The sequence below is a fragment of the Chrysochloris asiatica genome, unplaced genomic scaffold, assembly GCF_000296735.1.
Source record: "Chrysochloris asiatica unplaced genomic scaffold, ChrAsi1.0 scaffold00072, whole genome shotgun sequence".
Classification (NCBI taxonomy): Eukaryota; Metazoa; Chordata; class Mammalia; order Afrosoricida; family Chrysochloridae; genus Chrysochloris; species Chrysochloris asiatica.
In genome coordinates this window covers 10,194,903-10,266,672 of record NW_006408590.1, presented here as the reverse complement: position 1 = coordinate 10,266,672, position 71,770 = coordinate 10,194,903, and the positions used below count along the sequence as shown (strand labels likewise).

Below are 71,770 nucleotides of genomic sequence, written 5' to 3'. Positions count from 1 at the left end.
GCCTGACCCAAGCCATGGTATTTTCAATAACCTTATATGTATGCAAAAGCTGGACAGTGAATAAGTAAGACCATAGAAGAATTGATGCATTTGAGTCATGGTGTTGGAGGAGAATATTGAAAGTGCCATGGACTGCCAAAAGAAACAATAGATCCGTTTTGGAAGAAGTGCAGCCAGAGTGCTCCCTGGAGGCCAAGATGGCCAAACTTTGTCTCTCATCCTTTGGACGTATTGTCAAGAGGGACCAGTCACTGGAGAAAGTTACCATGTTTGGTAAGGTGGAGGATCAGAGAAAAAGAGGAAGACCCCCCCAACGAGATGGATTGGCCAAGTAGCAGCATCGATGGACTCAAGCGTGGCAACAGTAGTGAGGTTGGCACAGGATCGGGCCGTGTTTCGTTCTGCTGTGCATAAGGTCGCTACCAACTCGATGGCACCTAACAACAACAACAACAAATGGTTTAGTGGGAGAACAGTGATTCTGCAGAATAAACACTGGATTGGAACCATAATATCAGCGATTCAAGCCACGAGATGCTCCCAAAGAGCAAGAAGAGGCTTTCTGCTCCTGCAAAGAGATACGGCTTTGGAAACCACATACAGGGTCACTCTAAGTTAGGACTCAATGGCACCTAACAACAATATTGGTTTAGTAAACAGGAAAGAAATGCAGGCACATCTTAGTAAGATGGGCAAAGTTTCTCACTCTACAGCTCACACACCCCGAAACACACACAGGAGGAGCCCCCAAGCAGTAAACAAAACTAGAGGTCCTGGACAAGTCTGAATAATGGGAAACGCAATTCCTCCAGGCAGGTCATTGGCCCTGTCACAGGCAACAACCTGCAAGTTGCAACCAGTAGGTGACAAAATATGTGAAAACCAAGTGGAACGGCGAGCTGTAGTTACCTTGTAATGAGAAGCCACATAGAGGGCCATAAGCCGCTGGAGGAAAACTTCAGAGGCCTTGTGGTAGCAAAAGAGGGTATCTCTATTCACAAAATAGCTGGGTCTAGAGTTAAGCAACTAAAACAAGCCAGAGAAATCCCCAAACAGGACACCAGGAGATGTGGATTTCCCTCAACACTGGGGGCAGGAAAAAGAGAAAAGGGAAATGAGGAGATGTGGCTCTTCCCTTCCACCAGAGAAGGCCCTGGTTTTGAAAGCTTTCCCTGCCCCTCTGCCTCCCACAAGGCAGTGCAGCCAGAGGATACAGTTCACAGGCTTCAGGCAGGGGGCAGCCAGAGACAATCCGAGTAATGTTGAGACAGTCTAGGCACAGCAAATCGTTGAGCCACTTCTCCACGGCATCCCCAGGGGCGTATCGGATCGACTCCTGCAGGGAAACCTCATGCAGCGTTCGAGCTGTTTCCAGAAACACACACAATAAACAATGATTAAATATGCCCTACCTAATGGTGCAAGGAGTCTCGTGTGGCACTGTGGGTAATGAGCTGAACTGCAAGGTTGGCGGTTCAAACTCACCAGCTGCTCCTCAGAAACACAGGGACGCTATGAGTTGAAACGGACTCGAGTCACTTAACAACAATCTAATGGAGCAAGCAAAAATGCCTGACTTCATCTTTGTCACGTGGCACCCAGATAAATATGGCTTGAGAATTTAAACGGGGTGGTTTCAGATTGTTTTGGTGAATGTTCTGTATGTCATGATTCCAAACCTACAGCGTTCTCATTAAGTCCAGAGAGTGTGACATGCCCAGAGAGTGTGACAAACAGGCAGCCAACCACCAGGAGGCCTGAGTCAGGTTCCACCTGATTAGTGGAGCTTGCAGTGCCTGTTAAGAAAAGCTACTTCAGCCTTTGTGCCTGGCAGTAGAAAGGCCTGGTACGGCTCCCAGCACCATTAGCACAGTAAGACTTCAGCAACACAGTCTGAGGGGAGGTGCTGTGAACGGTGAGGCCCCATGCAGAGCTCAGGGGATACCTGAGGCTAGCCTGGCTGTTGTTGTGGCCTTGTTCTCAGCAGTCGTGCTGACTTGGCTCTGTGCGCTCTGTTGGCGGAGCTGCTGAATTAGTTTGAGGGACAGTGACCGGCCAGTGCCCTCATAGCTAGGAGAAAGAAACAAAGGCAAAGACAATCAGGTGCAAGGTCCCAAATCCACACTCTCAGAGGGGCAGCGAGCCCCTTTCCTCATCCTGCCCCAGGACCACTGGCCTGTAGACTCGGATTTCTCCTTTTGTTTACTAGTTGGTTAGTCTGCTCTTGTTTCTCTAAAGTAAACATGAAACATTTCAAATCAAAACAGGCGTTTTTGTGCTACTGTAGTCTGCTTTCTTATGCACATTACATAAATCTAAGATATAAACCATTGATACTGTCCTGCACATTCTTTGATCTAAAGACAGGAGAGACATTTATAATATGGGTTTACAAAAATTTCTGTCTTATGTTGCCTGCTGAAATGTTAGATCAGAGAGGAATTACAATTCATTACTAAGGGTCAGACTGCTGCTTGCAGAAGGCCCAAGAGAGACCGAAGCAACTTCCCTTCTAGGCCACACTCCTCATTTGCCTCCTAACATGCCCTAACTAACCCTGGACCAACAGCTCCGCCCAGAGGGCCTTACCCGTTGATGGTAGAAGCCATGAAAACAAGGTAGGGGCCCAGCAGGTTTTTCACCAGGGGAAGGGGGATGGCCGCAGCTTCATCGATCACAACGAGCTCAGCCTGACCCAGTTTCACCGCATCTGCAGGATGGATGTACTGAAAAGAAGAAAAGTTAAGCTCAGGGCTTGGCCACCTTGTGATGGCTGGGGACTCACCCGGCAGCCCCTTTCTCCTTCTGCCCACTTCTTCTCTCTCCCATTCCTCTTTTCTATTTGGAGTTGGATGGCAGAGTCAATTGGAGTGCGACTACTGACTGGACAGTTACATCACCTCAGAGCCTCAGATTCCTCTCACTACAAGCTTACAGTGCTCCAGAACAAAAAGAAAGCAAATATTAAAACGCGCTACCTAGCAGCTGCTCTAGAGCTGCCAGGTGGTTACCCCCTTTCCGTTCCTTCTTCTCAATCCTCTCCTTGGTCCCCAACCTTGGACTAGACGCTGGCGATGATTTACAAAACAACCACAAATACTGCTGTCAAGGTAAATCGGGACACTTTATAAAGGACAAGTGGGCAGATTCCAGGAAAGCTGGAAAACTACATGCCCTAGGACCAAACATTCCACGTCTGGAAATACGGTAGTATATTCACCCAGGGCTTGCAAATGAATTCAACGAGAGCAATAATCATCCATCTGGAGAAGTCCTGAAAACAAACGTTGAGTAAAAGCAGGCTGGTGAAGACCGACCAGTGTGTCAGGTTTCATTGATGGCTATGCACCTACATGTCACAAGCAGAAACACAGAGGGTGGCAGGAAGAGCAGTAGTCTCAACACAATAGCTACCTCTGGGAGAGATGGAGCAAGTGGGACTGAGTGGGGTTACAGGAGGATTGTAACTGCATCCATGACATTTCCATTTTCTAAAACCAATATTAAGGTTGTTTTTTTTTTTTAATTGTGAAACAAAAATAGTAAAACCATCCACCTTCCCCAAATCTGAGTGGTGAGAACTTAGTGCTATAGTGATCTTTGCATTTTACTCTATGTTTGAAACCTTTTACTGCAAAGGCAAGAATTTTAACAGCTGTGCTAGAAGTTCAGGCCCCATTCATTTCCTGGAGCAGAATACCCCTCTCCTCTATAGGGCCCCACATCTTGCACATTTAAGGGGAAAACAAAACAAGCCCCTGATAAGAGTAGCACAGAGAGCAGGCCCCTGGGGTAGGCATCTGGACTAGAATATTCTTCCCAATCTCCAGCAAGAAGGGATGCAAATGGAGCCTGGTAAAGTCAACTCATCTCTCCTCACAGTCAGTTTAACTGCAGCATAGAAGCCAAAGGCCTCTGGTAACATGAGAGGGTATCTGATTGCAAATGGAGCCTGGTAAAGTCAACTCATCTCTCCTCACAGTCAGTTTAACTGCAGCATAGAAGCCAAAGGCCTCTGGTAACATGAGAGGGTATCTGATTACAAATTCAAGGAGGAGCCTGAATTTGTGTTTTCTTCTTTGCTTTGTATATTGTTGCTTGAGTTTTAACCTGTCTCCTATTCTCATTGCCTGCTCCCCCACGCCAGCCCTCTTTTCAGCCAAGGACATCAGACAAAAGTTGGCAGAAGTGTATAGAAGTTCTAGGAGATCAGCTGCTGCTCCTGTGTGCCATCAAGTCAATTCCGACACACAGTGGTGCTGTATAGGGTTTCCAAGGTTGTAAAGCTTTACGGGAATAGAAAGTCTCATCTTTCTCCTGTACAGAAGCTGGTGGATTCATACTGCTGACCTTGTAGTTAGCAGTCCAATGTGTAACCCACTACACTACCAGGGCTCATTTCTAAACCTAGTAGGGTAAAAACCACGAGGATTCTGAAGGTGAAGGGCATAGACACTTGAGGGAGAAACTACCATGCTCTCCAGGTCTACTTCCCACCCAATCCAACTCCAGGAAGAATCTGTGAGCCTACTCCCAGAGCACACGGATCCCAGGCCCCTCAGCGGTCAGTCACACAGACAACTCTTTCCCAGATGGAACCACATGGTGCCTCTGGATCAGGGACAGACCGTTCAGACTTGCAAAGCACTGAAGATTTATAGAGCTTTTGGGAAAGCACAGTGTAAAAAGGAAAATGGGCCACTAGCTAAACCAGAGCAAAAGTTTTCTCTTTTGAATAATAACGAGGTTTTGTGCTAGTTACAGACAAACCATTTTAAAGGCCAGTGGTAATGAAGCAAAATGAGAATTGATACTGGAACGCCTTTCTTTTTCTCTCTGTCTTTTTTATAAGTTAAACAACAAACTCACAATGCCACATTTGAAATTTTAGAGGGAGAACTTTTCAATGTGACTACATGCATTTACAGTTTGCTTGAGTGTTTTTCTTTAGAAAAGGCTGAAAAACCTACAACAGGTTGATAGTAAAGCTCTCTGAGCAGCATCCACTTACACAGGACATAAAGTATAAAGGAAAACCTCTCAGAGCCACTTAAGAAGCAGGACACAGGTCCACACAGTGGGGCTGGGGCGTGAAGCTCACCTGAATGGTTTGCCTGTGTTCTCGGAACACATTCACCCTGATTACAGCTTTATGGAATTCAGGATTTAAAGACTGAACAATCTCATAATCCAGGTGCTCCTGAAGGGGAAAGAGTCAAAGCACTGATAAACATTAAACATCAGACCCTAAAGGCTCCGCTCACTGCTGGATTGACAGTCAACACATAATCAAAGCAAGACCCTCAAGTCTTACCTGATACTGCAGAGCATCAAATCCTTTAAATACAAATTCAAACAGAGTGTGGAGGTTATCAGGGCTTGGGGAGGTTACAAAGATATTGGAGTACCTATAAGACAAAAGAAAAGGCTTAAGAAATGAACTTTAAAAAAAAAAAAAAAGAAGTCTGCTCTTGCTACACGGGGGGCTAACCAGACCTAGTAGACTTTTCTTCCCACCCAGTGAAAGTATGTTACCAACTTAAAGGCAGAAAGTCCCAGCAATGAGTGACAGTTAACTGTGGAAAGGAGTAGAGGGCCAACTCCCCAGCTGCAGGCCCAGCAGGCTGTTCACTCTGCCTGTGCCCTGTCACCAAAGCTAGGACTTCACAGTGGTCACCAGACGTACCAAGAGGACTTCAAACCATGAAGCCAGAGAGCTCAGTCAGTGTTGAGGCATGGCTCCACTTCCAGCAGATGTGTGTGGACGGTTAACCCTAATAGGCTGAGGGAGCTCCTCCACGGAGTAGCAGAAAGAACAAAGAACACATCCAGCTCCACCAGCACTGAGTCAGTGACACTCCCTGAGTCTACGTTTCCCCAGCAACAAAATGTTCAGTCATATGAGCAGCGAGGGACACAATGCGTACAGAAGGTCCATTCTCATGAAACTCACATATACTATTATGGTGGTGGTGATGGTTATGTGCCGTGGAGTCGGTTCTGACTCATAGCGACCCTGTACAGGGTTTCTGAGGCTATAAATATTTATGGGAGCAGAAAGCCTTATCTTTCTCCCACGGGATAGCTGGTAGTTTTGAACTGCTGTCCTTGAGGTTCACGGCCCGATTCATAACCACTACACTACCAGAGCTGATAGGTGCATAAATCTGCCTAGGGCAAAGAACAGAGACTTGACATGAGACTCCAAACAAGGTCTTCCATTAATCAAAATCATTACAAAGTCTCATCTGTTCTTTTCTCAGTCAGCAAAGTTCATAGTATTACAGTCTTATCATCTGACTTCTGTGAGTTAATGCACTGGACAGCAAAGTCGGTTTGAACCACAAGGTTGGCAGTTCAAGCTCACCAGTTGCTCCTTGGAAATCCTATACAGAGTTGCTATGGATTAGAACCAATTTGACGGCACTCAACAACAAAAACAACAACCCCACTTCTTTAAGGAGCTCTGGTAGTGTAGTGGTTCCAAGTTGCACTACTAACTGCTACCCTCAAGGTCAACAGTTCAAAACCACCAGACTTTCCTCAGAAGGAAAATGAGGCTTTCTGCTCCCATAAAGATTTCCAGCCTCGGAAATCCTATGCAGGGTCGCTATGAGTCGGAACCGACTCCAGAGCACACCACCAAGCACCACCCTATTTCTTTGCCCTTTTGTGTTGGTATTCCACTTTATACTCTAATACAAAGGCAGTGGCGCATGTGTCTACAAATGTCCACACACAATCCAGAGTGGGGCACATCCAAAGTGGGGCAGACAGAATTGCTGTGCCCAAGCTGGAACCCAAGATGCAGAGAAATCACAAAGTGAGCCCAGTCTGAGCCAGGAACAGTCTCCTGGCCACCAGCCCTGCTTACACACTGCCCCCTCAGAGACCAGAGTTCCCAGAGATGGGAAGTGGACACCCTTACCCAAAGGCCACGGCCCCAGCAATGGCCAACCCCAGGGCTGCAGACTTTCCCCTTCCTCGGGCGGCTGTGAGTGCAACGGTGCTCCTCAAGGTCTTTTCAGAAATCCCCTCGATGAATTTCAGGACAGCTTTGGCCTATGCAAAGAAAAACACCCTTAGGTGGGATCTGAGAAGGGTCTAGGTTTCAGTCTTGTGACATCCTTCATCACCACTGTCACTGAGAAGAAATCAGGTGGGGGCCAAGACTTATTCAAGGAGGCAACTCTCTAGGCCAGAAAGCACACTCACTGCTGGGACTGCCTGATCCCATGGTGACCTCATCTCAGTCTCAAGGCTTAAAACACCAAGGTGCTGATAACCCCCAGCATTACCTCTCCTGTCCAGGCCTCTTCCCTGCAGTCAATTCACACACATCAAATGTTCTCTGTACATCTCCACTTAGGTGTCCAATAAATATTGCAACACAAGCCAGACTGAAAACACTTGTCCCCAAACCTCCTTCACCTCCCCCCACCTCAGGTAACTCTAGTCAGTTGCATAGGCCCAAAGCCTCCTGTTCTATCCCCCTGCTTCATCCATCACCAAATCCTGCTGACACGACCTTCACAACATGCAAACCTATGTCCTGCCATCCTCTACCACCCTGTCTGGTGCAGGTTTTGTGGTAGCTCCTGATTCCTCTTTCTGCGTCCACTCTAGTTCTCTGACAGTCACAAGTTCTCAAACACTGTAGGTGGTGTTCCATCAACTGGGGCGAAGCCTGCTTTAACACTGCCACTCTCCCATCTAGCAGTTCCTGGAAGCACAAACTACAGAGACTGCCTTGGAATGTCCACAAAGTATTTCTAAGAATGTTCTAGCAGCATTGTTTACAATAGGGAAAAAGTTAGAAATCATCCCAAATGTCCAGTAAGGGACCACTTACACCCTAAACAGAACTCTGCATATTTAAAATATATCCACGTAAAGGTATGTTGTTGTTCAGTGTTGTCGAGTCGGTTCCACTCACAGCAACCCTGTACGGAGTTTCTGACAAACGGCTGGTGGGTTTGAACTGACAGCCTTGCAGTTTAGCAGCACAGTGCTGATCCTACAGCACAACAGCAGAACTCTTGTGGGGGCACAGGGCATAGAAAACAAACCAAAAGGATAAAATACTTATCTCTGGAGAGTGGAGCTGCAAATAGAAATAGCAGAGTTTTCTGTTTCTTACTTTTATACTTATTTTGTCCCATCAAAACAAAACAAAAAATTCACAGACCATTCATTACTTTAAAACACTATTACTAGTGTTGTGTGGTGCTGTGGGTTAATGCGCTGGACTGCAAAGCCGGTTTCAACCTAAGGTCTGCGGTTCAAGCTCACCAGTCACTCCTCGGAAACTCTATACAAGGTGGCTATGGGTCAGAACTGACTCGATGGCACTTAACAACAACTGGTGTTATAGTTCCTCTTCTCTTCTCCGTTTACCCTTTTCCTCTCTAATGATGAAGAGGGATACCAGGAAATAATTCAAAGCCACCTAGGGCCTGCAACCTGATAACAGAGAGAACTATGTTGTTGGTGCTGGCAGGGATGTTTCCAGAACGACATGTGAAACCAGCCTACTGGGAGTGGCCCCAAGTGGGAGGAGTCACAGCAGCTGTTTTCTATCAGTAGAGCCCAAAAGCCCGTGCTACTCATCTGACCCTAGTTAGACCAGAACCCTGAACACACCTAGCCGTCTCTGAGCATGCCCAGCCAGCTCCCCCAGGGATCAGGAACCAGAGAAACTGAGCTTACTCACTGGCCACTTCAGCATTCCAGCAACTCCCACCCAGCCTGCATTGCACACAAGGGTCAGGTTTCTACCACCACACAGGACCCTTGTGTGGCCTCACATGGGAACTACACTAAGTACAGGAGGCCTCCAGCTCTCACTTCTGTAAAAGCCAGAAGCAACTGGAACGTAACACACATAACACACATCTTTACATCAGGAGCCCTGGCGGTGCTGCGGGTTAGGTGTTGGGCTGCTAAATGCAAGATGGACAGTTTAAACTCTCTAGCCACCCTGCAGGAGAAAGATGAGGCTGTCTGCTCCCGTAAAGTTACAGTCTCAGAAACTCTTGAGTCTGAAGTGACTCGATGAAAATGGGTTTGGTTCTCAGTTTTACTAAAATTTAGAAAAAGTGCTAAGGGGGTTCTTCTCCAAACTGAATCCATCTCTTCCTCTCACCACCAGCTAGCTCCCTGTTAAATCAGGCTGGGGCAGAGGTCATCCCTAGACTTCTGTGAATCCATACAACACATTCGAGCCCTGCTGTGGCCGGGCATGCGTGAGTGCAAGCAAAAACAATGTGCTTTCCCTAGGAAGGACCCGAGATTGTCCTCACTTGGCATCTGTTGCTTCTGCCTGCCCCCTCACCTGGTCTAGGGTCTTGCAGCAGTCCACCAGCACACCCACAGGCTGGGTGTCCTGCAGGCTCTCCTTCAACTCCTGCAGCTCCAGATCGGAAGGACCGAGACGCTCATCCTGTCAGAAAGAAGATGAGGGGTCTGCGGCGGGAGCATCCACACAGAAAACACAGCCTCCCCCAGCCTCTTGGGCCCCTGGGAGACTTACCGGAATCTGTGGAGGAAGTGCCTCAATGCTGGCAATGTGGGAGGACAGGGGCAGGATGGTGAGCTGGTCATCAATGACGAGACACTTTTTACAAGAGGCCAGAGACAGAATAAACCTGAGGAACAAAACCACTGTAATGAGGTGTCAAGAAGGGGGGCAGCAGTATCTACTCAACAAGGGTCAGCTTTTCTTCAAGAAAATCACCTTGTCTGGGAAAACCAGTACCTAGGACAGATGATGCTCAGCCTCCGCTCATGAACATGCTTCATAAGGCAAACACGGAAACCAAGCACTCCTCAAGACAACGATAAGGAGACTTCCTACTGCGCACAACCACCTCAGCCCTCTAAACTACCTGGTCATTCCCTCGTCCTACTCCCAGGCTCTGGTCATCATTAAACGGGAAACTCAAAACCCACGCTACACATGGCCACTGGCCACATGGGGAAGCAAACACACACACACTGGATTGACCTTCTGTCATAGGAAGGAAAAATGAAAGGGAAAGGCTGACAGGAAAGTTCCCTTGAGAAATATAATCCAAGCATTCTTGCCTGCAGAAAAAGATGTGTGTAGCTATAAAATTCCAACAGCCTCCCACAGTTGCAAGAAAAGGCTCTCCCTGGCTCCTTTCTCAGGCTGTTCTATTCAGCAGCATAGGGCTCTTCCTTCGTAGCAGAACGAAGAGTAGAACAGAGGAAGATTCACATGCTGCTGAATGATGATTAAACCAGCAAAACCCCCTAAAGCTCAATGAGTCCAGGGCTTCTAAACCTCAGCATGCTAACATTATGAACCAGGGGTGAGGGGTGAGGGCTGGGCGGGCCTATGCACTGCAGGCTGTTTAGCAGCATCTCCGGTATCTACCCACTAGATGCCAGGAGCATCTCCAAGCCACTGCCCCTGACATGTCAATCCAAATTTCCCCAGAAACCACCCAATGTCCTCAAGGGGCAAAAGCACTCGAGCTGAGAACCCCTAATCTCAGCCGGTTTAAGGTACTGGTGTAAAAGGACTTTGCGGTGGTTAAATAGGTTTGGGAAACAGTTAAATGAGTCCCTGCTGCTGAAAGACTTTTCAGAGGCTACAAGAGGAGAACGTAAATCTTCATGAAGAAGAGCAGGAACAGTCTCAATGCTGCCTAGATGTACTGGGCCAGAAAACCTTTCAGTCACAAGCTGTCTCTTAAACAGTCGTGTTCTGTGAGACACATGTTAGGAAACAGATCAAGATGAAAACCTTGTTTGAAAAATAAGCTAAGAGCTAGGGAAGTAAAGTGACTTGGTTAAGATCACTAACAAGTCAGTGCCAAAACCACCTCTCCACTCAAGCTCACCCCTTCCAGCTAAGTTTCACATCCACTATAGCTGTCAAGACCTGCACCACTTTGGACTCCTGTCCTACCTCCCTCACGAAAAAGCAAAGCTTTCAACTAGACCCACGACATAAACAATCCTCCAACTATGGATGTGGCGCTGTGGGTTAATGTGCTGGACTGCAAAGTCATTTGAATCGCAAACTCACCAGCCGCTTCTCGGAAACCCTACATAGAGCCGCTAAGGGTCAGAACTGACTGGATAGCACTTAACAACAACAATGGTTCTCCACAGGAATACAGGATTGCTATAAGCCAAACTGACTCAATGGTACTGAACACCACCAATAGCTCTCCCACAACTGTAAAGGAATAACAAGGGTTCGACAGATCTGGAGACTTACCGCTCATTAAACCTTCCCACCACATCCTGATAGGCCTCCGTCCTATACCGTGAATGCACATCCTAAAAAAGCAAGACCGCATCCATTAGCGCCCACACAGTACCAAGGCTCAGGTTCCAAATGTGAAGATGTTCCGTCACTCAGAGTAGAGTGGATGAAAGACAGATGTCAGTGATGCTGCTGGAAAGAAAATCCCCTCACACATAACACGATGAACTAAAGTGGCCAAATGTCAAATGCTGGGACTAGGGTCAGATCCAAGCACTGGAAGTATCAGTGCCCTTGAGCAACAACAAGCAGGGCAGGTTTGAGGAACTTCCAGAAGCTGGAGCCGCCAATGAGATTTGAGGACCAATGTCCATCTCATCAGATAAAAATGCAGCTCATGAAATCCAACACCCCTGCCAAGCAGCAGGGCCACGACTGGAAAACTACTTCTCAGAACACAGACGAGGCAATACGGATGAGTTCTGCACCAGGGGAGACAAAGCTGCTTCTCAGAACACAGATGAGCCACGAGATGAGCTCTGAACCAGAGGAGACACATCCCGACCTCTAACCATATCCTCAAAGTGGAATTTGCTTTAGGAGAAACTTCTCTCTCCCAGAATCAAAGTTCTTTCCTACCAAACAGGAAGGGGAACTGGCCAATGTTTCTTCGTTACTCGTTAAGGTGCGAACCACCAGTGAAGAAGCCAGCACATGGTCCCTTTCTTTTCGCAATACACGAATTTAGACACGGGTACGAGTCTTTGCAGAATACCACCCTAGAAAATGTTAACTGTATAAAAGCTGCTTCATATCTGAGTCTCACTGGTATAAGATATGCACATGCCTAAAAGATAACGAGAAATTCAAAGATTCCTAGGCATTCTCAGGGCCACTGAGGCTTTTTTCATTAGCTCCCAGCTCAGAGTCTGTGCGGACTGCTCAACGGGAGTTACTGTAAGTGGCCTGCTGCAAAAGCACTGACTGCAGCCTCCACAATTCAGTCAAAAATGAGAAACTTACCATGGTCATCGTGTACAACTGCTTGAGTGAATTCATGGTCCGCAGGAGGATGACCACCAGTCCTCCGCCTTCCACTGTTTCTACAGTCCTGGCCAGCAAATTTGGAGTTAAGGCTTCAAAATCCTAGAAAACAGAGACCCTAATGGCAGCCCCAGGGGCACTAAACCAAGGACCGGTTGATAAAATCAAGACTTCAGTGCACAAACGCAAACGCCCCTGCCCCCACCCCACAAACATACCCTCGCCAGCTCACCAGAGTACACACAAAACACACATTCATGGCCCCTTAATTAGGGGCACTAAAGAAGACAGCTTATCCCTGGGGTACAGGTGTACCGGTTTTATGTAAAAAATGCTTCCACTCAACTCTGAGCAAATCCTATTTGGAAGCAAGTCCTTCATTAACTCACACTTGAACTTCAGACACATCCCATGTGCATTTTCCCACATGTGTATAGATGAGCCACGTCTGACACACCTCAACGTACCTAAGGAAGGAGCTGCTGCTTAGAGGAACCCATCAATGCCCTAATTGCTCTGTCCAGCAATCAGAGCAGGCATTTCCTCAAATAAAGCATGAGCAGGAAGCCAATCTTCTGTCGTCTGACCTCCAATGTGGGATGCAAGCCAGTGGTGAACCAGTCAACCCACTGGACCAGAGGAAGTAAACCCTGAGACTTCTAGTCATGATTTCCCCCCTCGGTTCTTAATTTACATATTATAAGGTATGTTTTACAAATTACATAATCATGGAGATAGTTATACATGTATATAATAAATACATTGAACACTGAGGGATTTATGTTGAAATTATTTGTTTTTTCTTAAAGGGTCAGGTGTCAAAATAAGGGTCCTGGTAGCGTAACAGGTTCTCAGTGCTCAGCTGATAACCAAGAGGCTGGCAATTTAAACCAACCTAGTAGCTCCACAGGAGAAAGAGCTGGCAATCAGTCCCTTAAAGATGATCGTCTAAGAACCCTAAGGGGCTACTTGCTCTCAGGGTCACTGTGAGTCAACAGTGGACTCGAAAGCACCTAACAACAAAAGGTATCAAGCAATAAAACTCTGGTAGCATCGTGGGTTACACATTTGGCCGCTAACCACAAGGAAAGCAGTTTAAATCCACCAGCAGCTCTGCAGGAGAAAAGATGAGATTTCTATCTTCAAAAACCCTATACAGGGTTGCTGAGTCAGAACTGACTTCACAGCACACAATCACCAGCACCAAAAACAGGAAAATTGCAAAACTTGGTCTACTAACTTGCCAAACAAGAAAACACATGTTGTTAAGTGCCATTGAGTTGGTTCTGACTCATAGCGACCCTTTATAGGGTTTCCAAGGAGCAGCTGGTGGGTTTGAAACACCAACCTTGCAGTTAGCAGTCCAGTGCTGATCCAACAGCACCACACCAAGATCCCAAGAGAACACAGAGCAGTGAATAAATTCACCAAATAGTTCTTAAGTGTGTGTGTTGGGGAGGAAAGGGAGGAGAGGGTGTGGTGGTTATGCTAATGAAGCACTCTGGATGGGAGGGGAGATAGGAGTCTAAAGCTCTGCAGTTGTTAAGTGCTGTTGAGCTGGTTGTGACTCATAGAGACCTTGCATAGGGTTTCTGAGGAGCAGCTGGTGAACTTGAACTGCCGACCTTGCAGTTCAAACCAACCTTACACACCAGCACATTAACCCACAGCACCACACCAGGACTCCATAGGTCTGTACCCAGTTAATTAAAACAAATCCCATTGCTCACTGGTTGGGAAGAATCTGTGGTTAGGTCCAATAAGGGTTTGGGGTCCTAGGGTCACTCCCAGTTCAGTCCTTTCTTTGTGATAAAACTTGATCCAGTTAATATCTCTTGATAAATACTGTGTTAAAAGTAGAACATTTGCAATCAAGCTGCCTTTGGGAAAATAGCTTAGGCTTCCACTGGTAATGGGAGGCAGGATGTGAATTGTCCTACCATACCAAACCACCTGTTCTCATGGGGGAAGCAGCCTCAGGGCTGATCCCACAGGCTGGGGGCAGTCACCCACCTGGAGGACACACATGCCGAAGGTATTGCCCAAGATCTTGTGGGTCTCATTGTAGTAGCAGTAGCGGATGTTTGTGGCTGCTACGAAGAGTTCAAAGGGGTCATCCTGCTTTATGCTCAGTGTCCCATTCTTTATTTTCTTCTGCAGCTGCCGCATCCTTTTCTTCCGGTGGCTGCAATCACCCCCATCCCATGAAAGCCAGTTAGCCAGAGGGGCTAGAGGGTTGAGGACAGGGAAAGCCTGAATGACAGCCCTATGAGACCTTCAGAGCTAGCAGGGCCGCTGTTCTCACATTAAAGCTGAAGCAAGCTGGAGAGGCATCAGGGCAGTGGGGATGCAGATGAACTCTGCTTCTGAGTGAAAGGTCTGTGTGTAAACCCTACTGCCTTGCCCTGCGGCCTTGGGCAGAAGCTTCACTTGAAAGAGGGATAAAATGGGAGTATTTAAACCTCACAGTTTCTGGCCAAGAGTCTGAGCTTGAAAGCAAACCTAGGTGTCCTTGTTTCCTGACTCACGAGCCAAAGTTTCCTCTACCTAGTGCTGTTCCCCAGTGGGCCTAGGAAAAGCAATGATGGTAGATAACTTTTCCTGAATTCATTCATCTCCTTCTTTACCCAGACCGTGAAGGCAAGCCCTTAACAACAGCTTGAATCTAAGACAACACATCAGAGAATGGAAGGGCTGGAAAAAAATTAGTAAGTCTCTCAGAAAAACAAATGGTGGTGGTGGGGGCAGTCTTAAATAACTTGAATCTCTATTACCTGCCTTTTTCTCTTACAGAAAGAAAGAATAAGAGTGCTCTCCAAAATTAAAGGCCATGTTGTTGTTAAGTGCTGTCGAGTCAGCTCCAACTCATAGCAATCCTGTATAGGGTTTCTGAGGAGCAGGTGGTGGGTTTGAACTGCCAATCTTATGGTTCGATGTCCAGAGCTGATCCTGTAGTGTCACACCTGGAGTCCTATGATCAGAACTGATCAGAATTTTACACTGATTATCTCACTGAGCAGCTAGCACCACGGCCTAGATATGCTGGGTCTTGACTCGCTCATCTGTGAAGCAGGCAGCCAGTGAGCTGGTTTCTACATCCCTCCTGGCTCACACCAAATTCACAACTTAGAAGGCGCTGCTAGTTCAAGGACCCAACAGTGGTGGGGAAGGCTACAACAGAACAGACTTTTCAAAGTGAAATCAATGAGTTGGATTCGAAAGGCAAGACTGCCCAGAAAACTGTGAGCTGCCTACTTTGGTGCCATCCCTGTCACATTCACAAGTGACCAGAAGAGAGATGCAGAAGGCTTGAGAGCTTTACATCCTGCCAACGAACACCTGGCCTTACTCTCAGTTTACATGAGAGGTGCTTACCAAGCCTGGAAGACGACAGACAACATAGCATGTTTTAAACCACATATCGAGGACATTCACCTAAATGCAAATGATGCCTGGGTATTCAGATACATGGTGATTTTATGCTCATCTTTGTGATTTTTCTGTATTTTAAAAAAGATTTTCTATAACAAAATATTGATCATTCTTTTAAAGGCCAAATTGTTTACTCAAAATCGTTATTTTAAGCAGAATCGTATTTTTTTCAGGCCAGAAGACTGACCTGAATTGCCTTTGGTGCCATTAAAACCAAATAAGTTAACAGTATACCCAACTCCACAAATGCTAATTGTATATCTATTACAAACAAGCTAGCCTGTTTTAAAGTAAGACAACATTGAGACCTCCTCCCCAGTGGAGCTGACCGCCTAGACATAAAAAGAGCAGCACACAGGTGACTAGACGGAGGCAGGGTGTGACCAGCATCCCAACATCATAGAGGGGCAAGTGCTAAAGGGGGCTGAGAGCCAGCTCATATGCCTGGGGGCCTTAGGAAAAGCTTCATGCAGGAGGAAGGCCCTGGAAAACAGGGAGGACTGCAGTGGGGAGAACAGAGGCGAAAGTGGCATTCCAAGCAGAGCAGACAGCAAGGAGTTCAGACAGAATGCAGGGCCTGCAGCTCTAGGTGGCTATCCCAGGACCTGGAAGAGAAGCGATAAGGAACACATACGGAAAGGGTATCTGGGAGAGAAATCAGAGCAGCAGATGGGATCTGAGCCAACATCAGAGGCTCACCTGTGGGAAGAAAGGTGAAGAGGGCCAAGGGCAGAATATATACGAGCTAGGTTTAGGGGCAGAGACAGCTCAAGGGAAAGAAAAGGTGTTCTGATTGTGATCGAGGCCAAGAAACAGTTTTGGAGTTGGACACATCCTGGGTTACCTGTCAGGGAACAGCAGTCTCCCTTTTCCTACCCCAAATTCCTCCTCATCCAGGCTCGTAAGTACACCTGTCAGACTTTCACCTGCCCTGGCCCAGGGGTGGGCCCCTCTGATTGAGAATTTTGGGAAAAAGACTGATTTCCAGGAACTAAGGTCTATAACATGCCAAACTCAAGTGCTCTTTCTGTCAAGGGGGCAGAAGGAAACAAAGCTGGCATGGTAAGCTCAGGGCAGATAAGAGAGACTGAGCAAGAACTAGGGGCAGGAACACTCTGGCTTGGGGGTCACCAGCAGCAGAGGTGAAGCCACACCCCTTTGGGCTTCATGGACTGAACCATACACTTCAATAATCCCCCTTTGTGCCTAAGTGTGTGTGAGCGCTAGAGGTCTGATACTTACAAACAAAAGGAATGATCACCACACCTTCAAAAAATGAAACAACAGCAAACTGTCACAGATGGTAGTGAACGGTTAGCAAAAGAAGGAGAAAACTGTTGTCTAAGTATCAAGTCGCTGGCCGCCTCCAAGAGTACGGTTTGATCACAGAAGCACAAGTCACACAGCAAACGGAATGGCAAGAAGTGCAAAAGACTTCTATGTTCAGGTGTTTGGCAATAAAAATGAGAGAAAATACTAGCCTGCTGATAAAGCTGGCTATGTTGCTAACCATTCTGGGAATGGGGAAAGCTGAGGCAAGATTATAGATAAATGGAGGATGCTGCAGATGTGTATGAAGGGGAGAGCTGAAGAAAGACAAAAATCTGAGAGATGCAGATAAGAGATTCAGAGTAGATCAAGGTGTATGTCTTGGTCCTGGGATGAGGCACATCCTCCACAGAAACAAAATGAAAGAAACATGTTTCACGCCGAGTGGGTTCTGACTCATAGCAACCCTCTACAGGGTTTCTGAAAGTAGCTGATAGGCTTGAACCGCCGATCCAGCGGTGAGCAATCTAGTGCTTAACCCCAGGCACCACAATAAGAAAGGGCACCTGAAGGAACTAGCATTAAATGGGTTTAATCAGCAAGACAATGGAGTATGGACTTTAGCCACCAAGCCAGCACCCATTGTGGATCCTCCAGGACAGAGGAGAAGTGCTCCCTAGGGTTTCCGAGACTATAAATCATTATGGGAGCAGGCAGCATCATCTGTCTTCTGCAGAGTGACTGGTGAATGTGAACCACTGGTCTAGCCATTAGTAGTCGGCACTTAACCCAGAGCAGCACTAGAGTGCCTTTGTGGACTTAAAAAGGATGAAAACGATATGAAACTTACTGTCAAAAATGATGAAAGGAAAGTCAGCTTTTGTTTATTCTCCATTTGGAAGTGTCCTCAGAGATAACACCCCCACTACAGTGCTAATCTCAGGGTCAGCAGTTCCAAACTACTAGCCGCTCCGTGGGAGAAAGATGAGGCTTTCTACCCCCATAAAGATTTTCAGCCTTGGAAACCCTGTACAGGGTCACTATGAGTTGGAACCGACTCCACGGCACATAACAACAACTATCCCTACGGAGTCCTAGTGTGGTACTGCTGGTTAATGTGCCAGAGTACAAAGCCATTTGAAATGCAAGGTCAGCGGTTCAAGCTCATCAGTTTCCCCTCAGAAACCCTACAAAGGGTCACTATAGATCGGAACCAGCTCCTTAGAAACCCTACAAAGGGTCACTATAGGTCAGAACCAGCTCCTCAGAAACCCTACAAAGGGTCACTATAGGTCAGAACCGGCTCCTCAGAAACCCTACAAAGGGTCACTATAGATCGGAACCGGCTCCTCAGGAACCCTACAAAGGGTCACTATAGATCGGAACCGGCTCCTCAGAAACCCTACAAAGGGTCACTATAGGTCGGAACCGACTCCACGGCACTTCACCACAACAGTAATGATCCCTAAAACAGGCCAGGAACTCACAGGGAGAAATTCTAAGTGGGAGGGCCAAGCTTACCTGCTAAACCCCAGCTCTTTCTTATAACACCACAGCACTGAAGGTCGAGCCTTCACAGTTGCTTTGGACAACATGTGATGGAGTATTACCACCTGCCAAAGCAAAAAAGACACAGACTTTCAGGGCCCAAGACAGTAATCACCAATTCTAAAAAAACAAAAGGGTCCCAACCAGCATTTTACTTCAAAGTAGCTCAGAAGTAATTCTTACCTGATCCTTTCCTCGGTCTCCAACTACAACAAAGAGAGACCTTTGCCGCTCAGCTATCCCGTTCTCAATCAGCACCCGGATGCGGTTATCTACCTTCTTCCGATGCATGGTGACAGACTGTCACTAAAAGAGACAGAGAGGAAACACAACTGGACATGAACACCAGATTCAGTGTTAGGAGCACACTGCCTAGTTGCTCCCTGGGTCGCCATGGGCCATGCTAGCACACCTTTAACCCTCAAAACAGCCTCATAATAACAATTAGCAAAGCAGGCTTGGGAAGTCAACAGGGAAACTGGAATCCATACCTTTAGTGAAGAGTTAAAAAATCAGAAACTTAAATATAAAAAAAAAAAAGATTTCTGGCAAGATGGCAGGCTAGGCAGATGCACCACACAGACCCTCTACAGCAAAAATACAAGAGACCAAATGAAACAGACACAGATGAAAATTCTGGAAGCCTGAACTTCTGAGGAAAGGTCAGAGAAGTGGATTGAGTGCTTGCTGGGAGAAGCTGAGGAGGGAGACTGACAGATGCAGTTCCACCACCTTGTGAGAAGCTTTGGCAACAGGAGACGGCCTGGTGGCGCAGAGTCACACAGGTGATAGGAGAGGTTCAATTCCTTCTCTTTCCCCACACTTCCCTGGTGACCAGGGTATGGCCAGTCCCAGTGCAGACCTTGTTCTCAGGGAGTTGGAACTACCTGGTTGGAAGCTATATCAGTGTGAGGCCGGAGCCCCACCTCAATTCAAGAGGACTCAGCTCCAGGCTTACAAAGCTGATGAGCCACCAGACCAGCATTTAACCAGTCACCCTGCGGCCCTAACAGACACTGAATCCAACTCCATCAAGGGCCTCCACACACTACTTCCAGATTGAGTGCCCTGAACACAGACGACACTGAGACCGGCAGGGACTCTGCTGTCACATACCCCAACGGCCACCTTGTGAGTTCCTGGGCTTGTAGAAGTCCCCAGGGTTCCAGGGTTTTCTCCTATTCAGGTCTAATGGGTTTTTTCTTTCATTGTTTTTTTGTTGTTGTTTATTCTTTCTCCTCCTTCTACTTCTTTCCAGTCCCTTGAATCTTATCCTATCTCTACTTTTATGTTTCCTTTCCTTGATTCCCATCTCTCCTCTTCCTTTTTTTCACCTTTTCATCTTCCCTCTCCTTGGTTTTTCTAAGTATTTTTAAAATTTATTTCTATTTCCTCTTATTTTCCTCTTCTATAATGCCATTTTCTTGTCCCTTTTTTCTCTTTTAAGCTATTTTAACTAATATTTTTATTTCTTCCTTTTATTTTCTCTAATTTTTTTTCATCTATAGCTCCATTTCTCTGTCCCTCTTTTGTCTTCCTTCTCCTTGGTTTTCCTAAGTATTTTAAATTTTTATTTCTGTTTCCTCTTCTATAATGCCATTTTCTTGTCCCCTTTAAGCTATTTTAACTAATATTTTTATTTCTTCCTTTTATTTTCTCTAAAGTTTTTTTTTCATCTATAGCTCCATTTCTCTGTCCCTTTTTTGTTTTTCCTTATAAGTTTCTCTTTTCATTGTTGGGCCCTTGTTTGTTCATTCTGTTTTGTTTTCTTACATGTGTGGGAGACCAGAGGGGTTTTCTCTTTCACACTCAACAGGAGATAGCAACTGTGCCCAGCCATAACCATACCCTCTGTAGCTCCACCCACTGTGCAACAGACAATACCAGCTACTATGCCGCCTTATCAACAATAGACAGTAGGCAATGCCAGCCAAACCCATCCTAAACTGAGCTGCATGAATGGCAAACAAGAATGGTGTACTAACTACACCCATAGGAGACAACTGGTGAGAACTTAAGAACAAATTAGCATACAAACATCAATTAAATACAAACATGTCAACCCCGCAATGCCCCAAAAATAATAGACAATAGCTCATACGAAGAAACAAAACAGAATGGCTCTAACAAATGACAAATACGCAGAGCCAGAAAATGTTTCTGAGGAAGAAAAGGTAATAGAAGAAAAATAATTCAAAATGAGTGATATTTAGGTACATTCAAAGGATTGACAGATCAAGGAAAACACAGAAAACACTCTAGAAGAATTCAGGAAAATGCTTTAAGAACAAACATGCAAAATAAATGCAAATTTTGAAACAATACAAAACCTGGGATTAGAAATCAGAAGATTAATCCTAAAAGTTCAAAAATGGACAAAACGGTCAACCAGAAGAGGAAAGAAGAGAAAAAATTAGTAATCTGATACAATTTGATGAACTTGACCTACACCTATGGAAGCAGTAGCTCAAAAGACGGAACAAATTCTTACAGCAAGAATTATTCCCACCTCCTCCACACAAAGTAGACAGGGATGGGCAACTTGGACATTGGCTACCCAAAATGGGGGGACTACAAAGGCAAAAAGTGACTGGCTTACAAGCTTTCAAGAGGGAACCTAAAACCAGGGGGCCTGGAGGAAGACAGAATCTCCAGTGGGGGAAAAAAAAAAGGACAATGCATTGAAAGAGCCAAGGAATAGATTCAAAGTAATTTGGAAGCCCAAATTAGTGAACTTGAAGATACATCTCTCAATACTAGTATGAGGTTGTTGTTGCTGTTGTTGTGTGCCATTGAGTCGGTTCCAACCCATAGCGACCCTGTACAGGGCTTCCAAGGAGCAGCAGCTGGTGAGCTTGAACCACCGACCTTGTAGTTCAAACGACTTTGCAGTCTGACACATTAGCCCATATAGTATGAGAGGTAAGTACTGTTAAGTGATGGTACCTGGAGGGAATTTGCAATCATTGTAATGAAACAAAGTATCTGATTTGCTTAATGTAAAACTGATGATCTGCTCTGTAAACTATCATTTAATTCACAATAAAGTTTAAAATAATATACACATATATATCCAAAAAGAGAATGATTCAAACATATAATGGTACAAGTGCATCCATGAGATAATCATAGGCAGTCACTTCAAAAGCATTTTCAGAAACTATCAAAGGATATGACAGATACTTAATGAGAAAATAATATGGCAGGGTAACATACAGTTGTTGTTGTTATGTACTGTCAAGTTGCTTCTGACTCATAGTGACTCTGTATAGGGTTTCCAAGGCTTTAAATCTTTACAGGAGCAGAAAGCTTCACCTTTCTCCCCGAGTAGCTGGTGGCCTCAAATTGCCAACCTTGTGGTTCCCAGTCCAGTGCTTCACATAGCACCACCTTTGTTTACACATAACTCATATATAAATAACACGGAGTCCCCTGGTATGGAGCTATTAGGATAAGCACTGGACCACAAGGTGAGTTTGAGGCACAAAGTCGCTGGTTCAAACCCACCAACCGCTCCTCAGAAACCCTATATATAAGGTCACTATGAGTAGGAAAGGACTCAAAGACACTTAACAAAAACAAAAGATACATACCACTAAGGGAAAAAAGACTGGATAAAAACACCTAAATGTAATTATTTCTGGATGGTGGGAATACAAGTTCTTTTGAAATTTTCTTTTGGTTTGTTTGCTTCTTTCTGAACTCCTGTGTTATTGACAAAATTAGGGTGGGTGGGAAGTAGGCATTGAATATTTCTGTGATGAAATGTGTCTGATTATTTCTTCAAGAGGGAAACCTAACGAGGTAGATCTCAAAAGTTATGATTATAATTCAAGTTATCTCAAAATATATTGCAACATTACCATCAGTACACATAAGACACAGCAGGAAATCTATTATATTACTGCAACATAAAATTAATACAAAATGTATCACTGTAGGATAAAGCACTGGACCTCAAGGTTGGTGGTTCAACCCACTAGCCACTTCTCAGAAACCCTAAACAGGGTTTGTGAGTTGGAAACAACTAGACAGCACATAACAACAACAGTTCTGTTGCATTCTAAAAATTGTTATTAAGTGTCAAAGAGTTGATTCCAACTCATAGCAACTGCATGTGACGTAGTATACCTACTACACAGGCTGTCATCTTTATGGGAACAGAGATTTCTCCCAAAGAGCTGCTGAGTTGGTACAAGCTCTTCTATCAGTAGCCTAAGACTTAACCATGCCTTGAGTGTTCCTTGTTGTTATGTGCCGTGGAGTCAGTTCCGACTCATAGCGACCCTGTACAGGGTTTGCGAGGCTGTAAATCTTTACAGGAGCAGAAAGCTTCATCGTTCTCCCGCGGAGCAGTTGGTAGTTTCGAACTGCTGACCTTGCGGTTCACAGCCCAATTCGTAAGCACTACACTCCCAGAGCTCCTTTGAGTATTCCTTATAACCTTCTAATCCAAGCATGAATCTTTAGAAGTTATTATAAAACACCATCTGTATAAAGCACGATCAACAGTGTCCCTACTTTACAAGGAAAGGTGTAGGTATAAAACATTCAGGTATCCTGAAAACAAACCAGTCGAGACAGAATCACACTAAGGCACCCCTGACTTTTTCAAAACGTCATCTCTTTCACTTTCACCAAGTTGCCCAACTTGTTGGTCCTATGTTGTGGGTAACGTAAAGATGCCACAGAACTCCAACAACGACTGATTTTTGCTCTAGTTACTGTGCCTCAGAAGAAGTACCAGATAAGATCCTTGACACCTTAAGCGCTGGACTGCTAACCTCAAGGTCCGTGGTTCAAACCCACCAGGCACTCCCCAGAAACCCTATGCAGGGTCGCCATGAGTCAGAATCGACTCGAATGCATTTAACATCATGAATGACAACTAAAAACACATAAAATTAGCTGTAAAAATGGTAGCTCCAGCTAGTACTCTGATGGCGAGATGAATGTGTAGTTGCCATGAACCTTGAAGGAGAGGAATGATTATTTCTCATTCACTTACCTATCATTTAACTAATGTGAGATGCACCGTTCTATGTGTATATTTTAGTAAATAAAGTCCTGAATGTGAAAGCTATAAAATGAAATAAATTAACAAGCAGAGTGTAGTATACAGCGCAGATCAACAGAAAGGCCACGTTCAAAGGCAAACGCTGTAAAAATAGGAACTGTAGACAGCAGTTGGAGGGCAAAGTACTGACACCCACCCACCTCGCTCCTCTGGCTAGAGGTCCCTGAAGGAGGGGATTGACAGCGCTGCCTCTAGAGCGCACAGCTGTCCCAAGACCGCTTGATAGTAGCTACGTATTGAGCAAACGGAAATCCTATCACCTAGAGACGCCCGGGTGGGCCAGTGCCAGGATGCAGAGCCTAGTCCTAGAGTCGGCAGGGTAGCGACGGACACACAATCTTCTGCACCCCTCCCAACCCTCCAGTAATGGGGTACCTGAGGCGCAGCCCGGTGGAATCCAGCCAGCGACAAAGCGAAAGCACGTGAGACAGAGCAGGCCCAGAATTGTAGACACAGAAAGGTGCTCCTAAGAGGATGCCCGGCGCATGTACAGCTCAAGCTTCAGTACTGAACACGCGGTGAATCTAACCATGTGACTAGTGAGAGGGCCCTTCCTCAAACACTGTCGCTGGGTTACTACGTCAGAGACTAAGAGGCGGGGCTGCAACAAAAGGCTGAACCGTGACTTTTCTATACTCTCTTCTCGCGGTAGCTGCAGAGCGCTTCATATACTATTGTTAGTACTACCGTTGAGTCAGTTCCGACGCATAATGAGCCTCATTGCGATTCCGGGACCCTAAACCTTGGCGCATCAAGATTCATCTTACTCTCGCGGAGCTTTTGGCGGGGCCGAATCGCCAGACCAAAAAAATCCGTTGCCGTTTATTTCGACTCACAGCAAATCGTCTCAAAACTGCCATATAGAATATCCCAAGTTGTAAATCTTTAACGGAAGCATCCGAGTTGTTGATGCTTTACCCACTGCACCACCTGGGCCCTTTATACCATAATTTTTCAAGTGCCATTTAGTTCTGACTCAACCGCTTATAGGGTTTCCATGGAGCAGCGGGGTAGTTTGAATTACCAATCTTGCGGCTCAAACCGACCTTATGACCCAGTGCTTACCCAAAAGCTCCGCACCAAGATTGTAACTTGTTAAATGTAGTCGAGTTGGTTCTGACTCATAACCCCGTATAGGGTTTCCAAGGAATGGCTGATTTTGAATCTCTGACCCTGTGGTTCAAACGGACCTTGCAGTCCAGGGTTTATCTTACAGTGCCACACCAATAAAAATACATGAGAATTAGGCTATCGTCCCTTCTCCCAGCCGTTGTGCTCGGGGCAGGTGACCTTATAAAGTGCATCTGTTATATCCAGAGTCAGTATAAATTGGAGAGAACACTGGCTCCGCGGCTGCGCACAATTTTTTGTTAGCTCGTCCAACCACCCATTGTGATGTGGCAAGATGAATTTCATCCCTACAAATCCATCCTGCAGTTGTATAGTTGGAAATTTGCAAATGGGGGTGGGGGGGGTACGCACAGAACAGCTGGTGGGTTTGAACTGGCAACCTTATGGTTAGCAGTTCAGTGCTTCTTACTGCACCACCAGTGTTTCATTGTCGTTGTGAAGCTGTCTGGGATGCCAGTTTCCTCCCCCACTGTACTTTGCAGGCCCCTTTTAGGCCACTAACCAGCTGTGTGTTGGGGGGGTGGGGGTGTATGCTAGTGTTGAAGTACTCTCAGGGATAATGTGTCTAAACACCTGACAGATAGTGTTCTTCCTACACACTTTACAAATTGTGCCTTTGGGTTAATCAACTTGATATAACTGCTTGGCATTTCTCATTGGATACTTCATTCTCAACATCCAAAGACCATTCCTACATTCCCCTTCTTCCCTGAGCTGTTTCCAAAGATTCCCATTTGATGCAATACCATTATTTTCATGACAGTGACCAAAATTTCTGATGCCTTCTAGGTTTCTCACTCACACACACACACACACACACACACACACACACACACACACGAAAACGCTTCAATGGGACGATAGCAAGTGTGGCCTGACCAGTGAGCAGCAAGAGGGAAAAGGACAGCAAAGCAGGCCTTCTGGACCATAGATTTAACTTGAAATATAGACACAAAGGAAAACTACTAGTTTGGGGCGTAGGAACCACTGACTACAATGCAAAAATTGTACTGCGGAAAGGTTTTGTTAAATGCCATGTAGTAACCAAAGAGCAGCTAGTGGGTTTGAACTACCAACCTTGCATAGTTCACTGTCCAGTTCTGATCCGACAGCGGCGCCACACCAGGAGCACAGAAAACTAGTACCACTGGTATTGCCGTCACCAGTGCTACGTTAAGAAATAGCAATAAAAAGCAAAAGCCAGTTGAGAAGAAATTTATAGAAGTAATTCTGTCTCCCTACCCTGGACCTCACTTTGCTCTATAACCTCATATAGGCAATCTTCCAGTCATCTCCTCATACATAACTTCTCACCATACTTATTTAATGGAAATTCTATTGGGTCAATCCATCAAGTGACAAAGTATGGAATATAAATCCCTACATCTCTGTTTCTCCAGCCTCTTCATAATCTTTGCTCTTTGAGCCAAGTAGCCTTTCCTAGTCAGTGGAGATGGAACTTTGAATATGTTCTTCTCTTCCCTTAGCTCAATTTTCCCTTTTATCCACCTTTCTCCAGATTTTATCTATGTTGCATTCTATCAACCGTTTTGCTTTTGTGCCACCAATATTTCTGAGCAGAAACAAGTGGTTCTGCCTTGACTCCATGTCTAGAATTGGCATGACTGGCAAAGTTAATGGCTCATTATAGTAGCTCCCCAAAACAAACATTCCATCAAGAAATCTAGTACTTATAAAATCCATTACATCCGGGACAAGCCCTGGGGTATAATAAAAAAGCCTGCACTCAAAAAACCAAAACTGTTAAAAGAAACATTAGGTTTCACAACTGTTTTTTGTTGTTAAGTGCCATTGTCAGATCTGTCTCATGGTGACCTCGTATAGGGTTTCCAAGGCTTGTGCATTTGAACTACCAACATTGTGGTTCTAACTGACCTTGAGGTTAAGGCGCTAAGGACTCCTTAGAACCGCTTAAGGAAGTAATACCAAGAGAATTTCTTAAAAATCTTCCCCTCTCAGAATATTCCTTCCTTAGACATTTGCTAGATGACATGCACAATTAAAATATGTCTCAAGGACAAAATGGAATCATATTTTAAATATGGCAAAGTTGAGTTAAAATATTCACTAGTTTTTCTAATACTTTTGAAGAATTCCAAGTGAGAAAAGAAATGAACTTTAACCTCATATACTTTCATATTCCTGTGTTCCCCAATCCTCCATAATTCTATAGAAGGCACATGGCTCATGGGCAATACCAGTTCTTCAAAATATTTTGTTACTAAACAGCAAAGTGCTTGTAAACAACTCATGTGGCCTGTGGATCAGGAGGCTAAAAGTGATGTAGAACATTTGAGCCAAGTTAAGTGCATCCCATTCTCCCTAATTAGACATTTTTTAAAAAAAAGGTCAACAATCCACAAATCTAAGGCATTAAGAAGGTCAACTGGTAGCGTAGTGGTTACGATTCGGGCTGCGAACCTTAAGGTCAGCGGTTCGAAACTACCAGCCGCTCCACGGGAGAAAGATGAGGCTTTCTACTCCCGTAAAGATTTATACCCTCGGAAACCCTGTACAGGGTCGCTATGGGTCGGACCCGACTCGATGGCACTTAACAACAACAACAACAAGAAGGTCAACTGCTCAACTTCAACATCTGAGACCTCAAGTAATCTCTTTTCTCCTTTAAGTGGAAAAAGCCTCCCATGCAACAGTTGCATGTATAAGGAGACAAAATAATAAATTTTAAGGTTGTTTTAATATAAAGATACATCAAGTGGAGGAGAAAAAAAATTCTATATTCATTAGGATCTAGAAATAAAACGTGCCCTAATCAGGGTAATCACTAGTATTATGCCATAAACCTTTTTAAAAAAGCAGTTTAGTTACCCATTTGAGAGATGATTGATCCTGTACAGTTTATAAAAGAATTTTGTATAGGGAATCTTGCTACAAGAAGCTCCATTGACTCTTATTTCCTTTTGATTCTGCTAAAATATACATACATTTGAGCAAGAAAAGGCTCTATCTCAAACGAGCATTCATGCATCACTTGTTGGTAAGTGCCTTCATAGACCCTACTCATAGCCACGCTGCATAGATAGGGTTTCCAAGGAGTCGGGCTTGTCATTCAAACCAACTCTGCAGTCCAGTGCATTAACCCCCAGCACCACATCAGGACTCTTCACATATCATACACAACAGTTAATACTGAGACTCAGATCTTGATGAAACCAAAAGTTCTTTGCTTCATAATGAGGCACTATTTCAAAAAATATATAGTTTGAACTGAGACATATCTAAAACTTTACACTTAGAATGTGATGATGGGATACAAAAAAAAAAAGTATAGAATTTCAAAAAGAACAAAAACTTCTTTTTACACACAGAAATAATCAGTTAACTACTAAACCTTTACACATTGGCATCTTCATTAATACGCAGAAATCTGAAACTTGGAAGAAATAATTTCTTCCTGTCCCACCTTGGAACTGACTCATAAATAACATCACTATATGAAGAACTTATTTACTTCAGTTTTGTTAAATGTGATGAAATTATATATACAAAGAAAGCAAATTTAGTTTTATATAGGATTGCAAAGCAGAACACCATCTTGAGATTAGGCAGTAAACCACAAATACTTTAGCCATCCTTAAAATACAGCTAACATATGGTTGTGGTACATCTCAGGCAGACATCATTAAAGCACACATGGGGAAGTGCTAGCTACAGAAATACTCATTTACAAAAGTGAACTAACCCTTCCAAAAAGGATGTACCACAACCACACATGAGAAAATCTAAGAACTTACTTTATTTTAAAATAAACATTGAGAGATTTCCCATTCCCCACCACCCTACGAAACTTTTGAGTCTGGAATGTTCAACAGTCAGCAAAAAAACTCCAGTTGACTAATGAATATTTAAGAATAGCTTTGTCTTTTTAAAGTAGTTAAAAATGGAAAAGCAATTCCAAGTTAATGAATTGGAAGACTTAACATTTTGAAAATGTCCATACTACCAAAAGTGATTGGTAGATGCAATACAATTCTGATCCAAATCCCAACATTCATTGTTTAATGAAATGGAAAAATTGACCTCCAACTTTATATGGAAAAGGAAGGAGGCTTGGATAGCTAAAGCAATACGTAATAAAATAGGAGGGGGCTCCCATTTCCCAATCCCAAAATTTATACAGCCATGGTAATCAAAACAATGTGGCACTGGTTCAACTACAGGCACACAGACCAATAAAACAGAACCGAAAACCCTAAAGTATATCTACCTATCTGTAATTGATCTTTAACAAAGGGTCAATGTCATTCTAAAGAGAAGAAACAGTCTTAAATGGTCCTGGCAAAGCTGCCATCCATTTGCAGAAAAATTAATCACGATCCAGACTTTATACCATGCACAAACAACACTAACTCAAAATGAATCAATGACCTAAATATTAAAAGCAAAAACCATAAAATTCCTGGATAAAATAGGGCCAAAACTTGGGGGTCAAATTTTCTAGTCTATCAAACAAAATAAAAAATACACAAACGACAGAAGATAAGTTAGGTAACTGGGACTTCCTAGAAACAAAATACTTATGATGGTAAGACTTTAGCAAAGTAACAAGAGAACTAGGAGAAAAAAATCTTTGGCAATGACAAATCCAATAAGGACCTAATTTCTGTATTTATCAGTTAGCAGCTCAATATTTAACCCATTGCACCAACAGAGTTCCTTCATTAACTGTTGTCGTTAGGTGCTGTGGAGTCAATTCAACTCTAGCAACCCTGTATAAGGATTCCAAGGAGCTACTGGTGGGTTTGAACTGCCAACTTTGCGGTTAGCAGCCAAGTGCTTATTCTGTTATAGCACACCAGGACCCTTCATTAGCCACTGTTGTTATGTGCCATGGAGTCTTTATGACTATTATAGCAACCCTGTATAGGGGTTTCTAAGGTGCAGCTGGTAGGTTTGAACCGCTGACCTTATAGTTAACAGGCCAGTGGTTATCCTACAGGAGTCCCACTGTTGTTGTTAAGTGTAGTGGAGTCGATTCTGATTCATAGCAACCCTTTATAGGGTTTCTGAGGAGCGGCTGGTGAGTTACAACAGTCAAACTTTCGGTTTAAAACAACCTTGGAGCCCACAGTGCTATACCAGGACTCCGGACTCCCATTAGCGAGATACAAATCAAAACTACAATAAGGTAACCAAAATGGCACCCTTACAAAAATGGCAATGATCAAGAAAATAGAAAACAAATGCTGGCAAGATTATAGGTAGCCTGAAACGCTTATATTGCTGGTGGGATTGTAAAATGGTACACCCACTATGTTAAACAGTACAATGCTTCCTCAAAATGCTAAGAAATAGAAATATTTTGTGATCTAGCAATCCCATTCCTAGGTATCCTAGAAATTTAAGAGCAGTGACACAAAAAGACATGCACATCTATGTTCATCACAATATTATTCATAATAGCAAAAAGATGGAAACAACTGAAGAATGGATAAACTGGTACATACATTCAATGGAATACTATGCAAAGAACAATGAGTTTGTGAAGCATATAGACAAATCTGGAGGACATTATGTTGAGTAAACTAAGCCAAATCACGAGGGGTGGAAGCCACAAATAGGGCATGGTCCCACATAATGAAAAAAAAAAAAAAAAAAAGATACAGAGGACCATTCTTGATGGTTACTAGGGATGTAAGGAGAGGAAAAGGGAGTCCCTTTCTATATAGTAGATGCTTGTTACTTTTGTTGATGGGAAAGGCAATCTCAAATATGGGTGAAGTCAGTACCTAACTAAGGTAAACAAAGATACTAAGTACACAAGAAAAAGGGACAATTTCGGTAATGCTGTAACATATATACATACATAGTTTTGTAACAGTAAGAACAACCAAAAAATGTGATTACATAGGTAAATATGGATGAATGCTTGTATAGGAAGGCATATATGAGTAAATATACATACATGTGTATCTGTAGGCATATATCTGCTGCATATACAAGGAGACTTCAAAAAGTTAATGGAAAAATGGAATTAAAATATAATGGAATTTTTCCACAAATTTTTTGAAGTTCCCTCGTATATCCACACATATCACAAACCACATACGGAGACTTGTGATGAGGCTTCTTGGACATAGTCAAACATCTCACAGAACTAGTTTCATGGGTCTGGGTCAAAAGGCTTTGAGTCCAGTCTCAGGGGCCAGCTTAAATCAATTGGTATAACGCAGTACACAAATGTAACATTCTACCACATCCTAGTTTGCTGAATACTGTCTGGGGCCTTACAACTTTGCAGCCATCTAAGATACAATGATTGGTCTCTATTCAATTGGAGTACAAGAAAGAAGGAAATCAAAAGCTTAAGAAACTAGTCCACAGGACTAACAACCTACACAATTCTCAACCTCTTCTAAACCTGAAGCCAGAAGTAAATGGTACTAACTCACTACCACCTGTTCTGACCTGGGTTACAATAAAAGGTGCTGGAGAGAATGGGAGAATAATGTAAAACCAAAGGCAAATTCTTGGGGGAAAAAAAAGGCCAAACCTAATGGAGCAATTTAGAGGAACCCAGAGACTTATCCTAAAAAAAATCTTTGAACATGGATCTGAAGCTATTTCTGTAGTCACTTTTCAGAGGTGGATTAGGTATATAAAATAAAGTCATCATCTGTGAGTATACTGCTATCTTAAATAAAGGACTATATGTGATGAAACAGTCAACATTTAAAGAGGAAAAGGCATAAAAGGGAAGGAAAGCCAGATCAATGAAACAGAACAGAATGGAAGTGAGAATGCTGACACGTGAAAATTGTAGCCAATGGCACAATCCTATAAAAGTGTTAAATGGGAACCTAATTTGCTGCATAAACAAATTAGGTTTGTTTACACAAACTTTTCACCTAAAGCACAGTAAAATAATTACTTAAAAAAAAATAAAATAAAATAAAAAAATAAAGTAGCTGAGCACCAACTATAAAAAATCCTTAGCCAAAGGCTGAAAATACAACTCAATTTTTGCACAGAAAATACCATTGTATTAGTAGCCTTTCCTCCATAGATGGGATTTATTCTCCATGAAGTTGAAGTAGGATCCAACAAAAGCAGCATAACGTTCATAGGCACACAGAACTAGTGCTCAAACTGCTAGCACAAATTCCAACATAGTACATAAACTAAATTACTACTCAACTGTCCACCGCCATCATTATCTAAGCTGAGTCTATGATCTCTCTATGCAGCTAAGGAAAGAAATCACTTTCAATACAAATGCCTCCATGAAAAAAGAATTCCGTTAGAGTTAAATTAGAGAAAAGAAGCACACATACTACAAAAAAGCTACTGGAGACCATCATAAAATTGGTGATGCTAACAATTCATGGGGATAAATCACATAAGCTGCTAGCTGTTGAACACCAGTGGTTCAAGATACAACTTTTATAAACATGTTTTATTTGTTTTACTTATACCATCAAAACTTAAAACTACTAACTTGTCATTTCCCTAAAACAGGGAAATCAATCTAAAACACATACTGGTGCTTTTCAAAAGATAGCAATTTAAAAAGGGTAGTAGCAGCAGGCATTTGATATCTTTTTCTTTTAAAAACCTTCAGGCTGCAGGAAAGACTTGTGACCAAAAGTGTTACGATTATCCATTAGAGATTCTCATCAGTACCTGTACCAATTTAGGTGACAATAGTACAAAATCCAAGGATTAGTGACAGACAATGCCCATGTCATAAGGAATGATATAAAGTACCAAATCTTACAAAAGGCATTGTCAAAGAAACTGTAAGTGTTCAAAAGGTATCTAAATACTTCACATTGTGTCATCCAGATTATATCCCATTATTTGTTGCATATTTTTCAAAAAGTGCCAATGAAAGCCTCATTTTGCATTTTGGCTTTGTCTTATACAGTATCAGCTGTTGAAAAGCAATTTACATGTTTTTGTTTTTTGAAAGTCATTTGACTAGATGATGAACAGTGCTGTGTCAAAACTGGTAGTCAGCCGTATTATGTGTGATTAAGGGCCCATGCATAATTTGGTATAGATCTAAATGTCCAATGCTTCAATTTAACTGGATAAGTTCCTTCCATCTTCCTTTCATGACAAGTATTTTAGTTTCATCAATTACCATTGAACAACACTAGGGCTGATTTGTAGATTTCATCCAATGTCAAAAAAAGTCAATCTTGCTTTTTCCAAACCACTTCAAACTGTGGAGATATTATCACCTGTAGGTATATGTTTTACTCCTAAGCAAGGGTGAGGAATCAGAATATCATGTGCAAGGCTCAAGTTGACGCTTAGGACAGAACATGCAGAGTAAAAATCGTTTCCTTCCATATTCAGGTAATAGAAAGCTGACAATTGTAGTCCTGCCTTTATGGGATGAAAACAGTCCCTTTACAATAAGTTTTCTGAAAGGGAGAACAAATAGATAATAACTCTTCTGGTGACATTATGATACACTGGCCAGTGTGTTTTTGGCGACTGATTAAAACATAATCCTGTGAATCAGATTAATTCACTTGCTGAGTGTTCATTTGCGGCATCCCTCTGTTGGGTCTTGGGGGCCCTCCACGACCTAGAAGACAAAAATGGCATTTGGTTTTTCTTTCAAATATTATTTGTTTTGCCTTCAAGCAGATTTTCATCTGAAGTCAAGAAGCATGTGGGCAGTTTGTCACCACATTATTAGGTTTAAGAGGTCAATTCTTCAGTGTTCAAGTTTCACCTGCCCTGGGAGCTGTCATGCATAAATTTGTGCATGTTCTCTACCAAAAGAAGAGTAGAGCTAATGGAGTATTCCACCAGTACTCATTCATTCATTCATTCAACAAGTATTTATTGAGTGCCTACTATGTGACAGGCACTATCACCAGGCGTTGGGAATAGATACAGCAGTGGAGACAGACAAGGACCTGCTCTCATGGAGCTTACATTCTAATGTACACGCTAGCTTACATTTCAATAGTCACATCATACTATCAAAATTAATAAAAAGCACCAGAATGAAAACAGACCTTATTATCTAAACTGTTAAAAAATAAACTACACAACATTCAAAGTTGTATAATGACTTATAACAGATAGAATAACTTTATACATGCTGTTAAAACATTTGTAGCTACCAGTTAACTCAACTTTCATAAAATATGCTACAAAGTGAGAAAGAACATAACCTACATTCACATGCAAATGTCCTTTGACATTTCAAGTCAGTAATTTCCAAGTGATCCTTAAATAAATCTTTAAAAAAAAATGCACCTTTCTGTTGTTCAATTTCTGCCAGCATTGAAATCAAAGTACTATGCAAGACCTCTTTTAAAACACATTTTATACAAGTCATGGCCAATGTCCAGAGGATTTTAGTCATTTAACTGCACCCAAATCAGAGAGCCATTTAGAACTTTAGATTATGAAATGCTAGCTCTGACTGGTAAGTAAATTCCCAACAGAAAGCAGTTTTTCTAACTTAAAAAGTTAAAAAAAAAAAAAAAAGGTACTTCCAGAATATAACTTTTACATTAGTTTGGAAGTTAAGGATTTTGTTTACAAACCAGAAATAACATACTATTATGTAATTTTGCCCAAAAGGCAATGAAAGTTCAATTTGTTCTATCGCTTCTAAATGGTTCTCTAAATATAACTACTACACCTTTTCTGGCCATTAAAAGGTTTCTGGCACTAAAATATAATAAGCATGTTTCAAAAATTAAAGAGGAATAATAAATTTATATAAATGTTCAATCTCATTCCAAAAATGTCTTACAAAAATGTTTCAGTAAGTACTTCCTAAAAACATTTAGCAGGTTTTTGGCCCTTAAAAATAATTTCCAGTTGGAAAAACACTTTTTCTAACAAGGAGAAAATGTTTTAATTTTCAAGACAGTATATATAGTAACAGGGAATATCATTCAAAAAATTAAAATTTGGATTTAAGTTTAGAAACAGAGCATTTCATTTAATCCCTAGCAACAAGTCTAGAAAGGATAAATGTATTCCTAACATATAACCTTCATGCAGACTATGAACAGCTCTCTTCCAAGGCCAGAACAGAAGCTCCAATTAGGAGCTAGGATCACCACCACAAAATATTACCTCGTGGGGCTCCCCGTGGTCCACTCTGCCCAGAGCCTCGCTTGAAATTCTGCTGATATCCATCCTAAAAGACAAACTAGTTAGTACTGAATAGAAAATGTAATTTTTTTTTTTAATCTAACCATGTATCTGTGTTTGTAAAACACAGAATCATTCTTCTTTATTCTCCCAGATATTTCAGTATCCCAGTTAATCTATTCTCATAAGCATTTTCTAGCATTAAAAAAAGGTGAATCACTGTCTTTAAGACTTTATGAGTTCTACTAAGTGCTCATAATAAAAAATAAGTAAATGCTCAAGTTACTGAGATCCATTTTGCCAATTATCACTTCCATCATTGGTTTACTTAAGTTAGATTTAATATCGCTTTACCTACCCGCTGATAGCCAGAGTAGTCCCGGGCAGCACTGAATTGAGACTGCGTATAACCACTGTTTGGAGTGTTAGAGAATGAAGGGCGGTAACCATCATAGCCACCTAAAATACAGGATAAGAAAATTATTTTCTAGCTTCAAAAAACTCCAAATCAAAACTTTTTTTTTTTAAAGCATTATCAGAACAGAACCTTAAAAGTAGTAAAAGCTCACCCAACTTGTTTATTAAAATTATTTACCTCTGAATCCATTGGCAGGGCCCCGGTATCCATTCATCAAGCCTCTGGGCCCCCGGGAGCCTCCACGAGACACACCACGGCTATTATAGTAGGGCTGACTACTACGTGGAAATCCAGTGTTCTGCTGCGGAGGCTGCTGGTGGTTACCAGTCACTGGATGGGACTGATCCTGGGAACCATGGTAAGTGCCAACCACTATAATAAAGGAAAAACAAAACACACACACACACACACATATATATACTTACGCATGAGAACAAAGCTTACTATCTGTTCTCCCACTCTTCTGACTTTGTTGTTGTTAAGTGTTGTCTAGTCAGTTTCCAACTCATAGTGACCTTGTATATGGTTTCCAAGGAGCAGCTGTTGAGTTTGGACCACCAACCTTGTGGTTGAAACCAACCTTGCCTGGGCAGTGCTTTATTTCAGTCTAAAAGTTTAATTAGGTCTTTAAAGAAATGTACAAGGAAAATGACATTATAAAATTAAGTTCTCTTTTTCTTATCTAGTCCTGGTGTGGCGCTATAGGATAAGCACTAGTTTGCTAACCATAAGGTTGGCAGTTCAAACCCACCTGTCATTTTTGGAAACCCTGAAAGGGCTGCTATCTGAACCCATAGCACTTAACATTAAGTGTCTATGGAGCCCTTAAAGATTTGACTGCTAACTGAAAAGGCAGTTCAAACACATCCATTAGCTCTCCACAGGAGAAAGACAGGGTGAACTATTTTGTAAATTGACTCAAAGGCACCAACAACACTACTAAACACCTTACACTGACAAGTACCTGCATCTACCTTTCTGTTGTTGTTAAGTGTCCTCAAGTAGGTTCTAACTCATAGCAACTATATAGAGTTTACAAGAAGTGGCTAGTTAACCAACCTCGTGGTTAACAGTTCAATACTTATTCTATATAATGCCAAACCAGGCCTCCACCTTTTGATACTAACTAGAGGCTAACAAGAATTCAACAGTACAATTGTCATTTAGTGACTTCTCTTTGTTATAAGGCTCTTTAATGGGTAACCATTTCTTATAAACCTCCCTTGGTATTTGGTGAACTACACAAAACATGCTCTTCCACAGATAGCTAATTCTGATGGAAAATTCAATTATAGAGCTAAATCAGAAAGAAACCTTATCGTAAGATTCCATTTCAAAGTTGTCTTCAACACACTCGAAGATTTGCACAGTATGTCTTACATCCCTTTCCCCCACAATGGAGTTAAGTGCTAACAAACTAGAAACTTTCAAAAATAAAATATGGAGATACATTTTCAGTCTTATATCAATGTTCCTAGTTCACAGCAGGAAAAGTAAGCAGATGGCAACAGTACCTTTGGGAGGTGAGGGAAGTAGCAGAACAAAGAAAGGTCCACCCCTCAGGAACAATAATGGCCACTGAAGCCTCTAGCCAGACTCACATGGCCTTTTCTCTCCCATGTTTGGGCAGAAAAGAGAAGTTGTAATGACTTGAAAATCTTTTTCTGACCTATTTTAACCTCACAAAAACCCTACATAAATTATCAGTTCATAATGTTTGTTTGCAAGAAAACTAAACCACCATTTGTGATTTTTGTACAAGTTTTACTAATTAAACTGACACAATGAGCACCAATCTACCTACTGATGATTACTTGATTTTCTGCCAGATGTCATACTGGTGGTGGTGGTTTGCTAGGGAGAGTATGTGCCAACTCACAGCAAATCTCAACTTTTTCAAAACCACAGAGAAACTGGTGGATTCACACTGCTGACTTTGCGGTTCAACAGCCTGACATGTGACACAACCAGGATTCCTTAGGTATCACACTAATAGGAGTGAATCAATGAGCAAATAAAAGTAAAATTTACTTAACAAGTTTAATTCCACGAAAAATATATACCAAAATATGGGCATTAAAGTTACTGGACAAAAGGCCTACAAAATATATGCAGTTCACATGCAATAAATATGAACCTGCTTTAACTCAGTAACAACAATGAAGTATTCACATGTCTTATATTACTAAAAGTAACTCTTGAAAATGGCATTGTAGTCTCTGATGTCATTAATAGTCAGTAACTGGTATGGTGCTGTAGGATAAGCACTGGACCATAAAGTTGGTGGTTCAAACTCACCAGGTTCCTCCTCAGAAACCCTATACAAGGTCACTATGCATTGGAAATGACTTCACAAAACTTAACATCATCATAATGAAATGAAAATAGTTAATAAAATGACACTAATTTTTCTACCTGTTTGAAGCTGTTCTTGCTGAAGCTCTGTTTGTTCTACTTGATGAGGTTGATTGGAAAAGCTCTGGTTATAACTGGCCTGGTACTGATTTTGCTGTTTTAAAGTTTCTGGTTCATTAACAGGAGGAACGGGGGCATTCATATTGAACACCTGTATGCGGATAAATTAAATGATTAGTTCATCCATTTATGCTAACAATTTCTCTATTTTTAACACAGTTAATGCAGGTTTTTACTAAAACACAAAGAACATTACAAGAGTATCACACACATAGTTTCATAAAAGGAGTCCTGGTGTGGCACTGCAGGTTAATGCACAAGATTGCAAAGCCATTTGAACTGCAAAGTCGGCAGTTCAAACTCATCAGTTGCTCCTTGGAAACCCTATACAGGGTCACTATGGGTTGGAACTGACTCGACAGCACTTAACAAGTATTTTTCAAAAAAAATCCCTTTTAATTTATGCATGTCAATGTGGATAAAGATATATGTACCATACAGCACTTATCAGAGTTAGAATGATAGCGGCTAGTGAGATGAACGGCTGACCTTGATATCCAATGCTTATCCCTACAGTGCCACACCAGGAGATAGGAATAAAAAAATCTTTAAGAAAAATATTTTGAATTTAACTCTATGAGCTTTCACTTAAGCACCGATTTATCTGTATATCCACAATTATGATATGGAGCACATACATCATTGTTTTCTAGAATTTCAGCAATTTAGAGATGCTTATTAAAGAATCATGGTTAAAGTATCCTAATGTCTAAAATTTACTTTGAAATATCTTGAGAAAAATTAAGCAAATATGATAAAATATAAATGATTATTAAATCTAGGTAATGCCTAGTCTACTTTTCTGGGTATTCTGTGCAGGACAATATGATGAAGAAATTTTGTAGACAAATGTTTTACTACATATATATCTCCCACAATTACAATAGAAAAGTAAAGCCAAAATAAATACATTAAGGAGATGAAAGACTCAGATTTCTCTATGGGGCTTGAGATAAGTCTATTTTCCATTAAGTACACTCATCCTACAGTTAAGGATGGAGTCCTAGTGTGAAGCTGTAGGATAAATAGTGGAACGCTAACTGAAAGATTGGTGGTTCAAACAAATCCACCAGTTACTCCTCAGAAACTCTACACAAGACAAAGTCAATGAGTTGGAACCAAGACAACTGGATAATTTCAAGCAAAAAGTTAAATCAAGACTTTTTGTTGAGAGCCTAGTATAATACACAATACATACTAGACACTTTGTTGAACTAATTTGCTTACCGTCTGCATGGATTGGAATGGAGCTGCATTTACATTGATCCCACTGCTGTGTAAAGGTTTGCTCGTCCCAGTCTGGAATACTTGAGGCTGAGACGCAGCAGGAAGGGATGATGTTGCTGTAGTCTGGTCTGTATTTAAAGAGATTGTGGCCTAAACAAAGTGAACAGATACAATTTAGTGGTAAACTGTACTCACCTAAATCCACAAACTCAACAATTTCATAAAAGGAAATCACTAAAATTTATGAATTCAATAAAAAAGTAAAAGTTACTATACTAATAGCAATTTACCCCTGCCCAGTTAATGATTACATGCCTCATACGACCTGGAAATAGAACTTGCCTGAATCTGGTCCATTGGTTCCTTTTGTGGTCGTTGCTCTGGAGCATGGGAAGGCTGGTACAAGGGCTGAGAAGAGGTATATCCCTCACTTGTGGATGAAACCAAAGGAACCTAGACAGAAGTAAAATAATCAATATATTTTATCTATGAAACCAACTTAATGAGTACAAATTTGTAATTGTTAAGGGCTATTGAACCAATTCTAACTCATATGTACTCTATATAGGGTTTCTAAGGCTGGAAATCTTTACTCGAGCAAAAATCCACGAAGACCAGGTTTACTGGTACAATAAAGAGGCGGAACCCGAGACTATAAGCCCTTCGTGTCTGAAACTGCCCTTTCCAACCCCACGCCCCTGGCTCAATTTTCAGTCAAACAAGTGTGGTGCTGCATGATCTCAGCACTGGAATGAGAACCACAACGTCAGAAGCTCAAACCTACAAGTGTCTCCAAGTTTCTACAGGGTCGCTATGAGCTGGAACCAACTTGACAGCACATAAACAACAACAATGGGGGGACAACATAGCACAGTATGTACACAATGATTCAAGATCAAAAGGGCAGCACTGACCCAAAGGTAAAGTCCAGAGGCTTCAGAAAGGAGGAGGAACAGAAGCAAGAAACACAGGGATAAGTGACATTACATTAAGGGGATTACAACAAATGGGATGAAATGATGTATGATTTGTTGAATGTAAAACTAATGATCTATTCTGTAAACCTTTACCCAATTTGCAATAAAAAGTCAAAAACGACATATAAATGCAACTGGTTTTGCTGTGTATATTTTCACCAAAAATAAAGAACTGAAAAAAAATGTTATCACTCTTACCTGTGTAGCTTCCGGTTGTACAGAAACTTGATTAGGTTGAGCATGTCTAGATTCAGAATGAACTACAAAATTGACAAAAACTAGTTATACAAAATATTTCTTAAGAGGTAGCTAAATACTTTTTATTTGGTTGCTAAAAACTGATTTCAATAGCCATAATAAATATTTTAACAGTCATTAAATTGTATACCGGTTTTCACATGGGTATTTTGGTTCAGTGGAGAGTGATTATTATTCAACTCTAAATGATTCATTTCATTTTGGATTTTTCAAGAGTAAAGTAACATGCAAAAATGTACTAAGAACCTGGGGACACCTGAGCCCATGGACAAAGACTAGTGCCAAGAGTGAAGCATCCAGCTGATATGAAGTGAGGGGAGATACACAATAACACCCAAACTTGCAGAGTACCCATCTGACCTAGCCTCAACGGCTTGATATTCAGAACTCGACTAGAGGAAGATTTAAAAATCAAAAACAAAAACAACAAGCAATTTTTGATAAAGGAAGTGAGGGTAAATCACTACAATTTGATGAACTTGACCCTATACTCACTGAGGCAGTAACTCTAAATTCCAACAGAGAGGGAAGGAGTCTTAACATCAAGTATCAGTTATCAATGCTATCCCCTCTGTACACAGGCTAGATAGGGACGGGCAACTTAGACATTGGCTACCTAAAATGGGGGGTGGGGGGACCAATAAAGGCACAAAGTGACTGGCTTACAAGGTTTCAAGAGAGAGTTTAGTTTAAGAGTGGGGGGGGGAAGAAAGTCCCTACACTGAATAGTTTTTATCTTGTCTAGATGGGTCTGGTAAAAATAAAGATGGGGATAAGATTTTTATGATTCAATAGTGAGTAATAGTTATCATCAGTAATTTTGACTGTCACAATTTTAAAGGAAGGAGAGAGTGAGCAGCTGAAGACTCTAGATTCATGGAAAGAGAGGGACTGAAAACTGGCGGCCAGGAAGCAGACTTGCAGAATGTGCCCTTTGGTGGTATTAATTATTACACATGCCTGAGTGTTTTTAAAAAAAAAAAAAAAAAGAGCCAAAGTGAATAGAGAAATACTGTTATTTGATGCTACATGGAGGAAATTATAATCATTGTAATCAAACAAAGTGTATGATTTTTTTAATGCAAAACTGATGACCTGCCTTATAAACTTCCACTCAATTCACAATAAAAACTTAATAAATAAATAAGACTCAAAATTACTAATGGTCCTGGAGAGAAGGTCCATTTAACCAATGCAAGGTGACAATGCTTTAAATTTAAGTAATTATTTCAAAGTGTAGGACAAGTAAGACTTCAACTACCTTCTGATTTCTCTTTCCCTTTCACCTTAAACATTCTGTTCCCTTCCCACTTTGTTACTGCACTTCACTTTTATTTAGGTTCAAAATTTGTCCTAGAAAGCCTCAAGCATCCTTCAGAGAAAGACACTTCTATTATTTTATTTCTAGGTAAATTTGGAAATTTCAAACAGGCAAAATTATCTGTAGTGTTAGAAATCAATAAACGGTATCATCATGGGATAAGGTGAGCAGGGGGAAACACAGAGTACAAGGGAACACAAGTGGGCTTCTAAAGTGGTGGCAATATGTTTCTTGATCTGGGTGTTTATAAAAATCCATCAAATTGTATGTACAATTGAATGGATCTGTGTCTATTGTAGTGCAGTAAAAATCATGTAATCTCTCTTCTTGTCATAATCTGTTAATTCCCACCAAACAACGTTGCTGCTCTGCTGGGCCTGGGTAAGAGAAGGTGGGAAAAGATATTGATAGGATGACATGATTCAGCTGTGTATGTCAGCAGAGTTAATTATAATTATAAAAACTTGAAACTATTAGCATGGGTTTAAAATCGAAAAGGTTAACAGTTGGAATCCACCAACTGCTCCTTGGCAAGCCTATGCAGAGTCCCTATACCCTGGAAGCCACTCAGAGGTACTTATAGCAGCCAGCAGCATCTCACAAGCAGGAGGGGGCAATCTCATTAGCATCAAAGAGCCAGGAGTGCACTGAATCCTTTGGCCCCTGAGATCCCTGCACAATGAACCTTCTTGACCCAGGAACAGAAATCTGTGATACCAAAGGAGTGACAAAGGAGCAGAACCAAGAACCAGAGCACAAGACATGGCAATGGACTTCCCAGCCCACAGAGCAAGTAAAGAGTGACTCTGGGCAAGCAGCTTGCTTGTAGAGTGGGGTGCCTCCAGGCACTTACATAGGGGAACTAGAGCCAAGTGCCTTCATCAGACTGAAGCTGATGGGTGGACTGGTGTGACCCACTGACATTTATCAGCAGCTGACTAGGAACAACTGTGCTCTGAGCATTTCTGACCCTGAATTGTCCTATTAACTTCCGTAATAAACCCTCTAACAGTTGAGTACAATGTTTAAGTCCTATGTGGCCACTGCGATCAGTGGACTGTCAAACCTAGCTAAGAAAATTGTGAGCGGAATGTGTGTCTCATATTTTTGCCTCTTCGGTCCAATGAAATTATAAAATTCATATTACAGAAAACACAAGAGTGTTTCATATATTAAAAGATACAAGATCCAAAAATTAAGCAAGCAGTAAAAGGAAGAAAAAGAAAAATTTTCAAAAACTTCATTAATACCCCAAAGTACTGACCATAAACCTTACAAATCAGTTTCATATAAACATGCACCATTACTAACCTGGAGGACACACCAGTTGGGGCATGTCCATGTTCTGTGTAGGGTTCATGGGTTGTGCAGATACTATGGCAGGATCAAGTGTCTGGTTTTCAAAATCCAACATTGAATCCTACAAATTAAGGTAGGATATGAAGACATTAACTCAAACAAACACCTAAATTCTCTGCTATCATATTTGACTAAAAAGTATATACCTGTATGAAATTATAAGGCCCCTGCATTTGCGCCATAAGGTCTTGTACTCGCTGTCTTCTCACAAGGGGATCTACCTGTGCCACTGGAGCCAAAGAGTGGGGCTCTGGTACTGAAGGAGATGCAGCCTGTGGTTGCTGCTGGAGTGAATTTACCACCTAAAGAAACAGTATAATGGGGAAGTGTTCAAGCAAAGGAACTTGATCAAAGTTTTGTTTCAAAAATTAACTAAATGGTAGCAGTTAACCAAGAGTGGTGCAAGGTCACCAAAAGGTTCAAATTCATATCCTCCGTGATATGCTTCCATAAAGATACTCAATACAAAGGGGATCACCGTGAGCTGAAACCAACAACAAAGTTCACTGGGAATCAAAGGAAATTATAAATGGGACTAATGAAACAGAGATAATGACCTGAAAAAGGTTAATGTCAGTAGGGAAATAATTAAAAACAAAAATAAAACTTCATACTCCACGAAGTCTACAGTCTGTAGCCACACAGACTAAGTTACGTGGAAAGAAGAGTTCAAGATGACATCCCCACAACCCCTATGAATTTAGTGTCATAGCTCCGCCCAGCACCCCTCACCCAAGGAGGTCTTTCTGAATGAAGATTAACCACACGGGATCCTGGTTTCTTATAGAATAACCTTATGCCAGTAAGGAGCCCTGGTGGGGTGTTGTAGGCTAAGCACTAAAGTGTGCTAACCACAAGGTCAGTGGTTCAAACCCACCCAGTCACACCTCAGAAATCCTATAATTGAGTTGGACTGCAACAGACTTGACTGTGCACTTAACAACAGTAATAGACCAATTGGGTTACTTCACATTTGTCAACTAACCTAGAGAAACTTTTGCAAACAATTTTTGTAACCACATCAGCAAAGTGATTACATTAAACATCTACAGGGCATAGGGATAAACAAATCATTTAAAAAATAAAAGTACCAATAATGCAAAAATAAAACAATCATCTTAATGGTTCTCAGGAAATATAAAAAATATTAAACAAAAACTTCAACCTTATAACACAAAGAATTTCAGCACTCTTACCTACCTCAACTGTTTCAACTGTCCACTCATCTACCTGCTCCTTTTCGCCACTGCTGAACTGTGTTTCTGCCATGAATTGTCTATTGACATACTGCAAAGCAAAGCAAATGTTTTGAGACCTCTGTAGAAAAAGGCAGAAAGGGAAAAGGAGCATTTGGAAAAAAAAAAAAAAAAAAAAATCCTACCTCTGTTGATTCAACTTCACTTTGTTCAGTATATTCCTCTGCTGGCTCAGGTTCTAAAAGGTAAAAAAAAATTATACAAAAAAACTGTGAAGAAATCTTAAAATTTTTGTCAGCAATTCAACTGAAACTCAAAATGAGTTAGGTAAATTACCATTATAAATCATTGTTTGTTACAAAGTTACTAGTTAACAGTAAATTTCTGTGTTTTACCACCCTTACAGTAATAAATTTACAGAGACTTCATCATTTACTTAAGACTCTTTAAAGTTGATTTAAGGGCATGACCCACTAATACATAATCTTCCCTGGTGTGGCACTGTGAGCTAACATGCTAGATTACAAGGTTAGTGGTTCTAGCTCACCAGCCACTCCTAGGAAGCCCTATATAGGGCCACTAGAAGTTGGAATTGACTTGACTGCATTTAACAGTTTCATTTATTAGCTAGCTTTATACAAATTCTTGGGAGTCCTTGTGTGGTGCTGTCGTTTAAGCACTCAACCACTAGGTCAGTTTGAAGCACACGTTGATAGTTCAAACACACCAGCTGCTCGCTCCCAGAAACCCTATACAGGGTCGCTCTGGGTCCAAACTGACTCGAGAGCAATTAACACCACCAAGATCATACCCGTTCTTACCCATGTTCCAAACACGATACAAAAAGGGCAGGCATCAAAAAATTTGGGGGGAAATCGAATGGAAAAGTAATAGAATTTTCCCACAAACTTTTTGAAGCCCTCTAAAATAAACATCTCATATACATTGTTTCCTTTTACTATTTTTTATATTCTGCACAATAATTCTATGGCAAAGGTCCTATTTTCTCCAAAGATGGTTGGTAATTTTCTCGAAGTTACACAGCTATTAGGTAGTAGAGACTAAAATCAAGATTTGAATCCAGGCAGTATGATTTAGAATCCACACTTTTAAACCATTACAAAAATGTTCCATTCCAACAATGTTTCCACTGAACTTAGACTTGTAAATTCCTCTTATTAGATGTTAGTGCTGTGCTAGGTGTTAAGATCACTTGCTGTTAAGGATCGCTCCATGATAAAAAGACGAACTATCCAACCCATGCACTATCACTGCAAACAGCAACTCAGTTGAAGACATGTCAGACAAATTCTATTTGAAAAGTCTTATAATCAGTAGCATCCATGCATATTCAAAGTCCAGCAATAGAACAAGAACACACTACTAAAATAAGTGACTAATATCCAATACCACCAAGAATTAACATTTGTGCATTTCACCTTAATATTTTATCATGCTTAAAGTTTCTTTTTAAAATCTGAACGAACATAGGTAGGTAATAACTAAGAAAGTCTACACTTCAGACCTGTGGCAAAGGAAAATAAAACCAGACTCCCAAACTTAAAATTGAGATCCATCCAAGTACTCACCAGCTTCAGCTACCTGTTCTTCAACTGTGGGTGCTGAGGCTGCTTCCTCTTCCTCACATAAACCATTTTGGTGATTGTGGGTACTATCAAAGTAATTTGACTGAAAAACACGCTCAACAATTTCCTTTAGAGCTTTATCTTAAAAAAAAAATTAAAAAAAAAAAAATTTTTTTAAAAGTTATGCATATCTCCAGCACCACACCAAAACTCCAACTGAAAACACACACCAATTAATTTTAAGGACTAATGGACCATTTGAACTTCAGCCACCATGACCATGAAACCCAAAACACTCCCCTGGTTACCACTGCCAGCCACTATGAAAGGAATCACAATAGAGGGTCCTAGATAGTGTGGGAGGAAAAGGTGGAACAAGACAGAATCTAGAAGACCAGGCTTACTGGTCTGACAAACTGGTGAAATCTTAAGACTATGGTCCTTAGTCACTCTTCAGGCCTGGGAATGAACAGATTCTCCTGTTTCAACTTTCAGACAAAGACTAAGCAGGTCTACAGCGTGAACAGTAAGTAACACCAGGGAGATACACACTCCTTACTTAGAACAAGGCTGGGGGATCTTTTTTTTTTCCCCAAGCGGGCATTTGGATATTTGTAACATCATTTGTGGGCCATAAAAATTTTCTACTTAAAAGTGAGCCTGCTATAATGTGATGGCTGGAACTGTGGTTGCCTTGAAAAGGCCAGACCAGATTATTTTAAGGGTCTTGGAGTCCTGATGTGGTGCTGTGGGTTAATGCACCAGACTGCAAAGCCATCTGAACTGCAAGGTAGGTGCTCAAGCTCACCAGCCGCACCTCTGAAACCCTAGTTAGGGTCGCTATGGGTCGGAACCGACTCGATGGCACTTAACATACAGCCTCTTTGATTTAAGTCCCCATACAAGATCATAGAGTTGACCATAATGATATGAATGGAGAAAAGCCCATGGGAGAAAAGCCCACAGAACCTTCATTTGCTGATGGGGCACAACTAAAAATGAACAGAAACAGCTGTAAACATCCATTGAAAAATTGGAACATGGAGTGTACGAAGTATGAATCTGGGAAAAATTGGAAGTTGTCAAAAATAAAATGGAACACAAAAACATCAATATCTTAGGCATGAGTTGAAATGTACTGGTATTAGCCATTTTGATCTGACAACCACAAGGTTTACTATTCCAGGAATGACAAATTGAAGAGGAATGGTGTTGCATTCAACATTAAAAAGAACATCCAGATCAGTCAGGAGGTACAACGCTGTCTGTGACAGGATAATATATCCATGAGCCTACAGGGAAGACCAGTTAATACCACTATTATTCAAATTTATGCACCAGCCACTAAAGCTAAGGATGAACTAGAAGAATTCTAACCAACTTTTTCAATCTGAAATTGATCAAACATGCAATTAAGATGTATTGCTCATTACTGTTGACTGAAATGCAAAGGTTGGGATAAAAGAGGAAGAATCAGTAGTTGGAAAATATGGCCTTGGTGATAGAAATGATGCTGGAGAACGCATGATAGAATTCTGCAAAACCAAAGATTTGTTCATTTCAAATACCTTCTTTAGACAGCACAGGAGATGAGTATATACATGGACCTCACCAGGTAGAATACATAGAAATCAAATTGACTACATCTGCAGAAAGAGACTATGGAAAAGCTCCCTATCATAAGTCAAAAAAAGGCCAGGGGCAGACTGTGGAACAGACCATCAATTACTCATATGCAAATTCAAACTGAAGCTGAAGAAAATGAAAACATGTTCACAAAAGCCAAAATATGACCTTGAATATATCCCACCTGAAATCAGAGATCATCTGAGGAACAGATTTGATACATTAAACACTGAAGACCAAAGACCATAAGAGTTGTGGGATGACATCAAGAACATCATACAAGAAGAAAGCAAAAAGTCATTAAGAAGACAAGAAAGAAGGAAAAGGTCAAAATGGATATTAGAAGAGATACTGAAACTCGCTCTCTAGCGTAGAGATGCTTAAGCAAATGGAAGAAATGAGGTCCAAGAGCTGAACAGAAAATTTCAAATATCAGCTCGAGAAGATAAGCCAAATATTACAGCAAAATGTGCATAGATCTGGAATCAGAAAACCAAAGAGAACACTCTACATTTCTCAAGCTGAGGGAACAGAAGAAAAAATCCAAGCCTCGACTTTTGTTATTGAAAGATTCTCTGGTAAAATTATTGAATGATACAGAAAGCATTAATAGAAGATGGAAGGAATACCCAGAGTCACTGTATCAAAAGGACATGTTTAATGTTCAACTGTTTCAAGAGGTAGCATATGATGAAGACCAATGATACTGAAGGAGGAAGTCCAAGGGGCATCAAAGGAATTGGCAAAGAACAAGGCACCAGAAATTGATGGAATACAAATTGAAATCTTTCAAGAAAGTGAGGCAGCACAAGAGGCACTCACTTATCTCTGCCAAGAAATTTGGAAGACAACTATCTGGCTGACTGACTGGAAGAGATATGTTATTTGTGCCCATTACAAAGAGGTGACCCAACACAATGCAGAAATCATCGGACAACCTCTTTGATACCCCATGCGAGTAAAGTTTTGCTAAAGGTAAATACAGAAACAGCTACAATCATACACTGAGACACAGAACTTCCAGAGGTTCAAGCCAGATTCAGAAGAGGCCGTGGAACCAGGGATATTACTGCTGATGTGTGATGGATCTTGGCTGAAAGCAGAGAATATCAGAAAGTTGTTTACCTGAGCTTTGTTGACTACGCAAAGGCTTTTGATTGTGTTGATCATTACAAGCTATGGACTACATTGCAAAGTATGAGTATTCCAGAACACTTAATTGTGCTCATGAGGAATCTGTACCTGGACCAAGAGGCAGTTGTTCGAACAAAACATGGGAACACTGAATGGTTTAAAATTAAGAAAGGTGTGCCACAGGGTTGTATTCTTTCACCATACTTATTCTACCTATATGCTAAGCAAATAATACAAGAAGCTGGGTTATAGGAAGGAAAATGTGGTATCAGGATTGGAGGAAGACTCTTTTAACAACTTGCGATATGCAGATGATACAACCTTGCTTGCTGAAAGTGAATAGAACTTAGGTATGGATTAAATCTCAAGAAAAGAAAACAAAAATCCTCACACTGGACCAATAAACAACATTCTTAAAGGATAAAAGATTGACGTTGTCAAGGACTTCATTCTCCTTGGATCAAATATCAACACTCATGGAAGCAGCAGTCAAGAAATCAAACGACGTATTATTGTATTTAGGCAAATCTGCTGCACAAGACCTTTTTAAGTGTGGAAGAGTAAAAAAAGGTCAGCTTGAGGACTAAGGTGCGCCTGACCCAAAATACGGTATTTTCAATAACTTCAAATGCACGCAAAAGCTGGACAGTGAATAAGGACGACCACAGAAGAATTGATGCTTTTGAGTGATGGTGTTGGAGGAGAATATTGAAAATGCCACGCGCTGCCAAAAGAACCAATAGATCTGTTTTGGAAGAAGTGCAGCCAGAGTGCTCCATGGTGAAGAGTAATGCTGGCTGCGATAATTAAGGTTATGTGTTAACTCACTGGCCATGACTGTCAATTCATCAGTTATGTAAAGATTTATACACAGCATACAGACATGTGGGGAAAAGAAACTAAAATATAAACAGTAGATGAATTTAGACTTTTACAATTTCCTTTAACTAACAAAAGACACTTAAAGGAAACAAACCAAAATGTAAACAGTAGATGATTTAAATTTTATGATTTTCTTCAGTTTGCACTACATTTAAATAGAAAAATGTTAAGATTGTTAATTATAAATTCAAAGTTATCAATGATACTCACAGGTTGTTCCACATACAGTTTTTTCCTTGCCTTCCAGTAAGTCCCACAGGTGAACTGAGGCATGTTCATACTGCTCATTCAATCTTATAAAATAATCACATAATAAAAGTTAGTAAAAAAATCAAATAAAAATTAATTACATTTTTCGTAGTCAACAGTATTTAGAAATTTCTACTATCAAATATCCCTATACCTCAAACTCATGTCCCGTTCAGGGTCCACTAATTTGTAGAATTCATCCAACAATGATAATTCTTCTTCAGACAGTATCGGCACTCCACTCAAACCTTGTTTCAAGTCAGTTCGTACTTCATCATCTCCCAATTTGTCCAAAATGTATTGTAGCTCAAGTACAGTTTTTAAACGTTTCTGTTCTGCTTCTTCTCGCATAAGCTGCTCTCGACGTGCCGTCTTCTTTATTGTTTTCTGGATCTAAAAACAGTTAAGGCACTTAAGTGAGTTTTCTAAACTTCATTTAGTTCAGTTTCATTTAAGTTAAGAGAAATTTCACTGAGTTTGCTGTACCCTTTATTCATAAGATGATTCCTAAAATCACCAAAAAACTTTAAGAGCATGATCCATTTTAAGCAGTTACTGTTATAAATTCAGAACACGGTTTCCCTATTGAAATGTTACAGATCTATAAATGCTGATAAAGAAACCCACCACAATCACAACAAAGTCTTACCTGTGTTATCGCTACTAAATGGAATATTGTCCTAAGTTTTCACTTAAGTACTTACTACTGACTCTCAAGATGCTATATAAAATCTGCCACTAACACACTCCTCTTCCCAAGTAATCCACTGCTTCTATTATAAAGGTATTTCTGCACATTGAAAAGTTACTAAAAGGATTTTATTTTATAAGGGACGCTGTCAGAGAACAAGGTGGTAGCAAAAGATGTAAGAAAGTGAGGCATGACTGTATTTTATAACTATTCTTTCTTCCCTGAAAATGTAAAAGGAACATCAGCCAAACTCAGTCATTTCTCTTCTCCTTTCTCATGTTTAGCATCAGATATTGGAAGCAGAAAAAGGTTAGTCTTTTCAATGGACAAGGAAGTGTTTTCCATCCCACCTTTCTTTTTCCCCTTTATCTGAGCATCACTAGGATGAAGTGAAACTAAGAAAAACAAAATTGCAACACATTAAACTTACAAAAAAGGGAGAAATGAGGAAGGGACACCTGGACCTGCGAGGAATGATGAAGGCTTCAATGACAAGAAAAGTCTCTGATGGCAGCTTGTGGTTGTTAAGAGTCATAATGACTCTGTATAGGGTTGCCGAGGAGCGGCTGGTAAGCCTGAATGCCACCACTGTGGAGTTCAAACCGAGTTTGCAGTCCAACGCATTAATTCACAGAGCCACACCAGGACTATCCTGGCAGCACAGAGGGTAGTAAAATAAATTATACGTCAAGTGAACAGTATACATGAGCAGAGAAATGCAAACACTCTAAGCTAAGATGGTCCAGAAAGTTAAAAAGGAAAAAACTTAAACATGTATTCATAAAATTAGTAAGCATTCAGTCTAGGAGGGAGAAGGGCAACTTAAGGATAGAAAGGGCTTTACACATTCAGGGAGAAGCAAAAAATATACAAAGAGGCAAAAATGCAAAAAGAAGTCAAGAAAGTAAAATAATGAACTATACGAGAGGAAAAGGGCAACATTTGTCCAAAACCAAATGAAGTTTAGAAATCCAGAAAAAAGTTGATGAATACACACCAGTGATAAAACAGAAGGAAAAAATATACAATAATTTCAGAGTGATTGGAGCATCAGAATTAGATGCCTGCTACATTTAATTATATACCATCTTGTTTCCTATGACCCAGATTCAAAAAAAAGAAGGAAATTGGGCAGGGTTCATCAAGCCTGAGGTTCTGGCCTAATTTGGTAAGTGGAACAAATCCCTACCTGGGTATAAATTAAATTTCCTTTTCTCCATTTTCAGGCAAATCATCAAGTTTTCCATCTTTAATCAAATATAATAAGCAATGATAAAATTAAGTGCTTGAAATATTAGTTACACATCAAAACTGTTCTAAGCATAATCTTATGAGGATGGAACTATTACTATCACCATGTTATAGAACGGAAAACTGGAAAAAGTAAAATTATTCAAATAAGGTCACACAATTTACCAATGAAAGTGGCAGTAACAAATTTCAGTCTAAACAGTCTGGTTCCAAAGTCAGAATGCGTATTACTCTTTATACATTGTATTGTCTCTAATCATAGAGTATACTGTTCTGTCACTATTTCACCAAATCAAGAGGCAACTTTATATTTCCATGTTAATCTTTCTCCAAATAAAAGACACTTATCCAAAAGATTTAAGTAAGCCCTAATGGTGCTGTGGTTAAGTGCTCAATTGCAAACTGAAAGGTCGGCAGTTTGAAATCAGCAGCTCTGCAGGAGAAATACCTGGTGGTCTGCTCATAGAAAGATTATTGCTGCTGTTTGTATTAGCATTGTGTCAGTTCCAACTCAAAGCAACGCTGTATAGCTTTCCTGAGAAGAGGCTGTTTGAAATGCTGGCATTGCAATTAGTACAAAGCCACACCACAGCCTAAAAAAAATTCATGGGGCAGTTCTACTCTGTCACATGGGGTCACTAAGAGTCAAAATCAACTCAAATGCACCTAACAACATTCAGAAGGCTATTATTTTCTGGACTCAACTTTAAACAAATTATTTGACATTGTCTTCCATTTTCATCCTGATCCCAAAGGTTTCTGTCGTAGAAAAGGTGACTAAGGAAAAAACCAAATACCCCTTTCATTAGATTAGTTAATAAAGTGCCACATTTCTTAAAATTCCTAATGGGAAGAGTGATCACCAATTATATTAACAAGTATTTTTGATTTCTGACAGCTAATGAGATTGTTAAGTAACTAAACATAAAGGAATGGGCGAAAAATATATGTCTACCAAATGTCAATATATATGTTGGTAGACATTTATTTTTATGTATATGTATAGATGAGGCTTTCTGCTCCCGTAAAGATTTACAGTCTTGGAAATCCTGTACAGGGTCGCTATGAGTCAGAACTGACTGCATGGCACATAACCACAATACACACCCACACACATACATATTGTTGTTAAGTGCCGTCAAGTTGGTTCCAACCCATAGCGCCCCTATATAAGGTCTCCAAGGAGCAGCTGGTAAGCTTGAACCGCCGACCTTGCAGTTCAAACGGCTTTGCAGTCTGGCTCATATATAATAAGATAAATAGACAAATGTACAATGAGAGCTTTAGGGTAATTATTATAAATCTTTGTATTATATGAAATTCCATCCTTTTAAAAGGTATCTCTTTCAGGTGCTGTATTAAAGCTTTCCAAAATGAAAGGCATCTTAGATATAACTGAGTAATTCTCACTTTTTAGATAATTTAAATTTGAGATCCAGAGTGCTTATCAATAGTAATAGCAAAGAATAAAACCCAAAGAAACATTTCTTTTCCCTAACCTAACCTTTAACATTGCATAACTACATATACCATCTTTTACTTACATCTTGACTTAATGCCATGAAACTCCTCTGTAATTCTTTTGCAAATTCCAAATTATTTGTGACTTCCTGATATTTAGAAACTGCATCCTAAAAAGACAGATACGGAACCCAATTTTACTAGATGTATAACCACAAAATTAATTTGCTTATTTAGTAAAATAAAACATCTTTACCAGTTGATCTTGATTAAGCCTTTCCCCTTTGTTCATTCGTTCCTGGTAATCATCAAGCTTGCCCTATTTTAAAAGAAAATAAAAAGTATTATCATCAAGTATAAAAGTAAACAATGGTAAAATGGCAAAACTCAATCCTCTAAAGTTTGTCTCAATTATGTTCTTAAATATATTTCTCACTCAGTTTCTACCTTCATGATGTTTAATAACAATTTGCTTCATTTCTAAACTGATTGTTCTCCTTTGCCTCTTGCTGCTGCTGCTATCCAACTAGCACTAATTTTGCTGTGTTCAGGAAGCCATGATGTACTTCACAGTAAGTTTTATAAAGAATACATGCACTAGGTAAGATTGGATGCTGCTGCCTAGGAAGCATACACTGTTACACACTCAACTTTTTATTCACATACAGTACAGAAAGTTCACGTTAAAGTAGCAATAAAGTACAGTACACACATATGCCAGTAAATAGGTGCTTGATATATGACTATCAAGAAATATGGTACAAGTTATATATGTACCTCATATACCATTGTACAATCATATGCAAGAGACTTAAGATACATCCCTTGTTTGTGGCAAGTTTTGCTCAAGACATTCCATTCTATTGGAATTTCTTAGCTCTATTACACCCTTATGACATCACAGGTGTGCATGTGGGATTCGTGGTGTGGTACTGTAGGTTAATGTGCTGGACTGTACAGTCGATTTGAACCATAAGGTTGGTAGTTCAAGCTCACCAGCTGCTCCTAGGAAACACTATGCAGGGTTGCTATGGGTCAGACCAACTCAACGTCACTTAATAATGCCCAAATGAATGTAAGCAGCACAACCATACTCCAAAAATGCTGATACCAAACACTGTAAACAAACAACACTGCTTTCTCTTTGTTGTTGTTGTTAAGTGCCAGTCCAGTCTATTCCAACCCATAGCGACCCAGTATAGGGTTTACAAGGAGCAGCTATTGAGCTTGAACTGCCGACCTTGCAGTTCAAACGGCTTTGCAGTCTGGTACATTAACCCACAGCGCCGCACTAGGACTCCTTACTCTTTGGTGGTGGTTATGTGTTGCAGAGTCAGTTCCGACTCATAGCAACCCTGTACAGGGTTTCCGAGGCTGTATATCTTTACGTGAGCAGTAAGCCTCACCTTTCTCCCACAGCACAGCTGTTAGTTTAGAACTGCTGACCTTGCGGTTCGTAGCCGGACTTGGTAACCACTAGGATGTGTCCCAAAAAATGATATGCATCAGATAGATAAGGCATCTGGTTCTCCCATACCTGGGTGAGGGCCAAATTTGGTTGGGATCCTGCTTATCCCAAGAAGCGAGAATATCAAGTATTTACAAAGTGCTAAATTTCATAAACAGAGCAGACAAAGAATAAGTTCTAATTAACACCAAGAAATGTTTTAATTAACATGAAGGGGGACCATTGTGAAAGATGAGCAAAACCAAGATGAAACAACATTAGCAATATACAACTTCAATTTCCAAAATTTTGTCATCCCACTCCTTCCTCCCCCCAAAAATTCATCTCAATAGGTGGTAGTTTTTGTTGTTAAGTGCCATCGAGTTGGTTCTGGCCCATAGCAACCCTGTACACGGTTTGAGTGGCTGGTGAGCTTGAATCACCAACCTTGCAGATCAAACCAACTTTTGCTGGCGAGTGTGTTAAGCCACACCTCCACACCAGTATATTTTTCCTGAATAAAGCATGGGGATACAGTCTTTGATGAATATTCCTTGTTCTTATATGTGAGATACTTTCAGGCTACCACCACCTCCCATATAGTCAGTATTGTTGCTAAGTGCTGTTGATTCAGTTCCAACCCAGTATAGGGCTTCAGAGAACAGCTGGTGTGTTTGAACTGGCTTTAATTTTATCACAAAGAGTTAAATGCGTAGAAGTGAAAATGGAAAACTAACCTTTGGTTTAAGGTCAACTTTTTTACCCCAAGGGAAAAAAAGATGGAGCTTTCCCCAGGCTACTACTTACTACTATCAGATAAGGCCCCAAAAGCAAGATACTCAGGTAATGTAACACATTCAATAGTTTAGTTGTTACTATAAGGTTTAGGTGGTAGTGTGTCTTGGAGTCAGCTCTGACTCATAGTGACCCTGCATAGGGTTTCCAAGACAGTAAATCTTTACGGGAGCAGAAAGCATCACCTATAGAGCAGCTGGTTGTTTTGAACTGCTGAGCTTGAGGTTAGCAGCCTAACTTGTAACCACTATACTACACCACCAGAACCCCATAAAGGTTGGGTGATAGGTAATAACCAAGCAGAAATGGGAGGGGGGGGGGACCTAAAGCAACCCAATAAATTTTATACTATACATAGTTTCTTATCCTTGTTAAGTGCCATCGAGTCTGTTCTGACCCATAGCAACCTTGTTTATGGTTTCCTGAGGAGCTGCTGTTGAGTTTGAACTGCCAACCTTGCAGTTCAAACTGACCACGCAGCCACGCACATTACTTACAGTGCCACACCTTACAGATTACTTTCTAAGAAATCCTAAATGGTTGCTGGGACTCAGAATCTCCATGATGGCACATAACAAACATACTTAGTAGTGACTCATAGCGACCCTGTATATAAGGGTTTCCAAAGAGCAGCTGGTGACTTTGAAATTCAAACCCACCTTACACCTTACGGTAGCATTTACCCTCAAGTGTCACACCAGTACTTCACAAATCTTAACTTTGTTACTTAATGTGAAAACAGAAAACATACCAATCCAAACAGATAATGGTTGAATCACTGACCTTACAGTTAGCAGTCCAGTTTATCTTGCAGTGCCATTAGTCTGCATAATAAAAACTAGAATGCAGCTTTCAAGATATTATCAGGACTTTCACCAATAATAATCCTTGAGTTATTGTTGTTAAGTGCCTTCAAGTGGGTTCCAATGAATGGCTGGTGAATTTGAACCACTGACCTTGTGGTTCAGTACACTATGAATTCCAAATTACAGCAGAAAAGCTCCAATATTTTACACAATAACAAATTTAGTATTTATACAAGAACTATGACAAATCCTATTTTCCAAAGATGGCTATAGTATCTGCAGACCCCCCTCACCCCACCCCAGATACATAATTCGACAATGTGACTGACCTAGGCACTCCCCCATGCCTGGGTGGGCCTATGATTGCATCAATCAATACAGTATAATGTAAATGATGATGTGTGACTTCCAAAGCAATCATAAACACAATGCATCTCTACCTTGTTTGCTTCCCATTGATACGGAGCCATCATACTCTGTGGTCACCATGCTATGCCAAGTAACATGGAAAGACTCTGAGTGACTGAGCCTTTACCTTTCCAGCTAGGGCCCCAAGCACCCATGAAGCAGAAGCCAACTCTACTGTGTTATCTGTCTGAATCCCTAACTCATGGCACCCACATGTACATTAGCATGAAACATTATATAGAATCTGAACAGAGATATACTCTGCTTGCTAGTGGTTCTCAAAAGTGTGGTCATCAAGAAACATTAGTAATAAGTTGGGAACTTGTTACAGAAATATGTAAATTCTCAAACCAAAGCCAGACCCACTGAGTCAGAAGCTCTAGGGGTGAAGCCTAGCACCTGAGCCTTAACCAACCCTGGTATGAGCACTGAAATGTTAATCTCAAGATCGGCAGTTCAAATCTACCAGCCACTCTCGGAAATCCTCAACTGGATGCAGCACTATAGCATGAGTAATCCTGAAGGGACCCTGGTGGCAAAGTAGGCTTTTTGAAACTACAATAAACTATTATAAACTTTTAAAGTTTTAATACTTTTTTAAAGCATTGGGCTGGCTAACTGCAAACCCGGCAGTTCAAACCCACCAGCTGCTCCAAAGATGAGACTGCTCCTGTGAAAAATTTACAGCCTCTGAAATCCTACAGAGTAGTCTTACTGTCTTACAGGGCTCTCTAGGAGTTCTGACAGCCTTGTGGTTAGTTAGGCAGCTAACCTCACTGTGGGATAATGCACTAGACCACAATGTCAGTTTGCACTGCAAGGTTCAAACTCACCAGCCGCTCTTCAGAAACCCTATTCAAGGTTGCTATGGGCCAGAAATGACACAGTGGTACTTAACATAAGGCTCTAGGAATTGGAATCAACTCATTGGCAGTAGGTTTGATTTTTTTTTTTTTAAATGGGTGATTCTGATACATGCTTAAGCTTAAAAAGCAATAACTGACTCAAAAGCATTGCTAATTCCCTTATAACAAATCCAGCAGAATCTAAACACAAGAAATTATTCTGAGTCAAAAATGATACAATTTATGATCTTAAAACCATTACATGTCAGTCTTAATTTGGAAATAGTGCCTTAAGGTTTAGCTTAAGAAATCTCAAGAATTTTTGTTGCATTAAGTGTTTGGTTTTTTACTAGATTAGCTTGTTGTTGTTAAGTGCTGTTGAGTCTTTCCAATTTATGACCCTGAATAGGAACTAACCCTGCAGTCCAGCACATTAACCAGTAGTGCCACACCAAGACTATTTAACCTAGTACCGTTATGCATAAAGGTCTATTTATGATCTGAAAACTCCATCTGCTCATTTAGGAAAAGCAGGAATCATTTTCCAGGAGAGAAGTGTTACCACCTCTCATTCTTGTTATAGTCTTGCAAGATGGGCTGAAGCCCCAGAAATTTAGAGTATTTACTACTAAACTCAACAGTGAATGTCAAAGTTTGCACTAGAACCAGAAAGTCTTTTAGGACAATCAATAGATCTAATTTTTCTACTTTTAAACTGACAGCTCACTCCTTAGTATTATGATAAAGAGAAGGATGTGCTACCTACACTGGTTCCAATCACTGAAATGATAACTACTCAGAGACAAATCACAATTATCCTAAGTGGCTTCATCCCTGTTGTCACATTCTATTAAGGCAAGTTGATTCCAACTCAGAGCAACCTGCACAAAGCAGAAGTGACCACATGCTTTCCAAGTCGTAAGTTTTTACTGAAACAGATTGCCACATGTTTCTCACATGCAGCAGCTGGTGAGTACAAACCACTGACCATTCAGTTAGCAGCTGAGTGCTTAACCACCATCACCGGACTGGGTCCTTAAGTCCAACAATAGAATATACTGCAGGATGAACCATGTATTTAAAAATTACAACATACAGAGGATATGAAGAAAAGAATCCAAACATAACATGGTTTTATTCTTCCCTTAACTGCCTAGCACACAGTATTCTTCCCTAAGCTAACACATGGCTACCTAACACATTGTTAAGTGCCAATTCAGTGACCCTACGGACAACATAGTAACACACAGCCCAATTTCTATACCTTCCTCACAATCTATGCTATGTTTGAGATGACTGTTGCAGCCACTGGGCCAATACATCTCATTGAAGGTCTTCCTCTTTTTCATTGACTCTCTTATTTTATAAGTGAGCAGAAAGCCTCATCTTTCTCCTGTGACCTTGTATAGTGTTTCCAAGCAGCAGGTTTGAACTACCAACCTTACAGCTCAAACTGACCTTGTAGTCCCAGTGCATATCCTGCCATATCCTACAGTGCCACACCAGGACACCTAGGAGTCCACTGTTAAGTGCTGTCAGGTCAGTTCTGTCTCATAGCAATCCTGTTACAGGGTTTATGAGGAGCAGCTGGGCTTGTGCCTTTTGGTGGCTTGCAAGTGGCTGCTGGGTCAGTTAAATTCATGGCAGAGGTCAGCTCTAATGGTTATGACTATTTCTTGGGAGGGGATTCCAAAGGGGAATCCGGATAGATTTTCCCAAAGGACACAGGATGGTCACAGCTTATTAAGAAGAGATTTTAGGAAAATGGAGTATGTATTGGTGATAAAAAGCCTGTAAAATTGCACCAAGGAATTTCTTCCCATCACAACGTACTTTCAAACATAATAAGAGCTGTCCTATGATAATTTCCTTAGAAAATCTTACCCCATCCATGCCATAAGCCCTAATTTTACCTCTTCAGACTTTCTTTTGTTCATAAAATTCAAAGAACATTTCAAATACAATCTAAGACCCTCAAGATGCCAGAACTGCCACTTTGACCTAGCGTAACTGAAGAGCAGAGCATCCTTGAGATGTTGTTGTTATTAAGTGCTGTTGGTGTTGTAAAATGCTGTCAAGTCAGTTCTGACTCATAGTGACACTGTATAGGGTTTCCAAGGAGTGGCTGGTGGGTTTGAAGCACCAACCAAATGGTCAGCAGTCCAGTGGTTATCCTACAGCACCATGCCAGGATTCCTCTCCAGAGAAGCATTAGAGATGGAAATACTGCCTACAGAAATGTTTAAACCTCGATGGAGGATATTCTGAGAAACAGTAACTTCATATTTTGAAAAGTTTAAGAAAAGTACCCATGATTTTGAGGCAATGAGTTTTGACTTACCCACATAGTCTAGTATCTTGAAATTCAATTTAAGATGCATAGTAGGTTAAGCACTGGGGTGGCTAACTACAAGCAGCAGTCAAACCACCCCCCCCAAGGAGAAAGGTGAGGCTGCTCTGCTCCCATCAAGATTTCGTCTCAGAAACCCTATGGAGCGCTATCCTGTACTATAGGGCCACTATGAGTCACAACAAATTCCAAGGCAGTGGGTTTGGGTTTTTTTTCCCTCTTAAACTATTAAACATCCTAAGATTTATTTAAAATCTACTTATAGTACCACTTATGAGCAAGATACCAAGCCTAAGATTACCAAAAATGTTTGAAGGGGAACCACTGGATAGAAGTTTTAAGTTACTACATATCTGTTGATTCCAGTTCACAGTGGCCCTTTACGACAGAGTAGAACTGCCCCACACGGTTACAATTTTTTACAGGTCTTTTCTCCTGTGCAGCCACCAGTGAGTCTGAACTGGTAACTTTTGGTTAGCAGCTAGGTGGTTAACCATTGCACCACCAGGGCTAGACTATACTGTCGATATATGGCACTCAGAACTACCCCCAGTCCTACACCCTTATAATTCTGTTTCTCTTTTGTTAACAACAATTGACACTATTGACTATGTGACATTTAAACATAAACTATCAGGTAGCAAGCCCTATCAAGAAGATACTATTATGAATCATATTCACATAAGAGGAAATACAGATGTTAAATAACCTGCCTAAGGTCACAAATTCCAAAAAGTTAATTTGTCACGCAACACCTTCCTCCCTTATTGTGCAACTCTGAATTCCTAATTTGCTACATTTTTCCTCTGCTGCTGCCATTTCCTTCATTCAATTAAAGTGCTACTGAATCACAGTACATGTATGTCTTCCATTCTTCCATCATTACCAAAGTTACTTCACTGAAATGTACAATGCTATGAGACAGATATCCATAAAAGTTCATACTGGCCTTTTTCTTTCCTTAATGATGTCAACAAATTCCATAAATGAATTAACAAAACTTAAAATTTTGCAGCTAGAAAAGACAACTTCAAAAATGAAAAATTACTCAAATAGACCATTGTAAATAGTCATAACAGGAAAGATTAGGAGAACTACACAACTCCTGTCCTGAGTTGGAATCAACTCAACAGCAATGGGTTTATTACTAGGTTTGGATAGCCAAACTGAGCCAAAATACTTAAAAATGAAGCATAAATTAACAAAAGGAGTAAGAAAACAACACATAGCTATATTCTAAATTATTTTCTATCTCTAAGCTAAATAACCACTTTTATTAGAGTACCAGCAAGAATCTGCAGAAAGATGTGATGGTGGTGGTGGTTGTGTGCTGTCGAGTAGGTTCCCACTCAGCAACCCTGTACAGGGTTTCTGAGGCTATACGTCTTTACAGGAGCAGAAAGCCTCATCTTTCTCCCATGGAACCACCGGTAGATTTGAACTGCTGACTTTGAGGTTAATAGGCCAGATCATAGTTCACTACTCTATCAGAAAGACGTATGAAGAGATAAATCATAGAGAATTTTTTACCTGTCACCTTTCCATACTTTTCAGAAGTCTTTCAGTATTTCAAGGTTCTAATCTCTACATTCCTCACTTCCCTCAGACACATCAGTTCCAACTTTAGCCAGCTGACTCCCAATAATTCTCACAAGTTCAGCAATCCTGGTATGTATAGTATTGGAGGTTAAGCTAACCACAAGGTTTGATGGTTCAAACTCACCAGTTACTCCTTGGAAACCCTATACAGGGTTGCTATGAGTTGTTGTTAGGTGCCATTGAGTCGGTACTGACTCATAGCAAACTTATGCACAGCAGAACGAAACACTGCCTGATCCTGGGCCAACCTCACTATCATTCCAACCTGAGGGACTCATTTTCCAGCACTATATTCTGACAGTGTTTCTCTGCTATTCATAAGTGACTATTCAAAAGTAGTTCTTCACTCCTTCCTAGTCTGTCTTCGTCTGGAAGCTCATCTGAAACCTGTTAGCACCAACTTAATGGCATTTATCAAAAACAAAATTCATAGAAGGTAAGCAAAAATCCTCTCAATTTTAAAAAGGCAAAATGAACTTACATGCGGCACCATTCATAGTGGCACTGTGGGTTGATGCGCCAGACTGCAAAGCCATATGAATTGCAAGGTTGGCAGTTCAAGTTCACCAGATGCTCCTCAAAAATCCTATACAGGGGGTCGCTATGGGTCAGAACAGGCTCTACAGCATTTACCAACAACCTTTAAACACTGGAAGCATATTCACATAGTGGAAGTCTGACTGTGCTGTACTACCGGAAAACAAATAGTGGTGTGGAGGGGTGTGACTCTAATATCAAGAACCTATAAGTTGTTTGACAATGAGAGACTTTCACTGAGAAATGAGCACTAAAAACTCATCATAGCAAAAACAGATTGTATACCTGTCACCTATTAAACTCCAACTCATACCCAGCCTGTATAGGGTTTTCAAAGGAGCAAGTCGGGCTGCCAACCTCAAGGTCAGTAGTTCGAAACTACCAGTGTTTCCATGGGAGAAAAATGAGGCTTTCTGCTCCTATAAACTTTTACAGCCCCAGAAACCCTACACAGGGTTGCCAAGAGTCAGAACTGACTCCACAGCACACCACCACCACCGTAGGATTTTCAAGGATATGTCTCTGTAGGTCTCATCATTCTCCAGGAGCGGCTGGTGGTTTAAACTGCCAACCTTGGGTGTAGCAGTGCAATGCTTATCCTACAGCATTACTAGGGCTCCTTTTGTGACACTATCCATATCTCAAGTCATGTCACCTCTTCATATGACAGTATATATCAAAAAGTATTTTGTGTAACCACGTCATTGTTGTTGTTAAGTGCCATCAAGTCGATTTCGACCAAGACACCCTATATAGGGTTTCCGAGAAGCAGCTGGTGAGCTTGAACCGCTGACCTTGCAGTTCAAACGGCTTTGAAGTCTGGCACATTAACCCACCAGGAGTCTGGAACAGTTAGCTTTGTTAAAGCCTGTATTGTAAGACAGCCTATGATGGTATGTCAAATGCTGGACCAATTTGAATGTCTCTACATAGTGCCCCCCGTGGTGTGGCACTGTGGGTTAATGCGCCAGACTGCAAAGTCATTGGTACTGCAAGGTTGGCGATTTAAGCTCACCAGCTGCTCCTCAGAAACCCTCTACAGGGTCGCTATGGGTCGGAACCTGACATGATGGCACATAACAACATGTTTGTATTAGAGTCCTAGTAAAAGACTGTAGGATTAAGCACTAGATTGCTGACATCAAGGTTAGAGGTTCAAATCCACCAAATGTTCCTTAGAAATCCTATGAATCACTATGATTTGAAACAGACTCAATTGCACTTACCATGTTGGACTTACTAAGGGGAATATAACGAAATTTCTATACATTTAGTGATTCTAATCCTAAGGATTGTCTGTGTCCTCCTTCCTAAGAACAAGATGTGATTGTACTACACAAACTTCAAATCAAGAGTGTTCCACTAGCCTCCTTATGAATTTTTACTCACTTCAAAATGGAAAAAGGTCCTTCAGGAAAAACTCCCATTTCCACAAGTAACATTTTCCACCTCATGAATTAATTAATTCATTTAACAGAGTTTTGTTGTGAAGTTCCCAATATTTCTACTTAATTTAGTCCAACTAGCAAGGTACTTGGCATATACCGTGTAAAAGGCCATAGAATATGCCTAAAATACGTTTTCAGGTAAAAACATAAAGCAATATAAAAATGGCCGTAAGTACATATGACCATTTATATAGGAAGTTAGAGAGAGCAAACACTACTTTCAATGAGCTTGCTGGAGAATCACAATCTTCCCTTTTCCTCATTGTCAATTCTGAACTCTGCCCAGCAATGCTTCTTTCACCCGTGGTTTTACATCCAACAGCAGGACTTACTGTGTTTCAACTCAAGAACTGTATAGATCCAACTTTAGCTGAAGTTCTCTGGATTCCCCTCCTTCTCATTGATTCCCTCCCCATCCCCACCCCCAGAAAAAGAAATCAATTACTAATAATCCCGCAGCTTGGAATACAAAACTTCAGATGGAAAGCTTGTCACACCTCGTACTTCTTTATTGTTAGTTCTTCCCAAAATTCTCTAGCTTGTGTGGCAGTTCAAACCCACCAGCCGCTCTTTGGAAACCCTATATAAGGTCAGCAATATGACATACTAAACTTTTTGTTGTTGTTGAGTGCTGTTGAGTCGATTCAGACCCATAGCGACCCTGTATGGGATTTCCAAGGAGCAGCTGGTGAGCTTGAACTGCCAACCTTGTAGTTCAAATGACTTTGCAGTCTGGCACATTAACCCACAGCACCACACCAGGATTCCTAAACTAAATTTTATTTCATTAAAAAAATATGGGTGTTCCAAAGAGACCTGATAAGAATATGAGACTTTTTCTATACAGCTATTCTCAGAACCATAATCCAGACAGTCTATAATCACAAAGTTTAACAATGAGACATTGATAACGGTCTAACAAGGAAGCACTGAAGACCTTTTTCTTTTGTTGTCAGCATTTTAAAAGAGAAACTAAAATTGAGGGTTTGAAGCAAAAAGTTTTACTTGGTTCTACATGATCAGCTTAAAAATGAAATATTACACATTCACATTACAGAACACTAAAAATCTGAATTATTCCCATAGACCTTGGCTATCACTCATTCAGCCTGCATGATTACTCCATGAGCATATCAATTCCCTCTTCTGTAAAATGAATTGTACTAAATTCTTAGATGCCTCGCCTCTAAGCTCTTAAAAGCCTTAGACTCTTGAACACTATGGTAATAAAATTAAGGCCATGATAAAACTGTAAAACTTTTTTGTAAATAAAAGTATTCATTTTACAAACAGTAACAGAACCAACCTTCATCTAGTCTGAAATGTCAACTTAGACATTTATAAGATTATGGAAAATTGTGCACTTTCAAATCACTAATTCAAACGAGATCCTGGTGTGGTGCTGTGTTAATGCACTGGACTGCAAAGGTAGGATTGAACCGCAAAGTCAGCAGTTCAAGCTCACCAGTCACTCCTTGAAAACCCTACACAGGGTCGCAATGGGTCAGAACCAACTCCATAACAAAAACAATTCAAATGGAAGATAGGAGCTAATTATAGTAAGGCAATTTAACAAAGCTAAATTACATCTCCTCTCCTTTTAATGCTTAAAAGATTTTACTCTCACCTCAGAAAAGTGCCCAGATTCTCATGAAGGAATTAACCTTTATAATTCACAGCTTTACCACCTTATTAAATTCAGATTTTAAATGCTTCTCTATGACACACACACAGCAAAGGAAAACAAATTTAGCATTATAGTTTCTTCCCATGACGAGGTGAATGCAAAACAAAGTAATCTTGTCCTCTGCATTGCAGAGAAATAGTTCTTGCAGCCAACAGAAAAGCTAATGTATCAGAGATCTTAAATGTCAAGAAAAACCTTCAGATGTTAGCCCAAGGAAAGATTTACTTTTATAAAATAGTTAAATATTAAGACTATTTTATTTCATAAATTTTAACACAAATTCTATACAAAGCCTACATTGAAAATCCTAAGTCAAGGCACAGTACTGCAATGCTCTGGAAAGAAGACACGTTAACCTCTCTCACAATGACAGCATCCTTTTCCAGAACAACATTAAGCAAAAGATATAAACAACATAAGAACTTTCAGGATTAGTATGAAAAGTACTACACTTTTGGCAATTCTGGTTACATATTAGTTGTAAAGTTGTCAGGCTGTTTAGCTTTTTTAAGGAAGAGACTATCTGCTAATCTTTTACCAACCAAAGTCACCATAGTCAAAACCTGTAATATTCATGCCATGTATACAGAAATTTTACATCTTATTAAAGACATTTCTTATTCTACATCAAAACTGATTATCTTTTAAAATGTGAAATAGTCTCTTTTCAGATAAAATTTAGCTTAGTTTTCAAACAATGATCTTGTGTAGCCCTAGGGTCTAATTCTGTACCAGTTAATGACGCAAACTAGGTAATCACTCAATTCAGTATTTGTATTTTAATCATAGTTAAGACTTATTAAGTGGCTTATCTTTACTGTAACAAAAAGCATTTCTCTTTGCCAAATACTTATGTAGTCTTTAGAAGTACAAACTTCAAAAACCATCAACCCACTTAATTTTGCATTAAGTAGGACAGTTCAATGTTAAACATGCATTCTCACTTGATAAATGATTAGCTTTCCTCTAACAGTCCAAATTATGGGGGGAGGGGGGAAAGCAAATAATTAACTAACATAAAATGCAATAAACTTGCTTTATTTAGTTCTTAATATAAGTGATACTGCATATCTACATATCTAACTAGTAATTTTTGGCAAGATAATTAATTTCAGCATCCATGGAAAGGCCTTTAAGTCAGAAGGTTCCAATTTAAATAGTTCAGAACTGAAACATAGCTCAAATGTTAAACTTTAGGAAAAAGAAATCCAGTGGTAGACTGCATCTTTTACTCCATTCATGCTTCTAAAAAAGTTCAACATAACTTTTTAGTTACATAAATTTTATTTACATTAGAAATGCTTACTGACTACTGAAAAATCAATCAATTAAATCTTTTCATATTAGATCTGCATACTGAAAAAAAAAAAAAATCTCAACTTGAAACTAAATGTGATTAAACTACAGGAAAATTCAAATGCCTTTAGTCTCCCAAGAAGTAAAAGCTATAGTTTTAATAACCCCACTTGACCTTTCCCATCATCTTAGCACCCAAAACACTGACAAGACAGAAAAATGAGACAGCAAATACATTTGTTACTTTGTGCATCTTATTCTCAGTCAATCTACACTCTATGTAATAATAAATGAATGACTTTCTATTAATATATAGTAATACAGACAAGTGAACATTCACAGTTTAAGCTAAACTGACATTTTTGTCCCAGATACACATGAACTGAACGCTGGAATGTAAGTCATCTCTCACAAATCAGCTACAAATCAGTGCCCTTATGAAGAAGTTCCTTTTTTGGCATTAAAATGCAAACAGCTACAGTAAAATGTCTACACTCAAAATACATTAACATTTACCTTTTGATTCTTATCCAGAAGAAAACAAAGGTTTGCCTAGAAATTTTGAAAATTAAAGTACTCAAACACCAACCAAACTGATTTGGAACTGCTTACTGCACTAAAAGAGGGATTCTGAATATCCAATCTAGTCTAAATTACAAAAGGGTAAATAAGCAAAAACTAAATCACAAGACAGACTCAAAATACTGGCCTTGGGTGCGCATACTCTGCATGACTGAAGCTACTATTTTGCGTTTAAAATTCTTTTGTGGACTTACTGATATTGATAAAACTATCATTTATAATAAAACATGTAAATATATTAAAATAAAGGACTGGCCAAATGTAAATGTCTTAAAACTCTTCAAACACCTAAATCTGTAACAAAAAACAAACAAACATTATAACAAACTATTTCCCATAAACCAAATTTTAGGCCTAGGAACACTAACTCCACATCTTAAGTAACATTATTAGGCAGCAAGCTAAACGAATTATTTTACATTTTGACGTCTTCAAAATTCAAGATGTTACAATAAATACACTGTACGAGAGGCAAACAAGCATCAGTTATCTTACCGGAGTGATTTTCTTTAAGGAAAAAGTTAACATAATAGTTTTATCTCTTCATTTTTCTGTGCCATCCAATCTTACTTAAGGTAGATTTACTCACTCGGTCCCAGTCTCTCTCCACCCATACACACACCCACTCACCCATCCCCACACGCGAGCACACACGTCTCAGAGGGTACAGGGTCCAGGGCTAAATCTAAGGCAGCAGGGCGCCGGTAGCTTCACCGCACGGGGTGTCCAAGCAGACGGGTCCCAAGTACCGTGGGTGTGGCGGGGGGCGGGGCGGCGGGAGCCCGGGGCGGCCGCCGGCCTCAGCCCTCCCCCCGGCTGGCGCTTTGTGCTCACAATGCAGCTCCTGTACAGCGCGGCCCTCTCCCTGCAGCCGCCGCCATGTTAGCCGCCCTCTCCATGTGCCCCGAGCCCTAGCCTTCGCCCCCGTCTCCCCGGCCCCCACCCACCCGGCTCTCCGCCACGACCCTCTCCTCCCGCCCCAGCCCAAAGCCCCCCGGTTAGGTGGGGGTCGCAGCAGAAATCCATCTCCGGCTTCAGTGGAGCGGAAGGCTCAGGGGGCACCTAGACAATTGAGACAAAGAGAAACGTCGCGGAGCCCACGAGATGGGGGCCGCGGGAGCAAGTCGGATTCCGAGCCCCAGGCCACTCGTCCACGCCGGCCTCGGTAACGGCCACGGTCCCCGGGGAGCCCGGTAAAGCGCCCCCACCCACAGGCCGCCTGCAGGACCGGGGCGGGAGGAGTAACAGGCCTCGGGGACCGCCGCCTCCGGGTCAGGTGACAAGCACTCCCCCGAGGAGGCCGTTTCTGGGCTCGAAGCTCTAGACGGTGGCGACGAGCCAGAGGGACCCAGAGCGAAGGCGACCGAGGTGGGCCCTGCCCGCCAGCGGGTGCGCCCCGGTCCGGCCGCGTCTACCCCTCCCTTCCCCGCCAACGCCGGCACCTTTTTCTTTTCCAGATTCCGAAGTTTCTTGTCGATCACCCCGAGAATCTGCTTCATGGCCTCGGTCTGGACGGCGCCTGTGCCGGTAGCGGGGTGCTGAGAAGCCGGCGCCGCTGCCCCGGCCCCCGCCTCACTCCCGGAGGACCCCGCCGGGGGTGGCGGTCCCGATGACTTGCTGCCGCTTCCGCTGTGGCTGGTGGCCGAGGGCATCTTTAGATAGGGTGAAAAGAGAAAAAGCGGGAGGAAAGACAAGAGCGGCGAGTCAGGAGACGGACGGGGCGAGACGCGGGACAAAACGCGCAGCGGGCGGGAGGCTGCGCGAGCGAGCGGATGGCGGAGGGGGCGGCGCGCGCCGCGAAGACAGGAAGAGCCGGGCGCCCCCCTCCCCCCGCCCGGGGGCTTCCAGGCTCGCGCCGGGGGCGGGGACTCGTGGCGCCGACTGCCAACGGCTAGTGCAACGGTCCCCGCCGTGCGGGCCGGGGACTGCCGCCTTCCGCGGAAGGGAGGGAAGGAAGAGGTCGGGGCTCAGAGGCAGAGAAGAGGAATGGAAACGATGGGGGGTTGGGGGAGGGAAACTTGGGGAGCAAGCCCCTCGCGAAGCTCCAGTCGATCTTGAGGTAAAGGACACTCGGGCGCAGCGGCCCTCTTCCCTTTCAGCGCCTCGCTTCGGGGTGGCGCTCACCGTGCGCGAGCAGAAGCCGCAGGAGTTTCCGAGTGGGCGGCTGAGGGAGCAAGGGTGGCGGTGCGTTCTGGGCTGTGGTGTGCGCTCCGTGGGCGCAGGCCGCTTCACCCCGTCCCCGCTGCACGGAGAGCCGCTGCTAGTGAGGCGGAGAGCCCGGAGCGGGAGGGACTTAGCCAGCCTTCTAAGGCGGAGGGGGCGGGAGAAGCAGCTGCCGGGGGCCTTCGCTGTCGCCTGGGCTGCCCGGCGCGAACGCCTGTCAGGAGCAAGCCACCTGCCTTCCTTCCCGCCTGTCCCAAATCCCCTACTCTGGTGGGCTGTGCAGCTCCTGTCACGTCGAGATGGCCCCGTGTAGGCTGAAGGAACAAGGCCTCGATTTTTTAGTGAAATCGAAGCTAGGGACCTTCAGGCGAAGTCGCTTGACGCCTAAATGGGGACAATAGGTGTCAAGCAGCTGGATTTGGAATTGGTGGCTGCCCTATGAAGCGCCCTTACTTGGGGGGGGGGGGGAGAGGGGGCAAAGGTTTCTGCAAGTAAGGGGTGCGTGGGGTGGGTGGTGCAATAGCAGCCTCTAGAATTCCTTCCGTATGCAGAGCAAGCAAACTCCCACACCCCCAAAACTCTTGAAAATAGACACAACTCGCCGCTCCTCAACAAAACAATCACTGAAACCTAGGAGATCTCTGTAGAATGATTGACATGAACGTGATTGGTGACTTTTATAAAGTCTTAAAACTCCAGACTCTAAAAATAACGTTAAGTTCCTGTATAGGATTTCCGAGGAGCAACTGGTTGAATTTGAACTGCCGACTTTGCGGTTCAAACCTATCTTGTGGTACAGTGATTATCCTACAGATTCACACCAGGACTCCAAAAATAATTTTTGTTGTTGTTCAGTGCCTTGGAGTCTATTCCCACCCATAGTGAGCAGCTGGTGAGCTTGAACCACTGACTTTGCTGTCTGACGCATTAGCCCACACAGTGCCACCCTAAAATAATTATCTAATAACCACAAAAATCCTTGCTATCCGTTGGTGGTTGATTCATAAGGACCTTTTAGGACGAACTACCCCATAGAATTTCCAAGGCTGTAAATGTACGAAAGCCGACTCCCCATATTTCTCCTAATTATTACCTACTGGTAAGTAGGGTGGAGTATGTTCCCACTCATAGCTACCCTGTATAGGGTCTATGAGGAGCAGCTGGAGAGTTTGAACCACCAACCTTGCAGCTGAAACAGACCTTGAGGTTGAATGCTTATCCTATGGTGCCACACCAAGCTGGTGGATCTGAGCTGCCGGCCTTGTGGTTAGCAGTCCAGTGCGTATGGAGTCTTGGTGTGGAGCTGTAGGATAAACACTGAACTGCTAACTGTAAGGACAGTGAGCAGAGAAACAAGATCAAGAGCTGGCAGAAAATAGAGTAAAAGAAACATAGTTTGTGGAAAACTAACAATATTATGACAACTGTAAATGATCAATTTTTCATTTCAATTCCATGAAAAAGATTTTTAAACCAGGACTCTACCAGAACCACTATTCCTTGAGGAATAAAGTAAATAATGACTGGCAACAGTGCATCCTTACGGAGCATGGAAAAAAACCAGCACCCTCTGGCCTCAGAATATTTCAGTAAGCTAGCAAGTCATCTATCTCTTCATTCATATGTTTATTGAGCACCTTACAGTGCTAGAGATACTGTACAAAGCAGTAATAGCCTTATTCTCATGGTGTTTACATTCTAAATGGGGCCAAGACTAGACTATGTAGTGAGATAATGAAGTGATGGAAAAAAACAGGAATGATCAGTAAAAGCTTCACTGAGTGACATTTGAGCCAAGACCTACCTGAAGGTAATGAGGGAGAAGGTCAAGCAGCTTGGGAAAAGAATTTTCCAGGTAGAGGGAATAACAGGTGTGGAGATCTGAGATGAGAATGTTTGGTGGGATCAAGGGAATGGTGAGGAGGCCAGAAGAGCTTGAGCTGAAAGTAGAAGGTAAGACAAAGACATAAATGGAGATCAGTGTTGTAGGGTCTGATCAGCCATTATAAGGATGTTAGCTCTTTCTGAGGGAAATGGGGAATCACTGCCTACATAGTTTCAACAGTCATCTGAGCTCCATTTTAAAGAAATTGCTCTTGCTGCTACATAACGAACTTACTGTAAATGTACATTGGAGGTGGAGGAAAGAACAAGAGCTGGGAGGCGTTGTTAGTTGCCACCAAGTCACTTCCAACTCATGGCAACCTCATGTGTGCAGAGTAGAACTGCTCCATAGAGTTTTCAAAGCTGTGGCATTGTGGGTTAATGTGCTGGACTGCAAAGTCAGCTTGAACCACAAGGTCGGCGGTTCAAGCTCACCAGCCACTCCTCGGAAACCCTGTTCTGGGTCGCTATGGGTCGTACCTGACTCAGTGACACACAACAACAACCTTTTGAAAGATTGTCACCCAGGGACTAGCTGTTAAGTGTTCTGACTCATAGCGACCCAGTATTGGGTTTCCAAAGAGTGGCTAGTGAGTTTGAATCTTCAACTTTGTGGTTCAAACCAACCCTTGGTATGGTGGTGATTATGTGCCATAGAGTGGGTTCCAACTCACAGTGACCCTGTACAATGGTTTCCAAGGCTGTAAGTCTTTACGGGAGTAGAAACCTCATCTTTCTCCTGTGAAACAGCTGGTAGTTTCCAACTGCTGACCTTGTGGTTCACAGCCCAATTCGTAACCACTACACTACCAGAGCTCCTTAAACCAACCCTTGTTCTTGTTTTTAGGTGCCATCGAGTCGGTACTGAATCACAGCGACCCTATGCACAGCAGAACAAAACACTGCCCGATCCTGGGCCAACCTCACTACTGTTGCCATGCTTTAGTCCATTGATG

The 71,770-nt window shown here is 41.5% G+C and overlaps 2 protein-coding genes across 3 annotated transcripts in view; both read right to left on the bottom strand.

Annotated features, from left to right (window-relative positions):
- Positions 1 to 18,832, bottom strand: part of NAT10 (N-acetyltransferase 10 (GCN5-related)) — a 33,568-nt gene extending 14,736 nt beyond the window's left edge. Inside the window, exons 1-14 of the mRNA XM_006864881.1 lie at positions 18,716 to 18,832; positions 18,506 to 18,597; positions 14,297 to 14,468; positions 12,263 to 12,385; positions 11,252 to 11,313; positions 9,533 to 9,647; positions 9,335 to 9,442; positions 6,929 to 7,062; positions 5,315 to 5,408; positions 5,102 to 5,200; positions 2,590 to 2,726; positions 1,946 to 2,070; positions 1,215 to 1,365; positions 910 to 1,006 (exon numbers count right to left, since the gene is read on the bottom strand). Of these exons, the coding sequence (XP_006864943.1) occupies positions 910 to 1,006; positions 1,215 to 1,365; positions 1,946 to 2,070; positions 2,590 to 2,726; positions 5,102 to 5,200; positions 5,315 to 5,408; positions 6,929 to 7,062; positions 9,335 to 9,442; positions 9,533 to 9,647; positions 11,252 to 11,313; positions 12,263 to 12,385; positions 14,297 to 14,468; positions 18,506 to 18,597; positions 18,716 to 18,823 (1,617 nt within the window). The 5' untranslated portion in view covers positions 18,824 to 18,832. The remainder of the gene's footprint in view (positions 1 to 909; positions 1,007 to 1,214; positions 1,366 to 1,945; positions 2,071 to 2,589; positions 2,727 to 5,101; positions 5,201 to 5,314; positions 5,409 to 6,928; positions 7,063 to 9,334; positions 9,443 to 9,532; positions 9,648 to 11,251; positions 11,314 to 12,262; positions 12,386 to 14,296; positions 14,469 to 18,505; positions 18,598 to 18,715) is intronic.
- Positions 18,833 to 33,256: 14,424 nt separating this feature from the next.
- Positions 33,257 to 69,123, bottom strand: CAPRIN1 (cell cycle associated protein 1). Of its 2 annotated transcripts, none has more exons than XM_006864879.1 (18): positions 68,210 to 68,419; positions 53,224 to 53,286; positions 53,051 to 53,137; positions 49,719 to 49,957; positions 49,526 to 49,608; positions 45,677 to 45,814; positions 44,273 to 44,325; positions 44,092 to 44,178; positions 43,038 to 43,193; positions 42,844 to 42,952; positions 40,152 to 40,213; positions 39,319 to 39,429; positions 38,977 to 39,126; positions 37,690 to 37,840; positions 35,452 to 35,646; positions 35,215 to 35,315; positions 34,839 to 34,902; positions 33,257 to 33,321 (listed from the first exon to the last, which is right to left on the bottom strand). In XM_006864879.1, exons 1-18 carry the CDS (start codon positions 68,417 to 68,419, stop codon positions 33,257 to 33,259), a joined length of 2,124 nt encoding a protein of 707 aa, XP_006864941.1. The 2 variants fall into 2 exon arrangements, with proteins under 2 accessions (XP_006864941.1, XP_006864942.1); XM_006864880.1 differs by lacking the exon at positions 33,257 to 33,321 and adding an exon at positions 68,892 to 69,123 and having other exon boundaries at positions 34,263 to 34,902.
- Between the last annotated feature and the right edge of the window lie 2,647 nt (positions 69,124 to 71,770).

Bases quoted from the DNA above. Each gene is read 5' to 3' on its own strand.
- CAPRIN1 (XM_006864879.1), bottom strand. From the start codon at position 68,419: ATGCCCTCGGCCACCAGCCACAGCGGAAGCGGCAGCAAGTCATCGGGA. The intron at 53,138-53,223 runs GTAAAGATGTTT...CTGTCTTTTTAG, and splicing joins GGCTTAATCAAGATCAACTG to GATGCAGTTTCTAAATATCA. The intron at 35,647-37,689 runs GTAGAAAAATTA...CCTTTATTATAG, and splicing joins GCAAGAACAGCTTCAAACAG to TGGTTGGCACTTACCATGGT.